This window comes from Hyla sarda, chromosome 8, assembly GCF_029499605.1.
Source record: "Hyla sarda isolate aHylSar1 chromosome 8, aHylSar1.hap1, whole genome shotgun sequence".
NCBI classification, from domain to species: Eukaryota; Metazoa; Chordata; class Amphibia; order Anura; family Hylidae; genus Hyla; species Hyla sarda.
The window spans coordinates 33072498-33144586 of NC_079196.1; the positions used below are offsets into that span (position 1 = coordinate 33072498).

The 72089-nt window shown below is 42.8% G+C and overlaps 1 protein-coding gene across 6 annotated transcripts; it reads left to right on the forward strand.

The window, feature by feature from the left end:
• The first annotated feature begins 3080 nt into the window (after window positions 1–3080).
• On the forward strand, window positions 3081–55344 carry LOC130284255 (protein mono-ADP-ribosyltransferase PARP15-like). 6 transcript variants are annotated; one of them, XM_056534429.1, is made up of 13 exons: window positions 3081–3197; window positions 10119–10289; window positions 12323–12385; window positions 20982–21155; window positions 25212–25375; window positions 35793–35913; window positions 38828–38890; window positions 39275–39451; window positions 46008–46180; window positions 48704–48749; window positions 51529–51674; window positions 53014–53188; window positions 54210–55344. In XM_056534429.1, the coding sequence occupies exons 2-13, from the start codon at window positions 10175–10177 to the stop codon at window positions 54506–54508; spliced, it is 1716 nt and encodes a 571-aa protein (XP_056390404.1). In that variant the 5' UTR covers window positions 3081–3197; window positions 10119–10174; the 3' UTR covers window positions 54509–55344. The 6 variants fall into 6 exon arrangements, with proteins under 6 accessions (XP_056390404.1, XP_056390405.1, XP_056390410.1 ...); XM_056534430.1 differs by lacking the exon at window positions 38828–38890; XM_056534435.1 differs by lacking the exons at window positions 3081–3197; window positions 10119–10289; window positions 12323–12385 and adding an exon at window positions 12904–13037.
• The last annotated feature ends 16745 nt before the right edge of the window (window positions 55345–72089 follow it).

Below are 72089 nucleotides of genomic sequence, written 5' to 3' on the forward strand. Positions count from 1 at the left end.
CGTGGCTCCACAGCGTGTTGTTCCGATCAGCTGACCACTATAGGTCAGCTGATGCAGGAGCATCATAGATGTCCGGGACCAGAACAAAATGGTCCGCGCAAGCGCCAACTACCTGCGCATGCGTGGTGTATCTACATGGGACATCGCATATCGGTGAATCGGCCTGCGCATAACACATGCACCTGTCGATACCCGAAATGCGCCTGACCAAAGATGCACCGCATAGTCTATAATACATATGAGTCTAAATAGACTTCTATACATGTATTACCCAAGACAAACTTACTTTAAACACGGGCATCTATATTAATACCAGCACAGAAGTATGTCACACGAAGATGTCATATTGAAACAAGGATCAATGTATCATAAACTATATTTAAATCATAAAATCTATAATTGAACAGAAGAAAAAAACTTTTTTTCTCAGGAGTCCTCAGTGAATCCATCCTCCGCTGTAATCTTCATATAGAGTGATGATGAATAATAGGTGAAGTGAATCTAAAAAAATATATACATGAAAAATATTTAAAATATTATCGTAGAAAGATATCCAAAAACCTCATGTTGTCACTTATAAACATTAAATACACGGAACAGGTTGAGAAAAGGTAAGAAAAAAGAATGGAAAGAGGGGGGGGGGGCTGAAAGAAAAAATAAAAAATAAAAAATAAAATATAAAAAATAAAATAAAAATAAAAATAAAAAATAAAAATAAAAAAATAAAAAAATAAAAAATAAATAAAAATAAAAAATATAAAATATAATAAAATAAAATAAAAATAAAAATAAAAATAAATATAAAAATAAAAATAAAAATAAAAATAAATATAAAAAATATAAAGATAAATAAAAATAAAGAAAAAAGGAAGGAAAAATAAGGGAGGGGGGGGGGTGGGGGGAAAAAGGGGGGGGGGAAATGAAAAAAGGAAAACAGGAGAGAAGAGAAAAAGAAGGGGAATAAAGAACGAAAAAAAAGGGAGAAGAAAGATAGAAATAGAGAAGAGGATAACCTAAATGCCTACATAAAGGGTTTCAAGCCAAAATCCATATTTAATCCCTTTGGATACATCGTATCTAATATATAGATCCATTTAAGTTCTTTCTGGCGCAACAATTTCTCCCTGTCACCCCCTCGTCTCAACACAGGTACATGATCTATAATGCGAAATCTTAACTGACTAATACTATGACCAAATTCCAAAAAATGTTTAGGTAGTGGGAGATCAACCCTCTTAGTCCTAATCGAAGATTTATGACCATTTAATCTTATCCGGCATTCATTGGTGGTTTCACCTATGTAATAAAGCCCGCATGGGCAGGTCAACAAATAGATTCCCTGCTATGACGCTGGCTCATAAGCTGACACGCCGTAGCTAATAGCTGCCGAGACCCATGTTTAATACAGGACATCACCGATCGCGGTGATGCCAGTCATTAACCCCTGAGAGTTGATCGGGGGTCTAAAATAAAAAAAATAAAAAACAAAACATTTCTGGCAGCTCAGCAGAGCTGATCGGGACCACCACAGTAAAACTGCAATGTCCTAATCAGTTGAGAGGATGGTGGGAGGGCCTTTACCTGCCTCCTCGCCATCCGATCACTGAAGCAATTCAGCACAGACAACACTGATCACTGATGCTATGGTATAGCGTTGATCAGTGTAAGCAATCCAAGGAAACAGTATAAAAAAAAGTTTTCAAAAAGTCTTCAGTGCTTGTCCTCAGTGCACAGAGTCCTGCTTGTCCTCAGTGTACAGAGCCCTGGTTGTCCTTAGTGTACAGAGCCCTGCTTGTCCTCAGTATACAGAGTCTCGCCATCCGATCACCGGAGCAATTCAGCACAGATAACACTGATCACTGATGCTATGGTATAGCGTTGATCAGTGTAAGCAATCAAAGGAAACAGTATAAAAAAAGTTTAAAAAAAGTTAATAAATGTGAATTAACCCCTTCCCTATAGCTTGAATCACCCCCTTTTCCCATTTAAAATAAAAAAATATGTAAACAAAAAATAAACTTAAACATACGTGGTATTGTCGCGTGCGTAAATGTCTGAACTATAAAATGATAAGGTTAATTAAACCGCACAGTCAATGGCGTATATGTAAAAAAAAAAATACCAAAGTCCCATCAAAACAAAAATGGTACCAATAAAAACTACAGATCATGGCACAAAAGATGAGCCCTCACACATCCCCGTATACAGAAAAATAGAAAAGTTATAGGGGTCAGAAGAGGACCATTTTAAATGTACTAATTTTCGCGCGCACAGTTATAATTTTTTAACAGAAGTAAAACAAAATCAAACCTATATAAGTTGGGTACCATTTTAATTGTATGGACCTACAGAATAAAGATGATATGTCATTTTTACCGAAAAGTGCTCTGTGTAAAAACAGAATCCGCTAAAAATTACAAAATGGTGTTTTTTTTCTATTTTTTCCCATTTTGTTACACAAATATATATTTTTGCTTTGCCGTAGATTTTGTGTTGAAATGACTGATGCCATTACAAAATAATATTGATGGTGCATAAAAAAAGCCCTCATATAGGTCTGTAGGTGAAAAACTGAAAGCGTTATGATTTTTGAAGGCGAGGAGGAGAAAAGAAAATGCAAAAATGGAAAAACCCCAGGTCCTTAAGGGGTAAAACACTTAAAGGGGTTATCCAGGGAACTTTTTTTTTATATATCAACTGGCTCCAGAAAGTAAAACAGATTTGTAAATTACTTCTATTAAAAATCTTAATCCTTTCAGTACTTATGAGCTGCTGAAGTCGAGTTGTTATTTTCTGTCTAAGTGCTCTCTGATGACACGTGTCTCGGGAACTGTCCAGAGTAGAAGCAAATCCCCATAACAAACCTCTTCTACTCAACTTCAGCAGCTGATAATTATTGGAAGGATTAAGATTTTTTTAATAGAAGTCATTTACAAATCTGTTTCACTTTCTGGAGCCAGTTGATATATATGAAAAAGTTTTTCCCTGGAATACCCCTTTAAGGCAAAAACGGGTTGTGTCATTAAAGGAATGTGAGACTTTATATCCTGCTTACAAATTATTTTCAGTAAAGTGAAACTAAAGAGTCCTGATGATCTGCTTTCAGTTTGCGTGAGTTTTGTGAGACTCCATCTCCAGCATATGTTTCGAATCTAAAGAACAACACCCAGTTGTGACTTGTTGCTTAAATTCTCAAGGTAAGTTTACATTTTGTTAAGACTTATAATTAGTGATGTTTAGTGTTTCAGTGGGTTTATTAATGTATAAACACCAACATAATCCTCTTCGGCCTCAATGCAGAATCTGCCATAGGGCCCCACCTATGATACGTCTGTCTTCCTATGTGGCAGAGGAGCCTTAGGGCCCCACCTATGATACGTCTGTCTTCCTATGTGTCAGAGGAGCCTTAGGGCCCCTCAGGTAGCATGGCTTGGGTACAACTGTGTGTTTTGCACCCACTTTTAGAGCACGATAAACAATAATTATAACAATGATAATCATCATCATAAACTTTATATGTCTGCTCAATACTATATGCCGTATAATCCTAGTTTTAGCAACAATAATATGTGAACTGCATACAGGGACTCATTATATACTGTATAAGCATAGGTATAATAATAATATTATAATATTTATTAATATATTATAATATATAATAACTAAGGTGTTTTGCTAAACAAAGTGCTCCACAATCTGATGATAATACAAAGGTAATATGAATCCCGAATTTATACTTGTGTACAGGTTTATTGATAGACATTGAAAACACTTTCCCATAGTAATGCCCATAATAGACATAGCATACCTCTAAATAATTGTCATATAGGGAGGCATTTATTGAAGGAGTACTGTGGTGCCCTACAACTTATCCCCTATCCAAAGGGATAGGGGATAAGTGTCTGATCACGGGGGGGTCCGAGCTCTGAGACCTCCGCATTCTCCTGTATGTCACCCCAGTTCTCCCCAGGAACGGAGTGCGTCGACCACCACACAAAGTATCTCTCGGGTATCTCCGGCTCTCCCATAGAGATACATGGAGGAGGAATGTCAGCCACCACTTCGTGCAGTCGACATGCTCCACTCCTGGGGAGAGCCGGGGTCCCATGAAAGAGATCCCAGCGGTCGGACCCCCAGCGATCAGACACTTTTGCCCTATCCTTTGGATAGGGGATATGTTGTATGGCACTCTTTTGAGGATTTTAATAAATTTGGTGCACAAACACATTACCATCACACAAAAAAAGGGTGTGGAAAAATCGTTCACCCACACCACCCTGGATAAATGTCCCCCATAGGGACCAAATAGCACCACATTACAAGAATAATATAATGACACTTCGAACAAATTAAAACTGCATACCGTGAACATAAACTAACACCACATAGTGATAAAGTAAAAGTGCATCCTCATTTTTATCAAGAAAGCTAATTATGACATCATGACAGATCAGTCCACAGATCCTATTTCTATCCATCAGAAAGTCAACATAATTCAAAAGACAATAGTGTAGGTGTACTCTAATACTGTACTAATATCAAGACAAAATACAGTATTATTGCTATACTTTAAATAATACCGCACTAACCTGCTGGTACAGACAGGTAGTGCAGGTGACACTGATGATAATGATACTCACCTGTCCCATTCTCCCGCTATCTTTCTCCACCCGTGTCCCAAGAGAGCCCAGAACGGGGGGAAAAATGGAGGAAAATAGCAGGAGACAGGACCACGGATCTGGGACAGGTAAGTATGATGATCATCAGTGTCCCCCGCACTACCTGTCTGTACCAGCAGGTTAGTGCGGTGACACTGATGACAGTTTTCCTTTAAATTGGTAGTCCAGCCTTTAAAAGATATGAAAAAAATTGCTCCAATCCTCTGCTGATCCCCCTCATACTTTGTGCAGCTCTATCCCCCGATATTTTGTCTTCTTTCTGCTTCGTAAACGAGTGCTAATTGCAGGACCTGCCACCTCAGCCAATCGCTGGCTGCAACAGAGTCCCATCTTGGAAAATGTGTACCAAGTACGGTACTTATCTCAGAAGCAGGAAGAATACAGAAAATCGGAGGGACTGGACGGAACCGGACAGAAGCTTTTTTTCTTTCTTTTTTCCCATACCCCAGCATCATCATCATCATATTTTATAAGGCTGGAATACCCCTTTAATGACTTCAGCATCTAGGTGGTTAAACAAGGGATGACAGTCTATGCTCTTCTCCCCTCACAACCCCTGCAACACCATTATGGGTCTTTACTGGTTGAGATGGAAGAGGTAGGTCTAGTAAAGGGTCTTTGGTTAAAGAAAAAAAAAAAAACACACACACATTGTAAAATAAGTTCCCAATCCAAGAGTTGCTTTTATTCGGTCACCTTGCTATACAAGAAACATGGATTAAAATAGTGATCCCTATACCAAGAAGAAAGAAATACACCATACAGCGCACACCTAATAGTATGTTATAATCAAAAATGTTTTATTACATAATTTCAAATCCAAGACACATTAGATAAAACACTTAAAAGCACTTAAAAGGCACAAAGGCCACCACAAAACAGGGGGGGGGGGGGCCTAGAGACCCCTCCCAGGGCATCTGCTCTATCCCAGCATGTAAATTCCACTGACCCTGACAGCCTAACATATAAAGCAAGAAATGATGTATGCAAGTCCCCCAGAACAATAGTAAATATAAAACCTGAATGGTTATAACCAATACAATGCTGGAAAGGCAAGGCTGAGGGCGGCAGATGGAAAATAATCCAGGTAGGTGCCTCCCTATACCCCACGCGTTACATCGCCCATCGGCACAGTCTACACAGTCTAATTAAACAAATAATTGTCAGGAGGAGATACCTGGTGGTCCGTGGTGCGACTCACACATGCATACTTAGATGCCGACAGGTGCCCGCTTGTACTACCGGGTGATCAGAGGTTCACATCCGTTCAATCTCACTTCGCTCGTGCCTGTGCGTTTGCACGTATTGCGGTATACGATCTTCAAGATAGACAAACATCTGCAGTTGTGTGGTGGCCCAGTGCAGGAGTTGCACCCCTGTACCCTAGCTGCCCTGTCAGGCAGACTCCATTCTGTGACCCCTGGGCCCCCTTCACCTGTCTTCTATGTACATTTCCTTAAGTGCCTATGTTATCCAGTGTATTGTGCATAAAATGTGTTATGCCTTTAAGTACTATTGTTATGGGATTGTGTGGTAGCCCTTGGGGGGTGTATGGTAGGGATGGTATGGTGTTGATATATGAGGGATTAATATTAACCCTGTCACTCGTGACGCCAGGGTGAGGGCTGGTATGCTGAATCTATGTTCCGGCCTATCGCCGCCCTTCCCAGAAGCGATAGGTGCAATGAAATGACTGAAGGTCCACAAGCAGATTTAACTTGAACTTGAATAACTTTACTGCAGTGCTTGCAATATCCAATGCGTAGTAACAGTCTCATATAACAGTTCTTAGGTTGCTTAGCGACTGGCAGAAGTTGCGGACCTTGCATTAAACTTATAGTCTCTAAATTTAGGGAGTGATGTGCAGATCCGTCCGGATTTAGGGGAAATATTGGGTCCGGTGATACTGCAGAGTGCTTAGGGGATGACACACTCTATAATTTAGATCATTCAGCCGTTGCCACAAGGCTCAGACCTAACTCATTGCGATTACTGTGATATAGGTCTTCTCTCATCAAGAGCCAGGAGAAAGAGAGCGAGAAAATGGCCGCCACTCCCTTATATGGGCAGGGGGCGTGGCGAATCTGATTGGTCCGAACGTCTGCCATTCACCAGTACATGGTCTGATGGGATTACTGACGTAAGAGGGCCTCCAAAAGGTCCTTAATCTAAAACCATAGAGTTCGCCTTGTCACATGACCCGCAGGTCCTGCAACGCTAATAGAAACAGGTCATTAACCATTTATATACAGAAATGATACTATATACATTATTCTATGGACAAATTAGAGATCTGTATACTATAATAGAGGCGACTAGGGGCGGACTGACTAACAGAGATTACTAAGTCCTAGGGACTCTGGCTACGGGGACCCATAGATAAATAAATACCGTATGAAATGCGGTACTGGGACACCACAATTGTAACCAAGGAAGGTACCAGTGACCATGTGACCTACAGGGTGACCTATGGGACCCCTCCAGAGTCTCCCCCATATAAGCCCTGGGAGGAGCTAATTGAGTGCAGCAAAGTCAAGTCCTAGGTGTGTGTCTGGAGTCTAGAGGAGGCCTAAAAAGTCTTCCACGCAGCCACGGATCCACAAGTCCACTACCCCCCAGGTCCAAGTCAAAGCCTGGTAAGCTACAAACGGGGTGAAGTCTGTTATAGTCAGTCTAAATCAAGTCAGTCCAAGTCAAGTCTGTCTCAAGTCAGCGTGGTCCTGCATCAAGTTGTTCAAGTCTACTATAAGTCCCAGCAAGCCCTGTGGTCTCTGAAGTCACTGGTCCCGTGCTTGGGCCTAGCCAAGCTGTATATACTGTTACACCTGTCTGACTCAGTAAGGCTGCCGTTGTTCCGTAACTTGGTGTCAGAGTCATTATTTGCCTCCGTGCCTAGCCCAGGATCCAGCGGCATACCTTCGGGTGGTGAAGCGGTTAAACCACACCCTGGCATCACGAACACAAGGGGTTAATGTCATTTTCCCAAGGTGATAACATCTACCCTCATCACACCCTAACCACACTTGCACCTCAGTTTCCTGCTGTGCACTGCAATCCATGCAATCCGCTCCTTCATATCATTTTCAACATACCCATACACATTAAAAAAAGCGATCCCATCAAGTCACATATACCCAGTCACATATACCCAAAATGGTATCAATAAAACCTAAAGTCCTGTAGACAGAAAAGTAAAAAACGTTTTAGGGGTCAAAATGGGACGACGCAAAGTTGTATTTTTTTTAAAGTAGTACCCAGAACTATATAAAATTGGTATTGCTGTTGACATAACTTTATTCTCTAACTTTTTTTTTTTTTTTTTTTTTTAAACAGAATAAAAACTATGAAAATGAAAGCCTCACTAAATGGCAGAATTGCACATTTTATCCATTTCACCCCACAAATAATTTTTGTTGCACAATTTTATTTATTTATATAGCGCCTACAGATTCCGCAGCGCTTACAATTATGGGGTACAAACAAAGACAAGTATCAGACATAATGATATGGTTAAATGTAGGGTGCCATGAAAAAGTACATAGTACACAGTTCTGTCAAAAATATAAGGTATCTCCACCCTAAACATGACAAGTGAACACAGTACTGATAAGGTGTGGCTAAAGCAAAAATAAACAGCAAAAAACCCAATGACTCACAGTTGGCTTATTTTATTAGTCATTTGTTTCCTTGTAGTCTCAATGTTGCCCCAAGCAAAAAGAATAAAATAAAATGTCAGGTTACTTTTCATTATGTCAATACAAAATAGAGAAAAGTGATTGATTGCTGAGCCGGGTCCCAGTTGAGTATACAAAGGAAAAAAGTGAATTTCCAGCTTCCATATAAAAAATAGTATTTTATTTAGATCCTTTAACCCCTTAAGGACCAAGGGTTTTTCCGTTTTTGCATTTTCGTTTTTTCCTCCTTGCCATTAAAAAATCATAACTCTCAATTTTGCACCTAAAAATCCATATGATGGCTTATTTTTTGCGCCACCAATTCTACTTTGTAATGACGACAGTCATTTTGCTCAAAAATCTACGGCGAAACGGAAAAAAAAATCATTGTGAGACAAAATTGAAAAAAACAAACGCTGTTTTGTAATTTTTGGGGGCTTCCATTTTTACGTAGTAAATTTTTCGGTAAAAATTACACCTTATCTTTATTCTGTAGGTCCATACGATTAAAATGATCCCCAACTTATATAGGTTTGATTTTGTTGTACTTCTGGAAAAAATCATAACTACATGCAGGAAAATTAATATGTTTAAAATTGTCATCTTCTGACCCCTATAACTTTATTTTTGGGCATATGGGGCAGTATAAGGGCTCATTTTTTGCGCCGTGATCTGAAGTTTTTAGTGGTACCATGTTTGCATTTATAGGACTTATTGATAATTTTTTCATGATATAAAAAGTGACCAAAAATGCACTATTTTTGACTTTTTGGAATTTTTTTGCGCGTACGCCATTGACCATGCGGTTTAATTAACGATATATTTTCTATAATTCGGACATTTCCGCACGCGGCGATACCATATATGTTTACTTTTATTTTTATTTACACTGTGTGTTTTTTTTTATGGGAAAAGGGGGGTGATTCAAACTTTTAATAGGGAAGGGGTTAAATGATCTTTATTCACTTTTTTTTCCACTTTTTTTTGGCAGTGTTATAGGTCCCATAGGGACCTATAACACTGCACACACTGATCTCTTATACTGATCATTGTTATCCCATAGGGACCTATAACACTGCACACACTGATCTCTTATACTGATCATTATTATCCCATAGGGACCTATAACACTGCACACACTGATCTTTTACATTGATCACTGGTTTCTCATAGGAAACCAGTGATCGATGATTCTGCCGCTTGACTGGTCATGCCAGGATCTCAGGCACTGAGCAGTCATTCGGCGATCGGACAGGGAGGAGGCAGGTAGGGACCCTCCAGCTGTCATGTAAGCTGTTCGGAACGCCGCGATTTCGCCGCGGCTATCCCGAACAGCCCACAGAGCTAACCGGCATACTTTCACTTTCACTTTAGACGCGGCGTTCAACTTTGAACGCCCCGTCTAAAAGGTTAATAGCGCCCGGCACCATGATCAATGCCGCGCGAGCCACGCTATTAGCGCCATGGCCCCGCGTTATAGATCGGGAGCGGACACATGACGTTCCAGTACATCATGTGTCCTTAAGGAGTTAAAAATGTGCAAAAAACATAAAGGTGACCCCATAAAATCCAAATGAAACGCTAACACGTTTCATTTGGATTTTATGGGGTCACCTTTATGTTTTTTGCACATTTTTAAAGGATCTAAATAAAATTTACTATTTTTTATATGGAAGCTGGAAATTCACTTTGTTCCTTTGTTACTTTTCATTATGCAATGACTATATTTCTACTCCTATTTACATTGTTTTTTGTACTATTTTAGGTATTTTTTTTAAATTAGCAACCTACACCTGTGTAATATCGGGTAAAGCTGCCATCATGAGTGATGTAGTGGTGTGTGAAACATCTGTGAAGCTGAAAAAGGGGGACATCACTGCTGAAAGTACAGACGCCATAATAAACTTAAACAATGCTAAACTGGACTGCAACAATGGTAAGGAGCTTAAAAAACAAAACAAAAAAATAAAAAATAAATGCCCAGTCTTGCCGTATTTCCTGATTAGTCGAGTTATAGTCATGAAAACAGCTGTTTATTGTACATTGTGAAATACAGTGATCTCTCAACTTACAATGGCCTCAATAGTTTTACCATACAATGGCCTTTTCTGGACCATTGTAACTTGAAACCAGACTCAACATACAATGTACAGACAGTCCAGAACTGCAAAACATGTTAATGGCTAGAACTGACCAATCAGAATGGGCATTTCACCGGTTAAACTGTTAGAAATGTCAGAATTTACCTACGATGGAGAAATTATCATGCCAGGCTTTTATATAAAAAGTGGATTATTTATGAACTAATGAGTAAATTTGGCAATTATACATACATAGATATACTTTATCTTATTACAATGATTAGTTTATATACTATATGGGAGTTTGCTTAGGAATGGTAGAGGTTAATGTGAGGATAAATCCCATCTCACCATCTCAGGCCTAGTCATTCATATATTATTCATATAAAATAATGGATTCATCTTGCTTCCTTGTCCAAGATGGCCGCCTCCTTCTCCCATCTGGTCAGTTGTCCTAGCGTCTTCATCCGCGCCTCCTCCAGGTTGGCCTGGTCTCCTGAGCTTCCTTCCTCCGTGCACTCCCGTTATGCTCAAATGATGGGTGTGTTTATGGTGACTGAAGGAGTGTCCTTTATAAATGGGGGCGTGTTTATCCTAATTCGGGATGTATTCCCAATCTATACATATATGGTTTACCTTGTGGGTTGGTTGAACATGCATTAAAGGGGTACTCTGGTGGAAAACCTTTTTTTTTTTTTTTTTTTTAAATCAACTGGTGCCAGAAAGTTAAACAGATTTGTAAATTACTTCTATTTAAAAATCTTAAACCTTCCAGTACTTATTAGCTGCTGAATACTACAGAGGAAATTCTTTTCTTTTTGGAACACAGAGTTCTCTGCTGACATCACAAGCACAATGCTCTCTGCTGACATCTCTGTCCATTTTAGGAACTGTCCAGAGCAGCATATGTTTTCTATGGGGATTTTCTCCTACTCTGGACAGTTCCTAAAATGGACAGAGATGTCAGCAGAGAGCACTGTGCTCGTGATGTCAGCAGAGAGCTCTGTATTCAAAAAAAGCCTATTGCATAGATACAGTAACAGAACCACACTGCTTACATTGATATGTTACCAGAACCAAGCTTACTACATAGATGTGCTAGCAGAACCAATCTGAATAAATACATACGATAAAAAAGCTGTTATCTGTTATCATTAAAGGGGTACTCTGCTGTTCAGCTGGAGCCGGCCCCGGGAGCTCATGATGTCATAGCCCCGCCGCCTCATGACGTCATACCCTGCCCCCTCAATGCAAGTCTATGGGAGGGGGCATGACAGCTGCCACGCCCCCTCCCATAGACTTGCATTGAGGGGGTGGGCGTGACGTCATGAGGGGCGGGGCTATGACATCATGAGCTTCCAGCTCCGGTGTTCGGAACAGTTTGTTCCAAGTGCTGAGCAGCGGAGTACCCCTTTAATGTGATAAAAGAACCAAGCTTACTGCATAGATACAGTGAAAAGTAATAGGTTAAGTGCATAGATTAGGCTGAAAACCATATAGTTCAAGTTCCATGTCATTTTTTGCCACCTGAAAAGAGCCTAAAAAAAAAAAGGAGGAATGGCTTGAAAACGGAATGTGGCCCAGCAATTGAAATATCAATATAAAAAAAAAACATATGGTCCCCCATTGGTAGTAACTGGAAAAATTGGAAGGGTGAGGAACAGGTTCTGTGTATTAAAATGAAGCAAAGCCCAAATCATAAAAATTGTCATGTATTAGTAAATCAGTGATAATCAAATATTTTTATTCAGTTGTGATGGACAAAATTGACAGCAGGAAGCACAGCCATATTGAATAATACCTAAAACTGACAGTAACTAACCATTTTGCCAGAGTGTGCTCACTTAATGAGTTCTAATAATTATTATGTATTTTTCGTTACTTTTAGGTCTATCTAAAGCTATCTTAGACGCAGCAGGCCCTGAAGTTAAAGAAGAATGTAAAGCTTTAGGTATGTCATGATGTTAACCAACATCTATATCATTATTTATAGAGGAGTAGTGCAGCCAAAAAAAAACTTATCCCCTATCCAAAAGATAGGGGAAAAGTTATAGGTCGCGAGAGGTCTGAGTGCTGGGCCCCAGGGATCTCCTGAATGGGGCCCTTGTAGTCTTCCGGAAGCGGTTGTTCCGACCCCCGCAGGAAGCCATGGTCGACACACCATGGGGGAGATTTATCAAAACCTGTGCAAAGGAAAAGTTGCCCAGTTGCCCATAGCAACCAATCAGATCGCTTCTTTCATTTTGTAGAGGTCTTGTTAAAAATGAAAGCAGCGATCTGATTGGTTGCTATGGGCAACCGTGCAACTTTTCCTCTGGACAGGTTTTGATAAATCTCCCCCCATGTATCTGGCAGACTGCCAGGCCCCATTCAGGAGATCGTGGTAGGTCCCAGCACTTAGACCCCCATGATCTTAGACTTATCCCCTATACTTTGGATAGGGGATAAGTTATTTTTTCCAACATATCTCCTTTAAATGATGCATGAAGTATTTAAGACTCCTGGCAAGACCAGTTCCCCTCTGCAATAAATTAAGAGTTTCCCTGCAGCTCAACAATGCCAGCAAAGGCGCTTTACAGTTGTTTATGGCAGGTTGCCAAAGCGTAAGTATGGCACAGGGGCCCACTTGGCACAGTTGTGTGCTTGCTAATGGGGAGTCCAGGACATTTGCCCCGGACCCCTAGGTGTGCGAGCATCGCTTTTAAGCTGTATTCACACACACGCATATGGTTGAAGGCTTCCTCTCAGTTTGAGCTGCAGGACCTGCGGCCTACACAGTGTGGGACATAAGGAAAGCATCATTTCTCTTTTTTTTACCTACTTTTTTAACCTGATTTCTTATGGGGGGGGGGGGGGAGCGGGATTCCTATTAGCTATTTACCTGGCTTCTACCTACATAGCTACCTGGTTACCTACCTACATAGCTAACTGGTTACCTACCTACATAGCTACCTGGTTACCTACCTACATAGCTACCTGGTTACCTACTTACATAGCTACGTTGCAGAAAAAGTTGCAGCGGAGGCACCATACAAATTGGAGTACTGAAGTTAAAGGGTTACTCCAGTGGAAAAGAAATGTTTTCAAACCAACTGGTGCCAGAAAGTTAAACAAATTTGTAAATTACTTCTATTAAAACATCATACTTACCACCATTGCACACATCAGTCAATGATTACGGGCAAACACTATGGATCCCTGGACTCTACGGACCCTGTTCACACATATATAGACTCAATTGATCAAAGGGTTAGTACTGCAGACAGGTAGAATAAAGCATAATGTCCATACTTAATGTATTTATTCAATTCTTGGCGGTATATTCAGTATTCAGACATATAAGTGTCATAATTCATAATGCAAGATGGAAATAGTATACCTCGGTCAGGTGGAGAGAGGCACGCCCCTGAAAGGTAGTGCGGCAGGTCTGTACTCGTGTCTCTCTCCACCTGACCGATGTATACTATTTCCATCTTGCATTATGAATTATGACACTTACCGTATTTTTCGCCGTATAAGACGCACTTTTTCTTCTCCAAAACTGGGGGGAAAAAGTCGGTGCGTCTTATACGGCGAATTCACCCCTATCGCGGCGCTCCCTGAGGCCATCAACAGCCGGGATCCCGCGGCTAATACAGGACATCACCAATCGCGGTGATGCCCTGTATTAACCCTTCAAACGCGGCGATCAAAGCTGACCGCCGCGTCTGAAGGGAAAGTGACACTAACCCGGCTGTTCAGTCGGGCTGTTCGGGATTTCACCGCGGCGGTCCCGAACAGCCCGACTGAATAGCCGGGTTAGTGCTTACAGGACACCGGGAGGGACCTTACCTGCCTCCTCGGTGTCTTCTCTGTTCAGGGATTCCCTGTATGGCCGGCGCTCTCCTTCCTCGTCATCACGTTGTCGCGTACGTGCGTCGGCGTGCGTAACGACGTGATGGCGGCGACGGAGAGCGAGGATACCCGGCCGGCAGCAGAGACGTTCCGGAGCGACGGGGACACGGCGACAGCGATGGAGCGACATCCAGGGCAGCGGTGACGGGTCCGGAGCGCCGGGGACACGTGAGTATAACCTCCTATGCAGTGGTCTTCAATCTGCGGACCTCCAGATGTTGCAAAACTACAACTCCCAGCATGCCCGGACAGCCAACGGCTGTCCGGGCATGCTGGGATTTGTAGTTTTGCAACATCTGGAGGTCTGCAGGTTGAAGACCACTATTGGGTTCAAAATCTTTATTTTTTTAGATTTTGCCCCTAAAAATTGGGTGCATCTTATACGCCGGTGCATCCTATAGGACGGAAAATACGGTATATGTCTGAATACTTAATATACCATCAAGAATTGAATACATAATGGATTTATCATCCGTATAAAAGTATGGACATTATGCTTTATTCTACCTGTCTGCAGTACTAACGCTTTCATCAATTGAGTCTATATATAAATTACTATTAAAAATTCTTAACCCTTCCAGTATTTATCAGCTGCTGTTGGCTCCAGAGGAAGTTGTGTAGTTCTTTTCTGTCTGACCACAGTGCTCTCTGCTGCCACCTGTGTCCGTGTCAGGAACTGTCCAGAGCAGGAGAGGTTTTCTATGCGGATATGCTTTTAATCTAGACAGTTCCTGACACGGACAGAGGTGTCAGCAGAGAGCACTGTGGTCAGACTGGAAGGAAATGCACAATTTTCTATGTAGTTTACAGCAGCTGATAAGTACTGGAAGGATTAAGATTCTGAAATAGAAGTAATTTACAAATCTGCTTAACTTTCTGGCACCAGTTGATTTGAAAACATTTGTTTTCCACTTGTTTCCATCAAAGTTCAAAATGTGTACCAGCACCATATTTATCAAATGCCCTCCACCATGTAGTAAATTTGGCGTACATACACAGTTAAAGGGGTAAAAAGACGTTCACCTACACACCTCTTGATAAAGTCCAGATATATTCTGCTGGAAAGATCCACCCATCACTCCATTCACTACAAGTGAGTCGGTGCGCCGTTCTGTAAATGGCGGGGGTCCAATGGTTGGAACCCTGCGATCTCTCACTTATCCCCTATACTGTGGATTAGGATAAAATAGTTTACATCATAAAATCCATTTAACAAAACAATACAACTAAACTACCAGACTTCAAAATCACATTAGAAACCATAAAAGGAATTGCCTGGGTTTTATTTTGGTACATGTCATTACATTGCTCTAAAGTTTACAGCGAAAACATTTGTGGTGCTCTGGGATGAAGGGAGAACAGGGGTGTTGCAATGTAGTGTTGCTGGGTATAGGATAAACTCTTGATTGTCGTGACGCCAGGGTGAGGGTTTCCTCTAAATATATATGTCCTACCGCCACTCGTCCCAAGAGCGATAGGGAGGAATAAAGGATTGTCCACAGCCGGATTTGTATTAAACTTGAAACAATTTTACTGCAGATTTTATGCAGGATTAAGTTAACAAACAGTCTTTTGCAGAGGACCGAACTTAGGCTCCTCACAGGTTGGCTGGGACTTGGTAGAGAATAAGCTTTGATGTTTGCTATACGCTGTTCCACTGAATTTAGGGTTCTGTTTAGGTTCAGTAGTCACGCAGGATTGGTAGGATAGAGTCGGATTAACTCACGGTTCAGAATGCAGCTGAAGTGGAAGGCTTCAGGCCTAGATCATATTGTAGCTGATATAACAGATCTGCTCAGTTTGGTAGTCCGGAACTAAGAGAGCGATTATTGGATGCAGCACCCTTATATCAGAAGAGGCAGGATCAAAGCTTATTGGTCCCCAAACCTGTCGGTCCTAAACCAAGGCATTATGGTACATCGCATGACCTAATCACATGACCCAAAAGGTCCTTAAACCTAGCATAACACAATTATTTATACCACGTGACCAAAGGTCCTATACATAAATTACACTATATTAAATATATACATTTCTGAATGGAATTAAGAGGTGACTAGGGGCGAACTCACCAGGAAAGCCCTACCAGCATGGAGGAACTCTGACTGTGGGGACTTACGACAAAGGTACGGGACCAAGTCCAGTACCGGGACACCACACATTATAGTTTAACATAATCGGCATAATATAAAGTTAGGTGAAACATGCTAAGCAGCTAGACCAGTGTTTCCCAAACAGTATGCCTCCAGCTGTTGCAAAACTGGGCTAAGGGTGCTTTCACCACGGTTTTAGGTCCGGTCAGAAAACCGTATACGGGGCAAAAATGAGACAACTGGAGTCAGCGTTTGACTCCGGTCGGCTCATTGAAATGAATGGGGTTCGGGCCAGATCCGGCTGGGATACGGGAGCGGACGGTTTTTGCCCCTCCCAACCGGATTCAGCAACCGTACACTACAAACGTAGTGTGAAAGCACCCTAAGCATGCTGAGAGTTGTAGTTTCCCAATAGCTGGAGGCACAATGGTTGGGAAATACCTAGATCAGTGTTTCCCAATCAGGGTACCTCCAGCTGTTGCAAAACTACAACTCCCAGCATGCCCGGACAGCCGAAGGGAGTTGTAGTGCTGGGAGTTGTAGTTTTGCAACAGCTGGAGGCACCCTGGTTGGGAAACACTGACCTAGATCCTAGCTGCTTAGCCTATGGCTCCACCTGCTGACTTTCTTAGTGTAACCCTATCTGCCGATGTTCCAATGCATTAGAAGTGGTTACAATTTAATCTCTGATTTAGTTATTCACTTATTATTTTTACCTGAATATTTTATCCAATGTATGTGTCTGGGTTTTTTGTATCTGTTTCTGTACCTATACATGGGTTAGCAGTAGTGTTGAGCGCGAATATTCAAAATGCTAATTTTTACCGCAAATATCGGCACTTTGCGATTTTGCGAATATTTAGAATATAGTGATATAGATTCGTAATGACGAATATTCGTTTTTTTTATGTGAATTTATGCGACTATTTATGCGTATATCGGCACTTCCAGACTGGACACTGATCCATCCCTTCTTTTAGATGAAAAATATAATTGTGCATGTGTACTATTCAATTTTCGCATGAAAAAAAAAGATCGAACGTAGCGACTATGCGAATTTCACGAACATAGGACGACTATTCGTCCATATATTCGCAAAATATTGCAAATTCGAATATGGCCCCTGATGAGCGGCAAGGGCCATATTCGAATTCGTGATATTTTGCGAATATATGGACGAATATTCGTCCTATGTTCACGAAATTTGCATATTCGCTATGTTTGATTTTTTTCATACGAAAATTCGGAATGAAATTCGCATGCGCAATTATGTTTTTCACTTAAAAGAAGGGATGGATCAGTGTCCTGTCTGGAAGTCCCGATATTCGCATAAATATTTGCATAAATATTTGTATAAATTTGCATAAAAAAATGAATATTCGTCATTACGAATCTATATCACTATATATTCTAAATATTCGTGAGATCGTAAAGTGCCGATATTCGTGGTAAAAATTTGCATTTCAAATATTCGCGCTCAGCACTACTCATCACTAGTTACCATGTCATGTTCTATAGATGCTTCTATCCACAATGGTATATAGCATATAGACGTAACCCTTCAACGGACCATTTCAATTGACTTTCAACCCAGGAATGACCTCCCCTCTATTGCTGTTAGCCAGAAAATAGCACCAAGGAAAGAGTGTGAACTTCACCCTTATTTGGCAGCCCCTCTTTTTTTTTTTATTTTTTTTTTTATATTTAAAGTCTTGCTAATTAAAATATTGTGTTAGTGTAGATGCACCGGCACCAGTATCAGGCTAGGGAATAGTGTAGCTATACGGGTGGTATCTAGTACCAGTCCTACGGCAGAAGTTTTGATGGTGCAAAGCGTTTTGTACAGTCCTTCAATGAATCCAATCGACAGTAGAAGAAAGGAAATAACACAGTACTCACCATGCAATCTTCAATCACCATCTTCTTTATTCGATAATAATGCACATACAGGTACAGCAGGGGAGAGGGGGTCTAGCGTGCGGGGGGATGTGGGTGGCGACGCCACCCACATCCCCCCGCACGCTAGATCCCCTCTCCCCTGCTGTACCTGTCTGTGCATTATTATCGAATAAAGAAGACGGTGATTGAAGATTGCATGGTGAGTGCTGCGTCATTTCCTTTCTTCTACTGTCTATTGGATTAAAGGGGTACTCCAGTGAAAACCTTTTTTCTTTTAAATCAACTGGTGGCAGAAAGTTGAACATATTTGTAAATTACTTCTATTAAAAAATCTTAATCCTTCCAGTACTTATTAGCTGCTGAATGCTACAGAGAAAATTCCTTTCTTTTTGTAACACTGATGACATCACGAGCACAGTGCTCTCTGCTGACATCTCTGTCCATTTTAGCAACCATGCATAGCAGGTGTATGCTAAGGGCAGCATGGTGGCTCAGTGGTTAGCACTACTGCCTTGCAGTGCTGGGGACTTAGGTTCAAATCCCACTAAGGGCAACAATAAATAAAGTGTTATTATTATTATAATAACATCAGCAGAGAGAACTGTGGTCGTGATGTCATCAGAGAGCATTCCAAAAAGAAAAGAATTTCCTCTGTAGTATTCAGCAGCTAATAAGTACAGGAAGGATTGAGATTTTTTAATAGAAGTAATTTACAAATATGTTTAACTTTCTGCCACCAGTTGATTTAAAAAAAAAAAAGGTTTTCACCGGAGTACCCCTTTAATTAAAATATTGTGTAACTGCATGCACACACAAAAAGTTATACAACATCACAATAGGCATTCATGACATTTACTAATGGCATACCTTTATTTTTCATTCCCACACTGCCAAACAGATGTCTTCTAGTCCATTCAGCCTTGTTTTACCCGATCCGACGGCCAGTTTGGCCCCAAGAAGTCACTGCATCATGTGACTTTTCCAGTATTCCCCACCCTCTGTGCTCATATTCAGCCCATCCCTGTAAGGAGCATCATCTAGGGGAGTGACAGGGGCGTACATACCGTAACATGGAACACCCACAGAGTGAACAAGGCCGCACTAAGGATTAGAGGGGTTGTAGGCACAGGGCAACGCGCAGCAATGCTGAATCAGGAAGTGCAGCATGGTGGCTCAGTGGTTAGCACTATTGCTTTGCAGCGCTGGGGTCCTAGGTTCAATTTCCACCAAGAACAACATCTGCACGGAGTTCGGCCCAGATTTATCAAACTGTGTGAGAGAAAATATATAGTGATTTTCCCACAGCGACCAATCACTGCTCAGCTAATGAGCTGAGGTAAAGTGAAACCTGAGCTGTGATTGGCTGCTGTGGAAAAATCACTCCCTTTTTTTCACTTTCATAAATCTTGTCCTGTGTGTTTCGTGGGTTTCCTCCCACACTTAAAAACATACTCTAAGTTTAGGTTGTGAGCCCCAATGGAGACAGGGCCCAATTTGAGTGTTTAGCTCTGCGGAACCTGTGTGTGATGAGACAGCAAGGATCTCCTGGGGGCATCTAAAAGTGATAATCAGGCTGAAAACATTTCACACACATATGATTTTATTTTTGACCGACCCCCTTTAACTCCATGACAAGAAACAGGGGAGACACAATCGGTGCAGTTTCTAGCTGGAGGTTTGTGGGACTGTGGTGACGCCAAAGTTGTGGTGTGACAACGGGATGTGAAGGGAGTAGGTGGAAGGGGCAGATGGTATAGCCCAAGGTAGGTCAAGGTGTTATTAACCCCTAATGTTCGTGATGCCAGAGTGGTTTTACTAGTAACCACCTGAACGGTAGCACCACTATCCCAAGGTTAGACAGGGCAATAATAGTCCAAGACCAGGTAAGGGTTAACGGAGGCTTTACTGAGGTTAGACAGTTGTTAAAGTCTTTACAGCTAGGCCAGGATCCCAGAGAGTCGACCAGTAACACAGAAAGGGCCTTGCAGCTTGCTGAGACTTGCAGTACTTTTGGGTCAGACTTCAATACAGCCACTCTGACTATAATTGACTTGACTAGTGACTTGACTTTGGTAGAGACAGCGGACATAGATGAGATGACTTACTGACAATGTGGCTGGTGTGCAGGCTTTATGGCCCCACGGTGTACTGGACACAGGATCTGTGATGTCTGTGCTTTGCTGTTCCTCAGCAGGAGTAATGGTGTAAGAGAGAGATTGTAATGGCCGCCCCTCTTATAAAGGGGGGCTGAGTAAGAAGCCCATAGGTCAAGCTGAGGGTCAGGTGGTCAATTGGTGCTCTCTGGGTAACATAACACATCATGTGAACATAACAGGTGATACCTCCAAATGTCCTTTATACTTTATATACCTATACATAACATTATGCACTATATTTACAACACTATACATAACATTAGACTTTCTACTATGGGGGAGACACTGCAGGAGAGCCCCTAGGACAACGAGGGACTCAACCTGACAGGGCCTAAGTACTGTACAGGAGGATATCCTGTACTGGGACATTAGAGGACCACACAGTGCTCAATGGCCCAAATGATCATCCCACCCTTGCAGATCTGTCAAGGATCCTGAAATAATGTAAGCCACGATGCCAGTGTGAACAGAGCATAAAATATTTTATATCTCATATGTTTTTCAGCTAAACTCCCCAACGATGGCTCAGTTGTGACCTCAGCCGGAAATCTGAAGTGCAGAAAAATAATTCATCTGATTGACATTCGACCACACAACATTGTTGACGCCGTAAAGAAAGCACTTAAAGCCTGTGATAAGAACAACATGGCGACTATTAGTCTCCCAGCAATGGGAACAGGTAAAACAAGAATGTTCCCTTTAACCCAAAATACAAACATTTTATCTGTCAGGCCCCTTTCACACTATAAAATTCATCCGTTTTAAAGATCCGTTTGAAGTTCCGTTATGAAAACCTTGAAAATTGGCCGTTAAACGTCCGTTAGAAAATCCTATTATAGTCTATGGGATTTTTATATTATCCGTTATAACCCGTTATAGCCCGTTATTAATAACGGATATTATTTTGTGGCGGAATATAGTACACAAAATAATGTCCATTATTAATAACGTGTTATAACAGATAAGGTAAAAATCCCATAGACTATAATGGGATTTTTTAACTACCGTACGGGATTTTGTAACGTTTAACGGACGATTTTCAGGGTTTTCATAACGGAACTTCAAACGGATCTTTAAAACAGATGAATTTTATAGTGTGAAAGGGGCCTCAAAGTGAAAGTTCTGTAAACATCAGTATCAGGGGCTCCAACAGATTTGATGGGGGAAAAAATAGTGATACGTGCAGCGCAATTCTCTTTGTCAAAACAGTGGCCACATAGTCAAAAAGGTGCATTGGGCACCAGTGGTATCGGTCATGTGACAAATTCTGCATTGCTTTGTTTTTTTTATTTTTTATTTATTTATAACGGAGACCATGTGAACAGAGCCTAACCTTAAAGGGTTACATCTATTTAAAAATCTTAATCCTTCCAGTACTTATGAGCTGCTGTATACTCCAGAGGAAGTTGTGTAGTTCTTTCCAGTCTCTGGACAGTTCCTGAAACAGAAAGAGGTGTCAGTTGTGTAGTTCTTTCCAGTCTCTGGACAGTTCCTGAAACAGAAAGAGGTGTCAGCAGAGAGCACTGTGGTCAGACTGAGAAGAACTACATGAGAAGAATTACAGAACTTCCTCTGGAGCATACAGCAGCTGATAAGTACTGGAAGGATTATGATTTTTAAATAGAAGTAATTTACAAATCTGTGAAACTTTCTGGCACCAGTTGATTTAAAAAAGAAATTTCACCGGAGTACTTCTTTAACCCCTTAACGACCACGGACATAAATGTACGTCCTGGTTTAGCATACATTTACGTCCTGTGTATGACAGCGAGCATCGGAACGGTGCTCGCGTCATACACAGCATACTAGCAGCCGGGGACCCGCCCGTAATGGCCGACATCCGCAATGGCGCGGATGTCCACCATTAACCCCTCAGATGCCGTCATCAATACAGATCACGGCATCTGCGGCATTGCGGTACTTTGATTGGATGATTGGATCGCCCGCAGCGCTGCCGCGGCGATCCGATCATCCAGCATGGCGGACGGAGGTCCCCTCACCTGGCTCCGGCCGTCTCCCAGGGTCTTCTGCTCTGGTCTGAGATCGAGCAGACCAGAGCAGAAGATCACCGATAATACTGAGCAGTGCTATGTCCTATACATAGCACTGCACAGTATTAGCAATCAATGGATTGCTATAGATAGTCCCCTATGGGGACATAAAAAGTGTAAAAAAAAAAGTAGAAAAATGTAAAAAAAAAAAAATCCCCTCCCCCAATAAAAATGAAAATTGTCAGTTTTTCCCATTTTACCCCCAAGAAGCGTAAAAACATTTTTTAAATAAACATATTTGGTATTGCCACGTACGTAAATGTCCGAACTATCAAAATATAATGTTAATGATCCCGTATGGTGAATGGCGTAAACGTAAAAAAAAAAAAAAAAAGTCCAAAAATGCTGCTTTTTTGTCACATTTTATTTAAAAAAAATTAATAAAAAATGATCTAAAAGTTTTATATATGCAAAAGTGGTATCTAAAAAAAAATACAGATGACGGCGCAAAAAATGAGCCCTCATACCGCCCTATATACGGAAAAATGAAAAAGTTATAGGTGGTCAAATTAGGGCAATTTAGATTACTGATTTTGTACAAAAAGTTTTAGATTTTTTTTAAGCGATACAAAAATATAAAAGTATCTAGCCATGGGTATCATTTTAATTGTATTGACCCACAGAATAAAGAGCTCTGTGCGTAATGACGGGCGATACAGGGGCCGGAGCAGCGTGACGTCATGGCTCCGCCCCTCATGACATCACGGCCCGCTCCCTTAATGTAAGTCTATGGCAGGGGGTGTGACGACCGCCACGCCCCCTCCCATAGACTTGTATTGACGGGGGCGGGCCGTGACGTCACGAGGGGCGGAGCCTGTATTGCCCGTCATTACGTGCAGAGCGATCTCGCTCTGCGCAGTAATGATAGCGGGGTGCTGCAGCAGCGATCCCCGGGGTCCCCAGCAGCGGGACCCCGGCGATCTGACATCTTATCCCCTATCCAAAGGATGTCTAGGGGCGGAGTACCCCTTTAAGGGGTTAAACCAAAAGTAGCCTCATACATTAAAACAGTGGTCTCAAACTGTGGCCCTCCTGATGTTGCAAAACTTCAACTCCCAGCATGCCCGGACAGCCAACGGCTGTCCATGCATGCTGGGAGTTGAGGTTTTGCAACATCTGGAAGGCCACAGTTAAAGACCACTGCATTAAAAGAAAATAGACCAAATGTAAGTGTTGCTCTAAGTAGCCAATGAATTTATTTATTTTATTTTTTTTTAAATTTGCAATGAAAATTTTTTTTTCTCCTCTACATTTTACCAGGAAAATGAATAATGGACTCCCTTTTGCTGCTGAACTCTGCTAACGGAAAGCAGCACTCATTGACCACTATGTGACCAATGTGAGAACAGATTAGTGCGCTTAGAAGCCGGTAACCGAGTACGGCTCCCCGCCACTGCGGGTGCGCACAAGGACTGAGCGAGGCGGCGAACTGTCTTAATAAGATCACAGGATCCGGCCGGACAGTATCTGCTGTGCTTTTTACCCCACAAGAAGTGGGGCGCTCTGATTTATGTGCCAATATTGTCCATAGCAGGGGCTGTGTAGTATCAATAGCCCCTGCCCATATTTATTTACAGGTGTTGGAGACAAATGGTCTCACCTATATGTATTCCTTTAACCCCTGAGGAAGTCCCCCCTATAAAGAGGGATGGAAACGCGTCGGGTTTGTTGGGACATGGTTATCATACACCTTGGTTTAGTACAGGCACTATATTAACAGTTAGTATATGGTATGTGTTTTTGCGTGGACAAATGCTACAATTGGTCCACCACTGCTCACAGATACATGTTTAACTTTTTAATGAGTATATTAAAAGTTATATTTTATTCACTTCCCATAATTTTCTAATATCTTAGTGACTGGAAGTTTCCAAAATTGGGAAATAGACACCCTGATCTTGTCTATATTATTCTAGAACAGATTATGTAGAAGTATATTATGGAGGAGACTTATCATTGCTTTTAGAGCATTTTTTTGTCTATGTTTTGGCGCAGTTCAGGCGCAAGGAGCATATTTAGCGACTTTTATGCATCTTTTGATATGGACAGTTTCACTCTTTTTGCCTACCCAAAGAACTTTTTCTTTTTGACCATGCAGTGGTCACATATTTATCATTTGCAACTTTTGCCAAAAGTCTCAATTTTGTGCGCAAAGGTACTTTTTTACGTGCAAAGCTACACCCCCTACCAGTAGGCGTGAGAATCACTTCTACCTTCCGCATATCAACCTTTAACCTCTTAGCTGGGTGGTCCTGCCGACTATCTTCCACCAGGACCCATCTCTAATGGCAGACATCACCGATCACGGTGATGCCCGGCTTTAACCCTTTAGACGCCGCAATCAAATTTGATTGTAGCACCTAAAATGCAACTAAAAATGTCCGGGCAGCTCTGCGAAAGTAAGTAAAAACACCTAACCTGCCAAATTCCGGACCCGGGAAAGTGTCTACTTCCCTCCCTCACAAGCGTCTAGAAAAAGTGTATGCGGTAGAGCTTTTCCCACCACAGCAGAGCTGCGCAAAATTCATCATCCTGCTGCACCTTCTTGATAAATAAGATGCACGCTAGACAAACCCACCACCCAAATAAACATGGGAAAAGAGCTCTACAGTAGACATTCTTTGAGAAATCTAGGCCTATATAATCTAACAAACATACTTTACTCCTTGTTTTGTACTTTTAAGGTACACAGAAAATGAAAGCCGAAAGTTCTATAAGACTGATCATTAAAGGTATAGAGGACTACCTGAGCGATCCTTCTGTGATGACCGTCATTTCTGAGATCATCATTGTTGTCTTCGAACAAGATGTTTATAAAAAATATCAATGTTTTTTCCAGAATTACAAGGTAAGTGAAGAGCTGGGGCTAAAGAGCCACCAGTCACCATCTGTTTCTGGCGTGGTTTCTAGGCCCGTTTACGATCACTTCACTTAAATGGGCACTGTCAGATATAAAAACTTTTGATATGTTGTAAAGCATGTATAACCAATAGGTTTTGCTATTGCTTTCATACTGAAAAAGCCAGTCAAACAACTGCCCCACCTGCCTGCTTGGACACATACTAGTCCTGCTGTGTCCATTAGTCATGGACACACTTCCTTGATTGACAGCTGTGAGCGCAGGGATCAGAGCTGGAGGAAAAATCCTCCCACTGTCAGCTTGTGTCCCGATACTGTCAGTGAGGACAAGCTGGGAGTTGTAGATGTGAGCAGACAGCATACTGAGGGAGGGGGAGGAGACCTGCACAGTGAGGCCACACCCCCTCCCTTTGAGATGAATTCAGACTAATGAGCTAAATTAAAAGTGTAATAAAAAAAAATAAAGGTGCTAGACGCATAAAAATTAGATGTACATGGTCAGGATTAGGTACTGAGTGATATATTAAAAAAAATGTTTTTTTGTTAGATCTGATGGGTACCTGCCACCATCTCCATTGCTTTCTATTATGCTGCTAATATGTTGCCCTCTTCATTACCTGCCCCCCACAGTTTTTCTTTTAAATTTTTGCCCAGTATTTCCTTCATATTCCACTTTCTTGCAGGCAGTGTTCAATGTAGCTGAGGTGCGCCATGTAGCGTGCACAGCGCTCGCTCCCATCTGTCTGATTGATGAACAAAGAGCAGCCGGGACATGTAGGGAGACCCCTAGTGGTCAGTTTTTACAAGTCAAAAAATAAATAAAAAATAATAATAATAATAATAAAAAAAAATATATATATATATATATAATTTTTTTTAATGACATGGTATTAGAAAGTAGTTTCTAATACATTAATTAACAACATATAAAAAGTTTTTTGTGATGGCAGGTACTCTTTAAAGGAGTATTCCAGCCATAGATATCCTATCTCCTATCCTTTGGATAGAGGATAAGATGTCTGATCGAGGGAAGTCTGCTGCTGGGACCCCCCGTGACCTCCGTGCAGCACCTGGCATTCTCTGCCTGGCTGCTGCTCCAGTCTCGGAAACCTCTCTGTTTTCAGGACTGGAGACGTGATGTGATGCCACACCCCCTCACGACGTAACGTCACGCCCCCTCCCATAGACACGAATGGAGGGGCGTGGCATGACATCATGAGGGGGCGTGTGATATCATATCACATCTCAAGTCCCAGAAACACAGAGGTTTCCGAGGCTGGAGCAGCAGCCAAGCAGAGAATACCAGGTGCTGCAGGGAGATGGTGGGGGTTCTCAGCGGCGGGCCCCCCCGCGATCGGACATCTTATCCCCTATCCTTTGAATAGGGGATATGTCTATGGCCTGAATACGCCTTTAATGTTACTTCTAGTTTGACTAACAGGGCCGGCCTCTGGGATGTATGAGCTGTGTGGTTGTCCAAAGTCATTTGTCAATACCAATGGCGGCACCACTTATCCAAATGGCCTGGGCGCTTAGAACTTGCACTCTTGATGCCACACTTAGAGTCCAAAAGGCTCTTCATTACCTGGTGCACGAGTTATAAACTGCATTAGATTTCTGCAAAAATTTACACCAGTTTTTGGGACACAAGAGGCCATAACCTCTCCCACTGGAGAAAACATTCTTTTCAGAAAACTGACATGCAGGGTGCAATATATAGACAAGGTTGATTAGCTAATATTCCCCAGTCATGTTTCAAGTCTCTTCAAAGGGGCCAATCATTGACTTGCTGATTCCAATAGGTGGCACCAGAGAGCAAACTCTCTTCCTTCTGGTGGATGGTTACTTTGCATTTTCTTTTCCCAGTTTGGCATTTCCTATACAGAATTTACACACCTTTTGGTGCTTTCCTTAAACAGAACTTTTCCTTAAAGGGGTACTCCGGTGGAAATTTTTTTTATTTTTTAAATCAACTGGTGCCAGAAAGTTAAACATATTTGTAAATTACTTCTATTAAAAAATCTTAATCCTTCCAGTACTTATTAGCTGCTGAATACTACAGACTGTCATCTGTCATCTGTGTTTGAAATTTTTGGCCAATAGACAAAAGATTTTTCATCAATGAATAATCATTTAGGAAATAATTCTGAACAACTGTTATGGTAAATGCAGACTAAAATGTGAATGACGGCAATGGCAAAATGATCATTCAACAGAAAATTGTATATACTACTTTTGTCCAGCCATTATACTCCCATATATTGTGTATGGCTTCCCTTAAAGGGGTACTCCGGTGGAAAACTATTTTTTTTTATATCAACTGGTGCCAGAAAGTTAATACTTCTATTAAAAAATCTTAATCCTTCTAGTACTTATTAGCTGCTGAATAATACAGAGAAAATTATTTTCTTTTTGGAACACAGAGCTCTCTGCTGACATCACGAGCACAGTGCTCTCTGCTGACATCTCTGTCCATTTTAGGAACTGTCCAGAGCAGCATATGTTTTCTATGGGAATTTTCTCCTACTCTGGACAGTTCTTGAGATGGACAGAGATGTCAGCAGAGAGCACTGTGCTCGTGATGTCAGCAGACAGCTCTGTGTTCCAAAAAGAAAAGAATTTCCTCTGTAGTATTCAGCAGCTAATAAGTACTGGAAGGGTTAAGATTTTTAAATAGAAGACATTTACAAATCTGTTTAACTTTCTGGCACCAGTTGATTTTAAAAAGAAATGAGAACTTCTCCTTAACCCCTTAAGGACTCAGGGTTTTTCCGTTTTTGCACTTTCGTTTTTTCCTCCTTACCTTTTAAAAATCATAACCCTTTCAATTTTCCACCTAAAAATCCATATTATGGCTTATTTTTTGCGTCACCAATTCTACTTTGCAGTGACATTAGTCATTTTACCCAAAAATGCACGGCGAAACGGAAAAAAAAAATCATTGTGCGACAAAATCGAAAAAAAAATGCCATTTTGTAACTTTTGGGGGCTTTCGTTTCTACGCAGTGCATATTTCGGTAAAAATTACACCTTATCATTATTCTGTAGGTCCATACGGTTAAAATGATACCCTACTTATATAGGTTTGATTTTGTCGCACTTCTGGAAAAAATCATAACTACATGCAGGAAAATTTATACGTTTAAAAATGTCATCTTCTGACCCCTATAACTTTTTTATTTTTCCATGTATGGGGTGGTATGAGGACTCATTTTTTGCGCCGTGATCTGAAGTTTTTATCGGTATGATTTTTGTTTTGATCGGACTTTTTGATCACTTTTTATTCATTTTTTAATGATATAAAAAGTGACCAAAATACGCTTTTTTGGACTTTGGAATTTTTTTGCGCGTACGCCATTGACCGTACGGCTTAATTAATGATATATTTTTATAGTTCGGACATTTACGCACGCGGCGATACCACATATGTTTATTTTTTATTTTTTTTACACTGTTTTATTTTTTTTATGGGAAAAGGGGGGTGATTCAAATTTTTATTAGGGAAGGGGTTAAATGAACTTTATTAACACTTTTTTTTTACATTTTTTTTGCAGTGTTATAGGTCCCATAGGGACCTATAACACTGCACACACTGATCTCTAATGCTGATCACTGGCGTGCATTAACACGCCTGTGATCAGCATTATCGGCGCTTGACTGCTCCTGCCTGGATCTCAGGCACGGAGCAGTCATTCGTCGATCGGACACCGGGGAGGCAGGTAAGAGCCCTCCCGGTGTCCGATCAGCTGTTCGGGACGCCGCGATTTCACCGCGGCGGTCCCGAACAGCCCGACTGAGCAGCCGGGTCACTTTCACTTTCACTTTAGAAGCGGCGGTTAGCTTTGACCGCCGCTTCTAAAGGGTTAATACCGCACATCGCCGCGATCGGCGATGTGTGGTATTAGCCGCGGGTCCCGGCCGTTGATTAGCGCCGGGACCCACGCGATATGATGCGGGATCGCGGCGCGATCCCGCTTCATATCGTGGGAGCCGGCGCAGGACGTAAATATACGTCCTGCGTCGTTAAGGGGTTAATGGGGTACTCCGGTGGAAAACTTTTTTTTTAATCAACTGGTGCCAGAAAGTCCCTCAACATACGATGGTAATTCGTTCCAAATGACCCATCGTTTGTCGAATCCATCGTATGTTGAGGGATCCGTGCAATGTAAAGTATAGGAAGCTGTTCTCACCTGTCCGTGCCGCTCCGGACCAGGTCCTCACCACTCCCGATGCTGTCCCAGGGGCTCCCAATGCTGTCCCAGGGGCTCCCGATGCTGTCCCAGGGGCTCCCGATGCTGTCCCAGGGGCTCCCGATGCTGTCCCAGGGGCTCCCGATGCTGTCCCAGGGGCTCCCGATGCTGTCCCAGGGGCTCCCGATGCTGTCCCAGGGGCTCCGCTGTCTTCTTCGCGATCCTCCGGCTTCTTCCGCATCTTCTGCAGGGTCCGGGCCTCGCTTTCTGGTGACGTTATTACGCTGCTGCGCCGGCGCGGCGTGCGTAGTGACGTAATAACGACGCCGGAAAGCGAGGCCCGGACCCCGGAGAAGATGCGGAAGACGCCAGAGGATAGCGAAGTGGAATAGGTAAGCGAACCTGCCCGGGATGCTTAAACAGCTATCTGACAGCAGCTTAAGCATTTTGCGCTGTCGGATAGCAGTTAATGCGATGGCCCCGACATATAAAAGCATCGTATGTGTTACGCCTAGCGCTCCGGGCCCCCGCTCCTCCCCGGAGTGCTCACGGCGTCTTTCTCCCTGCAGCTCCCCGGTCAGTCCCGCTGACCGGGAGCGCTGCTCTGTCATGGCCGTTGGGGATGCGATTCGCACAGCGGGACGCGCCCGCTCGCGAATCGCATCCCAGGTCACTTACCCGTTCCCGTCCCCTGCTGTCATGTGCTGGCGCGCGCGGCTCCGCTCTCTAGGGCGCGCGCGCGCCAGCTCCCTGAGACTTAAAGGGCCAGTGCACCAATGATTGGTGCCTGGCCCAATTAGCTTAATTGGCTTCCACCTGGTCCCTGACTATATCTAACCTCCTCCCATGCACTTCCTTGCCGGATCTTGTTGCCCTTGTGCCTAGTGAAAGCGTTTTGTGTGTTTAAACCCTGTGTACCAGAACTACTGCTATCTCCCCTGACTACGAACCTTGCCGCCTGCCCCCGACCTTCTGCTACGTCCGACCTTGCTTCTGCCTACTCCCTTGTACCTCGCCTATCTTCAGCAGCCAGAGAGGTGAGCCGTTGCTAGTGGATACGACCTGGTCACTACCGCCGCAGCAAGACCATCCCGCTTTGCGGCGGGCTCTGGTGAAAACCAGTAGTGTCTTAGAACCGGTCCACTAGCACGGTCCTCGCCATCCCTCTCTGGCACAGAGGATCCACCTCCTGCCAGCCGGCATCGTGACAGTAGATCCGGCCATGGATCCCGCTGAGGTTCCCCAGCATTCCATCTCTGATCTCACCACGGTGGTCGCCCATCTAACCCACCAGCTGTCGGAAATGTCCACCATTGTGCACCAACTTCAGTCGCAACTGCAGCAGCAATCATCTCCTCCGCCACCTCCTGCACCCCTTCCGCAGCGAGTGGCCACTCCTAGCCTCCGCCTGTCCTTGCCGGACAAATTTAATGGGGACTCTAAGTTTTGCCGTGGCTTTCTTTCGCAATGTTCCCTGCACATGGAGATGATGTCGGACCAGTTTCCTACTGAAAGGTCTAAGGTGGCTTTCGTAGTCAGCCTTCTGTCTGGAAAAGCTCTGTCATGGGCCACACCGCTCTGGGACCGCAATGACCCCGTCACTGCCTCTGTACACTCCTTCTTCTCGGAAATTCGAAGTGTCTTTGAGGAACCTGCCCGAGCCTCTTCTGCTGAGACTGCCCTGCTGAACCTGGTCCAGGGTAATTCTTCCGTTGGCGAGTACGCCATACAATTCCGTACTCTTGCTTCTGAACTATCCTGGAATAATGAGGCTCTCTGCGCGACCTTTAAAAAAGGCCTATCCAGCAACATTAAAGATGTTCTGGCCGCACGAGAGACTCCTGCTAACCTGCATGAACTCATTCATCTAGCCACTCGCATTGACATGCGTTTTTCTGAGAGGCATCAAGAGCTCCGCCAGGAAAAAGACTTAGATCTCTGGACACCTCTCCCACAGTCTCCACTGCAATCTGCGCCTAGGCCTCTCGCCGAGGAGGCCATGCAAGTGGATCGGTCTCGCCTGACCCTGGAAGAGAGGAATCGCCGTAAGGAAGAGAATCTCTGTCTGTACTGTGCCAGTACTGAACATTTTTTGGTGGATTGCCCAATCCGTCCTCCACGTCTGGGAAACGCACGCTCGCACCCAGCTCCCGTGGGTGTGGCGTCTCTTGATGCTAAGTCGGCTTCTCCACGTCTCACGGTGCCTGTTCGGATTTCTACTTCAGCCAGCTCTCCCCTCTCAGCCGTGGCCTGCCTGGACTCTGGAGCTTCTGGGAATTTTATTCGGGAGTCCTTAGTGAATAAATTCCGCATTCCGGTGACCCGTCTTGTCAAGCCACTCCACATTTCCGCGGTCAACGGAGCCAGGTTGGATTGCACCGTGCGTTACCGCACGGAGCCCCTCCTAATGTGCATCGGACCTCATCACGAGGAAATGGTATTTTTTGTCCTTCCTAATTGCACTTCTGAAGTTCTCCTTGGACTACCCTGGCTTCAACACCATTCCCCAACCCTGGATTGGTCCACTGGGGAGATCAAGAGTTGGGGTCCCTCTTGTTCCAAGGACTGCCTTCAACCGGTTCCCAGTACTCCCTGCCGTGACCCTGTGGTTCCTCCTGTATCCGGTCCCCCTAAGGTCATTAAGGACTCTGCCTGCCACAGGAAATGCCTCTCCCCCCCTCCCAGTCCCATCAGGCAAGCCTCTGTGTCCCCTCATGGCCCTCGTCCTGGTGTCACACTGCCCCGTGCCAGGTCTCGCCCTCTGCCCTCTCTCCCCATTCCTACTCCTGCTGTTCTACCTGCCGTTGAGGAATCCCTCCATCCTTTCCCGGTGTCCTCATCCCAGGGGAGGCAGTTACCGGACAAAGAGAAGGGGAGACCTAAGGGGGGGGGTACTGTTACGCCTAGCGCTCCGGGCCCCCGCTCCTCCCCGGAGCGCTCACGGCGTCTTTCTCCCTGCAGCTCCCCGGTCAGTCCCGCTGACCGGGAGCGCTGCTCTGTCATGGCCGTTGGGGATGCGATTCGCACAGCGGGACGCGCCCGCTCGCGAATCGCATCCCAGGTCACTTACCCGTTCCCGTCCCCTGCTGTCATGTGCTGGCGCGCGCGGCTCCGCTCTCTAGGGCGCGCGCGCGCCAGCTCCCTGAGACTTAAAGGGCCAGTGCACCAATGATTGGTGCCTGGCCCAATTAGCTTAATTGGCTTCCACCTGGTCCCTGACTATATCTAACCTCCTCCCATGCACTTCCTTGCCGGATCTTGTTGCCCTTGTGCCTAGTGAAAGCGTTTTGTGTGTTTAAACCCTGTGTACCAGAACTACTGCTATCTCCCCTGACTACGAACCTTGCCGCCTGCCCCCGACCTTCTGCTACGTCCGACCTTGCTTCTGCCTACTCCCTTGTACCTCGCCTATCTTCAGCAGCCAGAGAGGTGAGCCGTTGCTAGTGGATACGACCTGGTCACTACCGCCGCAGCAAGACCATCCCGCTTTGCGGCGGGCTCTGGTGAAAACCAGTAGTGTCTTAGAACCGGTCCACTAGCACGGTCCTCGCCATCCCTCTCTGGCACAGAGGATCCACCTCCTGCCAGCCGGCATCGTGACAGTATGTTGATTTTATCATATGTCGGGGCCATCGCATGTCGGGGGGTTACTGTACTTCTATTAAAAAAATCTTAATCCTTCCAGTACTTATTAGTGGCTGTATACTACACAGGAAATTCTATTCTTTTGGGATTTCTTTTCTGTCTGACCACAGTGCTCTTTGTTGACATCTCTGTCCATGTCAGGAACTGTCCAAAGCAGGAGAAAATCCCCATAGCAAACCTATCCTGCTCTGGACAGTTCCTTAAATGGACAGAGGTGTCAGCAGAGAGCACTGTGGTTGTGACAGAAAAGAAATCCCAAAAGAAAAGAATTTACTCTGTAGTATACAGCCGCTAATAAGTACTGGAAGGATTAAGATTTTTTAATAGCATTTGTAATAAGTAATTTACAAATCTGTTTAACCTCTTAAGGACCCAGGACGTATTGGTACGTCCTGGGACCCGGTCCTGCGATATAACGTGGGGTCACATGGTGACCCCGCATCATATCGCGGTGGGCCCGGCGTCATAGTGAAGCCGGGACCCGCCTCTAATAGCGCGCGGCACTGATCGCTGTGCCGCGCGCTATTAACCCTTTAGCCGCGCGCTCAAAGCCGCGCGCGGCTAAAAACCAAAGTGAAACTTGCCGGTTAGCTCAGGGAGCTGTTTGGGATCGCCGCGGCATCCCGAACAGCTGTAGCACAGGAGGAGGTCTCTTACCTTATCCTGCGCTGTCTGATCGCCGAATGAATGCTTCAAGCCTGAGATCCAGGCTTGAGCATTCAATCGCCGAAAACACTGATTGATCCATTCCTATGGAGATGGATCAATCAGTGTAAAAGATCAGTACATGCAATGTTATAGCCCCCCCTATAGGAGCTATAATATGGCATAAGAAAAGTGTAAAAAAAAACATTAACCCTTTCAATTATCCCTTCCCCTAATAAAAGTTTAAATCACCTGGCATTTCCAAGAATTAAAAAAACACAGTGTAATTAATAATAAAAATAAACATATGTGGTATCGCCGCATGCGGAAATGTCCGAATTATAAAAATATACCGCTTTTTAAACCACTCGTTCATTGGCGTACGCGCAAAAAAAATCCAAAGTCCAAAATAGCGCATTTTTGATCACTTTTTATACCACAAAAAAGTGAATAAAAAGTGATCAAAAAGTCTGATCAGAACAAAAATGGTACTGCTAAAAACTTCAGATGATAGCACAAAAAATGAGCCCTCATAGCACCCTGAACACAGAAAAATTAAAAAGTTATAGGGGTCAGAAGATGACCATTTTAAACGTATACATTTTCCTGCATGTAGTCATGATTTTTTCTGAAGTGATACAAAATCAAACCTATACAAGTAGGGGATCATTTTAACCGTATGGACCTACAGAATAAAGATAAGGTATCATTTTTGCCGAAAAATGTACTGCGTAAAAATGGAAGCCCCCAAAACTTACAAAATAGTGTTTTTTCATCAATTTTGTCGCACATAGATTTTTTTTCCTGTTTCACCGTAGATTTTTGGGTAAATTTGGGTCATTACAAAGTAGAATTAGTGACGCAAAAAATAAGCCATCATATAGAATTTTAGGTGAAAATTTTTAAGAGTTATGATTTTTTAAAGTTAAGAAGGAAAAATTGAAAATGAAAAAAACGGAAAAAGCCCGGGTCCTTAAGGGGTTAACTTTCTGGCATCAGTTGATTAAAAAAAAAAATAAAAAAGTATTCCACAGGAGTACCCCTTTAAGGACAACTTTACAACAACTTCTGTGTGCCATATGAATTGAAAAATTCTCCCCATAGAGCGTAAGTATCAAATTCAGGCTGCACTACCCTACCACTAGGGGGAGCTTAGAAGCTTGATGCATACTGTTTATACATCAGGCTCAATAACACAGTATGCAGGAAGCTCATACGCTCCTCCTAGTGGTGGCTGCAGGCAGAATGTTATTATTTCATTTCATGTATATACAGGAGAATTGTAGATTGTATCCGATAAACTAAGCTCCAACTTTTATAAAGAAATAAACATTCTGACCCTAGAATTCTCCTGAATAAATATGTTTATTTTCACACTAGAACGTTGCTAAACTTTTGACACTGCACAGTGATGTTTGATATATTCATTCACTATATATAATGTTGAAGGGGTACTCCGGCCCTAAGACATCATATCCCCTATCCAAAGGATAGGGGATAAGATGTCTGACCGCAGGGGTCCCGCTGCTGGGGACCCCCGCAATCTTGCATTCGGCCACCCAAATCTTTGAGCTGCATGCCAGCTCACAAACTGCTGGGTACCGACCACGGGGCTGGAGTATCGTGATGTCATGACTCCGCCCCCATGTGACATCACCCCCAACCCCGCTAGGCAAGTCTATGGGAGGGGGCGTGATGGCTGGTGGTCGGTACCCGGCAGTTTGTGAGCTCGCAGCGTGGAACTCTAAGAGGTGGGTGCCAAATGCAAAATTGCGGGGGTCCCCAGTGGCGGGACCCCCGTGGTCAGACATCTTATCCCCTATCCTTTGGATAGGGGATAAGATGTCTTAGGGCCGGAGTACTCATTTAACAAACAAGCCACAATATTGGTACTTGCATATAAACCTATTTGTGCTCTCAATTCAGACAAATTACCCTCATTTCTGGGCTTTTGGAAAGATAATAGAACTAGTCAAAGGTGACATCACTCATCAGGCAGTGGACTGTATTGTGAACTTAACCTTTTCATCACTGAATCGGACTAGTGGTAAGTATTAGTACATACTGCGACCTGAGGCTGTACTGGAGCACATGGAGTCACTGTGGCTCCACACAGCTGTAGGCACTCCATGTGCTGTGCTTGGTGCCTCATATGGCTTTATCATTTTGGATATATACTTCCTAGAATCAATGCTGCAATCTGATGGAGTATCCATCCATCCCATTAATGTGGAATCCAGAAGTAAAACCTTTGGGTGCCATTTTAGGAAATCATGGGCAAAGAGTTATGGTAGAGCCCTGTAGATTTCTATAGATGCTGTATAAGGGTGCATTCACACCACAAATTTTCAATACGGTTCCCGTATATGGTTAAAAAAAAAAAAAAACTTATGGAACCGTATGAAAAAGCATATGCATTCACTTTTAGGGTGCAATCACACCACAATTTTTCATTACGGTTCCCGTATACGGTTTTAGAAAAAATGTATGTAACCGTATGAAAAAATGTATGCATTCACTTACGTATGAATTTCTTAGAACTGTATTACGCTGATGTGAATGAGGTGTGCGAGGTGTCAGTGGAAGTATTCTGCTCACTGCACATGGCATATGCTTATTACCTGCTTGTAGTCATTGAGGTGGAGCCTTTCAGCTAAAGAGTCTTGGTGAATGATCCCTAAACATTCTAATTTTTGACGTCCCTGTGGAAGAGATTTGGAATGGGGTTATGGTGACATATGAAGTAAGAGCGGACATGGGGTGCATCAATAAAATCATGGGGGGCATCAATAGTGGCATAGATGCCCATGACAAGGAAATAATTCTACCGCTGTACAAATCACTAGTCAGACCACACATAGAATACTGTGTACAGTACTGGTCAGACCACACATAGAATACTGTGTACAGTACTAGTCAGACCACACATGGAATACTGTGTACAGTACTGGTCAGACCACACATAGAATACTGTGTACAGTACTGGTCACCAGTGTACAAGAAAGATATAGTGGAGCTGGAGAGGGTTCAAAGACGGGCATCCAGGGTAATACGGGGAATGGGAGGACTACAGTACCCAGAAAGATTATCAGAATTAGGGTTATTTAGTTTAAAAAAAAGAAGGTTTAGGGGCGACCTAATAACTATGTATAAATATATCAGGGGACGGGTACAGAGATCTCTCCCATGACCTATTTATACCCAGGACTGTATCTATAACAAGGGGGCATCCTTTACGTCTAGAGGAAAGAAGGTTTCTGCACCAGCACAGACTAGGGTTCTTTACTGTAAGAGCAGTGAGACTGTGGAATTCTCTGCCAGAGGAGGTGGTCATGGGGAACTCGGTAAACGAGTTCAAAAGGGGTCTGGATGCATTCTTGGAGAATAATAACATCGCTGGTTATGTATACTAGATTTATAGGGACAGAACGTTGATCCAGGGATTTATTCTGATGCCATATTTGGAGTCGGGAAGGAATTTTTACCTCTAGTATGAGGTTTTTTTTGCCTTCCCCTGGATCAACTCAGTAGGGACTTATTAGGGATATAGGTTCAACTAGATGGACTTTGGTCTTTTTTCAACCTTATAAACTGTGTTACTATGTTACTCACTGGATCCCTCATCATGACTTCTCTGAAGAGAGGCCCTACCTTCTACATATATGGAATCCGCATACAGTGCTGGCATAGATCTTACAAACTTGGTACAGCTCAAAAAAGAGACAAGCCTATACAGTTATTAAAGGGGTACTACTGTGCTGACAACTTATCCCCTATCTAATGGATAGGGTATAAGTTGCCTAATCGCATGGGGTTCCGCCGCTGGGGACCCCCACGATCTCACAGGCAGCACCCCGCTCTCATCAGGTCCCGGAGCGAACACCGCTTCGGGTCTGATGACTGCCGATCACGGGGCAGGAGTATCGTGATGTCACGGTTCCACCCCCATGTGACGTCACGCTCCGCCCCTCAATGTAAGTCTATGGCAGGGGCGAGACAGTTGTTGACGTCACGATCACCGGCCCCCTCATCAGACCCGGAGCGGATGTTCACTCCGGGGCCTGATGAGAGCGGGGTGCTGTGTGCAAGATTGCGGGGGTCCCCAGCGGCGGGACCCCGCACGATCAGGCAACTTATCCCCTATCCTTTAGATAGGGGATAAGTAGTCAGCACGGTAGTACCCCTTTAAGGTACTACTTTTAACTAACGCAACTTCTTAAAGGGGTACTCCGGTGGAAACCTTTTTTTTTTTTTTTTTTTTTTTTTAATGAACTGATGCCAGGAAGTTAAACAGATTTGTAAATTACTTCTATTAAAAAATCTTAATCCTTTCAGTACTTTTTAGCAGCTGTATGCTACAGAGGAAAATCTTAATTTTTTTTATTTCTTTTTTGTCTTGTCCACAGTGCTCTCTGCTGACACGTGATGCCCGTATCAGGAACTGTCCAGAGCAGGAGCACATCCCTATAGCAAACCTATGCTGCTCTGGACAGTCCCTGACTTGGACAGAGCTGTCAGCAGAGAGCACTGTGGACAAGACAAAAAAGAAATTCAAATAGTAAAGAATTTCCACTGTAACATAGAGCTGCTAAAAAGTACTAAAAGGTTTACGATTTTTTTTATAGAAGTAATTTACAAATCTGTTTAACTTTCTGGCACCAGTTCATTTAAAAAAAAAAAAGTTTTCCACCGGAGTACCCCTTTAAAATAAATCTTTCATCTCTATACCAGGTACAGGGCTGCAGATCCTGATAGATAGGTGTTAGGGAGATAATATTACCATACCTTTAGTTTTGTTGACTCCTGTTTGTATAGTTATAAAAGCAACTTTTTTGTCAGCAGCTGAAGAGTCAAACTGATTTCACAAAGAACAATCCCATAATGCCGTGCACTTGTACACTGTTTTATAGATACAGTAATATGGTGTCCTTACAGAATGTATTTAATTATTGTCTTTACAGGTGTTTCAGGGGCAATTCTAAGTGCTGCAGGGGACACTGTTAAGGAGGAATGCAAAAAAATTGGTATCTTTTTGTTTTGCTGTCTTTTTGTTTTGCACCTTTTTGTTTTCTTTCCTGTGTAACTGAAGTACAGTGGCTGAGGAAATCGCTGGGCGCCCAGCAGGTTCTGTATACAAGGCCTATTGTAATAAAGACCTGTGTAGAGAACTCGCTGGGCGTCATAGGATTTCCTCACCAATTGTACTTGAAATGCGTCTCTCTGCACTGGATATAAAGATCAGGTGGGAGTTGAAGGCTTTGGAGGTACTCTATACATTAACTCTCTTTTCAATTGTGTCTTTATATTCCTTCTTATACTTGGTGACCATAAGTCATTGAGAACACTATGGGGCCCACCATAAGAGAAAGATATCCCACTTATGTAGCTTCCCTGTGAATCTATTTTAGGTTCTATTCAACCAGATGGAGTTGCAATCACAAGTGGTGGAGAACTTGAAAGCAAACGTATTATGCACATTATTGGACCAACCAGGGTGCCTGATTATGAACCTTCAATCGACAGAATTCTGCTTGAATGCCATAAGAATGGGTTCACAAGTTTGGCACTTCCAGCCATTGGGACAGGTAAATAACAGTATAGAAAAGCGGTATTATTTAAAGCATTACTGTCATTTGTATAAACCTTTTACATGTCCTCCAGACATGTCAAAAATTCATGGTCATGGTTCGGACATCCACTACAATCGTGAGTTAGAGCCAGATGAAAGCTCTATCTATGAGGCACACAACTGGGGAGTAAAGAGTGCTTCGCCCGACTATACTTTACAATCACAGCGGATATTAGGACTGAAAATGTTTTGAAGGGTTTTTACAAATGACAGTAAGCCTTAAATGGGCACTCACATTAAAACAAATTTTTGCTATTGCACGCCTTATGGCAAATAAAAAATCTTTCTAATGTACTTTGTTTAAAAAAAATTACGTTTTCTATGTTTTATTTGTGTTTAAATATGCTGCCACTAGGTGTCTCCCTATATGTCCACAGCACATTTCCCTTCATCTCTTGCACAGACTTTGGACTCCTGCTGGCCTGGCAGAAGTCCAAAATCAGCAAATGCAGTCTGGAGTTCTGAGGGGGGGGTGTGCAGCCGTAGCCAGTCATAGCTCATCTCACACTGAACTTCTCTGGGCTGTGTGTGTAGCAGAGTGAGGGAAGAAGTTCTCCCCTGTATGGCTTCAGATGATGTCATGGGATATCATGGGAGGTACTCTTTAAATAGTAATTAAAAAAATGTAACAAAACCCAAAATGGTTACAACTAATTGGACATCAGTTCCTATTTTTATAAATCAGTTTAAGAAATGAAATTGAGGGTCTCAAAAGTTGCTGTGGGCCATTCGTCTGAAAACCACTGATCCCTCTATCAGGGTTTCGGTTCTCCTACTAAATTTGTCTGCTATTTTTGCAGCATTAGGCCATGGTCACACAGAAGAATTTCAGAGGAAATCCACAAGAAAAAATCTGCTCAGAAATTCTGTTATAGCAGAGTCCTATTGATATGAATAGGATTCTATTGCACTGTGCACAAAGGGATATTTCTGCATCAGAAACATTTGCCACAGAAATCGTGATTCCCTTACGTCCTAACCAGCAGCACAAGTGGGGTGTTATGCCCCTGTGAAGCTGGCAGGACTTTGGAATTTTTAATTCCGCCCAAGTAATTGAAGTTTTAATTAAACCCCACATAAAAGGCCTCCTCCCACAGGCCACATTGCTTTTTTTCTGTCCTGGCGGACAGCAGGCCAGTGCAGGCTCTGTGTATTGCGGAGCCTGCATGGAGTTTTCCCCTCCTTTTGGGGGGGGGGGGGGGAGATCTTTTTATATTTTATTATGTTTTCCTGCAGCCTTGCTGCCTTTCTTTTTTTTTTTTGCCTGGGCGGTGTTTGTCCTAGGACACGCTACCCGGGACACACCAGCTGTAGCTCCCTGCGTCCGGGCGGCGGCTCCGCTGCCCGTAAGTTAAAGTGGGGAGCGGCGTGTATGGAGGCACTTCTGCGCCTCCTATTTTTTTCTTGGGCCGGGGCTGGATCCCCCCCCCCTTTCCCCCTTTTTTAGTGTTCTTACCGGTGCGATCTCGCTCTGGGTAGCTACGCTGCATGCGTTCGGCCCCGCTGTCTAGCGGGGCCGCGGACCGGAAGTGCATCATCTGACGACTTCCGGTCAGGCGTCTGCGCTACTAAAGCGCACATTTGTAATATTTTCTTTTACCTTCCCCTCTGGGGTTCCTCTTTATGCCCCTTCTCTTGGATTGGAAGGGGCATAGTTCCAAAAATACTTTGTATTCTTTATTTTACTGTGCTTGTTGTATACACAGTAATGTCACATCTGGTGGGGCAGGAGCTTATTTCAAAAAGCCCGCCTTCTCCTCTATTTAAAGCAGCTTCTCAGTGCAGCAGGTCTCCCCCAGTCCGACTTCCGTTCCTGATGACTCGTTGATGTCGGTGGATGTTCGGTCCGAACAGTCGGTTAAGGAGATTACGTTACCATCTCTCTTCCCAGTTGACAAGACACAAAGACTACTTAGGTCCATCCGGTCAAGGGATCACAATGTTGACCCAGGGGAAGCCTCTGCGTCCACCTCTAGAGGGCTGTGGGCTTTTTAAAGTGGATGAGTCCCTTAGAAAACTTATGGTGTCTGAGTGAAAACACCCTGATAAGCCTCCTGTTCTTACTAGGAGGTCTAAGTTGATGTATCCGCTTCCAGAAAATGAGATGGAATCCGGGCTTCCACCCACCCCAAGGTGGATATGGCAGTCACCAAGCTCTCCAAAAGGGTTTTGGTACCGGCAGATGATGGGAGTAATCTCCAAGATCCATTAGATAGGAAAGTGGACTCGCTATTAAGATGCTGCTATTCAGCAGCTTCTGCCTCTGCAAATGTGGCTATAGCAACATCTGAAGTAGCTGACTTTGCAAAAGAACGTGTTCTCAGAGTGCAGTCAGATATTGAAGGGAATGTTCCCAGAGAAGAAATTCTGGACTCATTCAAGACTCTCCCTTCTAAGTCTGGATTTTTTGTGCGAGGCATCTCAGCAACATCTTAGATTGGCTGCAAAATCTATGGCTTTTGCCTCTGCTAGCAGACACCCCTTATGGTTCTGCCCCTGGATGGTGGATAATTCTTCAAAATTTAATCTCTGTGGTCTTCCCTTTGAGCCTGGTAGACTCTTCGGTTCCGAGCTGGATAAGATTATGGAAAGCCTTGCTGATAAAAAAGGGAAATGCCTTCCTGTTCAGAGCTTTCGTGGGCACGGCGGAGGAAGAGGTGGTAGAAACCAGGCTGCTTCTAGACCTCAGAAGCACCAGTCCAACTATAAACATGGTCAAGTCTGATCTATGACTCTCCCATAGCCTCCACCCACGATTTCCTTCCCCATACCCTTCCAAGTCCTCAGATGGAAAGTCCATCCACCATTCCCCCTCCAGTAGGAGGTCGTTTAAGTTTATTTATAAAATCCTGGATTCAGGAAATTCAGGATCCTTGGGTCTTAAATGTAGTCAAGTCAGGCTACAGAATAGAGTTTATTTACCCCCCCCCCCCCCCCCGCCCCCAAGGAAATTTGTGTTAACAAAATTGTTACCCCAACCAAATCAATCTATCTTAGAAGAATCTGTTCTTCAGTACACAGAAAAGCATGCTCTAGAGGAGGTGTCTCCTCATCAAAAAGGGACAGGGGTTTATGCCTTTATTTTCCTAGTCCCAAAGCCATCAGGGGACTGGCCTATGATTATCGACCTTCATTTCCTGAACCGTTTTATAAAGAAAAGATGGTTCCGAATGGAAACCATTCGGTCAGTCACCAGCATCCTGGACCCTCAAGATCTTATGGTTACCATCGATCTGAAGGATGCTTACCTTCACGTTCTCATCCATCCTGCTCACAGGAAATTCTTGAGGGTTGCTGTCACCATCAGAGGAGTGGTAAAGCACCTCCAGTTTGCTGTTTTGCCTTTCAGCATTACTTCTGCTCCCCACACTTTCACAAAGGTTGTGGCCCCAATTGTTGCTGCTCTTAGACTAAAAGGTCTAGAGATCATCCCTTACCTGGACGACTGGCTTCTAAAAGCCGCCACTCCAGAGGTCTTGCAATCCCATCTTCACCTGGCTCTACAATTTCTCCAGCGTCTAGGCTGGATAATAAATTGGGAAAAGTCCTAGATTGTTCCTTCCACCACCAGGAAGGTTCTAGGCTTTATAGTCGATTCCTCCCAAATGACCTTATCTCTGACTCCAGAGAGGAAAAGGTCAAGTAGTAAGAGCCACTGAGTTCTTGAGGAGCCCTCACAGGGTCTCCATTCGAACCCTGATGAAGATGTTGGGTCACATGTCAGCATCTGCAGAGGCAGTTCCTTGGGCCCTTTGGCATCTCCGGCCACTTCAAGAGCAAGTCTGGAATCGCAACCCCAAGGGGTTGGACAAAAAATGCTCCCTGTCTCCCGAAGTCCGAGCATACCTCATTTGGTGGAGGGATCTGACAGATGGGAAGTCCTTGATTCAACCTCGTTGGATCATTTTGACCACAGATGCCTCCCTTCTTGGCTGGGGAGCTCATCTGGACGAGAATCCGGTTCAGGGCATTTGGACCCCTCAGGACAGACTTCTCTCCTCTAATATGAGAGAACTGAGAGCAGTCTGACTAGCTCTCCTCCATTTTGTTCCCCTTATCCTAGGGAAAGCTATAAAAGTTTGGTCAGACAACACCATGGTGGTGTCTTACATCAACAGACAGGGGGGCACAAAGTCACAAACTCTCCTCAGGGAGTCCGGACTAATTCTTTCCTGGGCAGAGACCAACCTAACCCACCTTTCAGCGATCCACATCAAGGGGAATCTCAACACAGTTGCAGATTGTCTAAGTCGAGGTCTTCCAGTCCAGGGCGAATGGTCCCTCAACGAGGATATTTTCAAGAAAATAACCAGTCGGTGGGGAGTTCCAGAGAGAGATCTCATGGCAACTCATCTGAACGCCAAAGTGAGCAAGTTTTGCCCTCTTTACAAAGAAGACAATCCAGTGGCGATAGACGCTCTGTCCATTCCATGGTGGTTCAGGCTGGCCTGCATATTCCCTCTTCTTTCCATGATACCGAGGGTATTAATGAAAGTCAGGCAAGACCAGGCCTCAGTGATTGCCATCATACCATTCTGGCCAAAGAGGTCCTGGTTCACCCAGCTCATGAGGATGAGTCTTCCCCCCATGCAGAACCTTGTGCATCACAACACAGGCTCCTGCCTAGATCTGAGGAGACTCAATCTGACAGCCTGGAGATTGAAAGGACCCTACTAGATAGTGGGCTTCCTGCAGAGGTTTTGAGAACCATTGCTCATTCCAGAGCACAATCAACAAACAAGGTTTATTCCCGAATAAAACGGATCTTTCATCAGTGGTGTGCTATGAAAGAGGTAATGGCCTCAGATCCTCCTCTTTCTGCAATACTACGTTTTCTCCAGGATGGCCTTGACAAGGGTCTAAGCCCATCCACTCTAAAGATTCAAGTCTCAGCACTCTCTGCCTCTTTAGGCAGATCTTTGTCACAAGAACCCCTAATTAAAAGGTTCCTCAGGGGAGCTGAAAGAGTTAAACCTAGGGTTCTCAGACCTATCCCCAGATGGGATTTATCTGCTGTTCTTAAGGATTTCTCTACTGTTCTGCTCTCCCCCCCTTTGAACCTCTGGAAGAAGTTGACTTTAGGTATTTTTCCCTTAAAGTCACCTTTTTATTGGCCATAACCTCAGCCAAAAGAATTGGTGAGCTTCAGGCCCTTTCGGCTTTTGAGCCTTACACACTCTTTCTTCAGGACAGAGTCCTGTTGAGATATCTGCCGACCTTTTGTCCTAAGGCCCCAACTTTCTCAAACATCAACCAGGTCATTTCTCTCCAGCTCTGTGTCCTAACCCATCTTTCCTGAGGAAGCTGCAGATCACACTCTGGACATTTCAAGAATTCTGAAAATCTACATTGCAAGAACTGGAGAGTTCAGAAGATCAGAGCACCTTCTTGTTTCTTTTTCAGGGAAGAACAAAGGTTTTAAAGCCTCTAAACCCTCTCTGAGTAGATGGATTAAAGAGGCAATCTGAGAGGCTTTTGTAGCCCAGGAGTTGACTCCTCCTGCCTTTGTTACTGCCCATTCTACCCGGGCAGTATCTACCTCCTTTGCTGAGAGGAAATTTGTTCCTCTGGAACAAATCTGTGCTGCTGCCTCTCTGGGCACCCAAAACACTTTTGTCAGTCATTACAGGGTTAAAGGGGTTCTCTGGTGCTTAGACATCTTATCCCCTATCCAAAGGATAGGGGATAAGATGCCTGATCGCAGGAGTCCCGCCGCTGGGGACCCCCGTGATCTTGCACGCGGCACCCCGTCTGTAATCAGTCCCTGGAGCGTGTTAGCTCCGGGTCTGATTACTGGCGACCACAGGGCCGGCGGCGTGTGATGTCACGTCTCCGCCCCGTGTGACGTCATGCTCCGCCCCTCAATGCAAGCCTCCCATAGGCTTGCATTGAGGGGCAGAGCGTGACATCACACAGCGGGACTCCCATGATCAGACATCTTATCCCCTATCCTTTGGATAGGGGATAAGATGTCTAAGCACCGGAGAACCCCTTTAATGCCAAATATTTGGAAGAGTTGGCCTTTGGGCAAACCATCCTAAGTGCCACTCTGCCGTAGTCCCTCCCTATTTGTGTTGTTACTTGCTAAGTCCCCACTTGTGCTGCTGGTTAGGACGTAAGGGAAGCGTTAATTTTTAACGTAAATTGTTTTCCCTTAGTCCTAACAGCAGCACACAAATTTCCCGCCCTTATAGTTTTACTTATTATATAAGCAATGTGGCCTGTGGGAAGAGGCCTTTTATGGGGGGGGGGGGTTAATTAAAACTTTAATTACTTGGGTGGAATTAAAAATTCCACCACCCTGCCTGCTTCACAGGGGCAGGAAACCCCACTTGTGCTGCTGTTAGGACTAAGGGAAAACAAACTTACATTAAAAATTTCCGCTTCTCGGCATCTGCCGAAACAATGAACAGGTTCTGGGGACTGGCGAGTGCTTGGACTCCCACCAATCCAATTTATCCACTATCCTATACTTGAACCTTGCATTTAAAAATATCATATGTGTTTTGCAGGCGCTGCCGGAGTAAATGTAGAAGAATCTATCAAGGCGATTCTGAAAAGCATTCTCAACTACTTATCCGATACCTTAATCCCTTCGCTTGAGACAATCTTCATAATTGTTTTTGAGGAAAATATTTACAAGAAATATCTGAAGGTTTTTCAAGCAAAAAGCACAGAATTACAGGTAACAAAATGTGAATGTCCTAAACATACAAATGGACTGGTTACTTTCAATATGTTGCCTCCTTGTTGCTCATTGTATACTTTTGTTGGACACATTGGGGGAGATTTATTAATATCTGTGCAGAGGGAACGTTGCCCAGTTGCCCATAGCAACCAATCAGATCGCTTCTTTCATTTTGCAGAGGCCTTGTTAAAAATAAAAGAAGAAATCCGATTCGTTATGGCAACTGGGCAACTTTTCCTCTGCACAGGTTTTGATAAATCTCCCCCATTCTTTTCCCACAAGATGAACCCTCTACTTCCATACAGTGGCCAATGGATCTTGGAATATGTGGGGCCCATATCACAACTTCTGTGGGTCACTGGGTAAGGAGAAAACAGACCGATTGCTGTTTGTTACGTGAATTATAATGGCCAATTTATATTTTATAAAGTGCCCCTCTGGCTGATTCAGTGAATCGGTCAAATGGGCAGGACTTTATATTCATATGAGCTGTGTTCTAAGTTCTGTGTGGTGACTGTACAGGGGGGGGGGGGTGCATATTTAAAGGGGTATTCCATGAAAAAAAAAAATTTCCATATCAACTGGCTCCAGAAAGTTAAACAGATTTGTATATTACTTCTATTAACATTTTTTATCCTACCGGTACTTATCAGCTGCTGAAGTTGAGTTGTTCTTTTCTGTCTGACAACAGCGCTCTCTGCTGACACCTCTGTCTGTCTCAGGAACTGGCCAGAGCAGGAGAGGATTGCTATGGGGATTTGCTGCTACTCTTGACAGTTCCTGAGACAGACAGACAGAGGTGTCAGCAGAGATCACTGTGGTCAGACAGAAAAATGAACAACTCAACTTCAGCATCTGATAAGTACTGGTAGGGTTAAGATTTTTTAATAGAAGTAATTTACAAATCTGTTTAACTTTCTGGAGCCAGTTGATGAAAAAAAAAAAAAGTATTTTCCATGGAATACCCCTTTAATGAAGAAAGGCATGGCCTCAAGAGGAGATCCTGCACTATGCGCGAGACCATACCCCTGTACAGTTACTGTACAGAACTCAGAACAGAGCCCATATGAAAATAAAATCCTGCCCATCTGACAGATTCACTGAATCAGTCAGAGGGGACTACAAAGTACTACAAAGCCTATAACTCAGAAGAGGAAGGGGGTCATCATTGTCATGACAGGGGGGGGGGGACAGGGAGAGTGAGCCCTAAGCTGTTCAAAGAAACTCTCCCTGCCTACATGCCCATCCACCCTAAATGGCGGATCGACAACTTGGAGCCGGTCCCTTCCTGCGCTAAAGTGCACTAAATACTAACAGGGCTGGATAAAGCATACTAACACACAGTTCAGAAACCAGAATCAAAATAAACAGCAGATATGAATAAATGAACAAGACTAGATATGGAATAAATACACAGCAGACAAAACCAGGAGATGCAGGGGATGCACAGATGAACTGAATGTCAAACACCAAAGAGGTCAGGAAACATAGAACACAGTTACTAAATACTAAGCACAGGTACAAGCATAAGACTAACAGTGTGAACACAGACCAAGACAACAAGGTTAAAGCAGAACGGACACACATAATCCTAAAAACCGACAGATGTACATAAAACTAAGTAGACTAAAATTCATATCATAACAGGAAACAAACCATGGTTAAAACTCACATTAACAGACAGACTAAAACAGTCGTAGGCAGAGTAAGAACTAATCAACAGCTGAAAGTTCCAGCAGAGCTCAGCTTTACATAGCCCCGCCCGAGTTCCCATTGGCTAATAGCATTAACTATTCCCTAGCAAGGAAGAAAAGCACAGAAAACTGTTCATACACCAAAACAGAAAAATACAAAAACACAAAAACGGACATTACAATCATGCTGTAAGCAGATATGTGATCCCCCCCCCCCCCCCCCCCAAGCTATCTACTTCTACTGGTTATTGCAAATATATGTATATTTTTTAAATGACCACAGGTCCTCTTTAATGTGTATCCTTCTTGTACCTGGCACTGAAGGCACCCATTTTGTTTTCCCTGCACCTCTGTAGTCCTGACCTCTGTAGTCCTGACCTGTCTGTGCAGAAAAAAGTTCCATTTACTTGCAAATAAACAGATGCAGGGAAGGGAATCCAGAGCTAAACCAACACTAATGCCCCTTAGTTCATATAATTGGTGGGGATGACTGCCATCCCTTTATATGATGTAAAAAACCCTTTAAAGAGTTACTGTCATGAAAAACAACTTTTGACATGTTGCTTATACACCACGCCCCCTCCTGACATCACACCACGCCCCCTCCATTCATATCTATAGGAAGCCATCACACCCCCTCCCATAGACATGAATAGAGGGGGTGTGGATAGGGGTTAAGATGTCTAGGGGCAGAGTACCCCTTTAAGATTGAAACAAGGGAATTACTGCATCAGTACTATGTTTATTTTTATTGTTTTATTTTTCCCAAAGATCTAAGATTAAGGCTTTTCCTGCATTTCATGTTATTTACATTTTTTTTGTTTAGGCACTGCAAAGGGAAGAAAGGATAGTGACAGCAACATTTCATGGAGGTATATATGAGGATTACATCTATAGTGTATACTGGGATTGTTAGCAATAAATATTATAATATGGCCGTAGCCCTGTGTGTGCAGTAAGGTTTGAAGGATAGCCCCAGTGCGTTGACGTCAGTCACTAGAGTAGCTCTCTGCCTCTAGTGACTGATGTGTTGGCCATCCGACGGGGTAAAATCTGCAGCCTCCTTCCACTGCAGATTTTAGGTGACAGATGCTCATAGCAGAATCCACAGCAGCTTTCCTGCAGCGGGAAATGTATGTGTGACCCTACCCTTAGTCAGTCTCTACCAGTAAAAGCTCCCCTTAAAGGGGTACTCCAGTGGAAAACTTTTTTTTCCTTTAAATCAACTGGTGCCTGAAAGTTAAACAGATTTGTAAATTACGTCTATTAAAAAATCTTAATCCTTCTAGTACTTATTAGCTGCTGAATACTACAGAGGAAATTATATTCTTTTTGGAACACAGATCTCTCTGCTGACATCATGACCACAGTGCTCTCTGCTGACATCTCTGTCCATTTTAAGAACTGTCCAGAGTAGAAGAAAATCCCCATAGCAAACATATGCTGCTCTGGACAGTTCCAAAAATGGACAGAAATGTCAGCAGAGAGCACTGTGATCATGATGTCAGCAGATGGGTTCCAAAAAGAAAATAATTTTCTCTGTATTATTCAGCAGCTAATAAGTACTAGAAGGATTAAGATTTTTTAATAGAATTTAAATACAAATCTGTTTAACTTTCTGGCACCAGTTGATTTAAAAAAAAAAAGTTTTCCACCGGAGTATCCCTTTAAGGGACGCCATGCACAATACATGGTAGTATAATGGCTGGACAAAAGTAGTATATACAATTTTCTGTTGAATGATCATTGTGCCATTGCCGTCATTCACATTTTAGTCTCCATTTGCCATAACAGTTGTTCAGAATTCTTTCCTAAATGATTATTCATTGATGAAAAATCTTTTGTCTATTGGCCAAAAATTTCAGACACAGCCAGATGACAGATGATGACAGTCTGCTATAGTTGTGGCAGGTTTGCCACAGCTAAAATTATTATTTCCTTCCTCAAATGTCAAGGAGGCGGGGCTGAGCTGCTTAAGTGCCTCAACAGTGTTTGGCTCCTGGGTCCCCCTCCCTTCTTTGCCCTGTTTGATTGACGTACAGGAAGCTGTGCCCTGTCTTTAAATCTTATTTAATGCTAATGCACCTAAAAGGAGTGTATCACCTTCTGTGTCATGCATATCCAAAATTACAGCCTAGCAAAACTGATCAGATGCCCTCTACAAAGAAAAGACAAAGGAAGATTCACACATCAGTTAAAGGGTACCTCTCATCAAAAAAAACTTTTGATATATTATAGATTAATGTATGCAGAATAACTTTACAATTGAATGTTATTAAAAAATATGCTTCTTTCTATTTAATTTTCCACTTTGAAGAAATGACCACTAGGGGTCTCCCTACCAGTCCTGGCAGCAAGCATTTCAGACTCATGCTGGAGTCCTAAACACTACGAGCTGCCAGTCTACTTTGTTCACAAAGGAGAACACTCAGAGCTGCCAGCCTGCTTTGTTCACAGCCTGTTTGGCTGTGAACAAAGCAGGCTGGCAGCTCTGAGTGTTTAGGACTCCAGCATGAGTCAGAAATGCTTGCTGATCGGGAAAAATACAATAGTAAGAAGCATATTTTTCATTAACATGCTATTTGAAAGTTATTCAACATTCATTAATCTAAAATATATCAAAAGTTTATGAGAGGTACCCTTTAAATTCCTGGATTTTTTTTTCTCCAGATAAATGGAAAACAATTCAATTTGTAAAGAATAGAAGGTGACCTACCAATTTTAAATGGGTACTCCGCTGCTCATTGTTTTGAACAATCCCATAGACTTGCATTGAGGGGGCGGGATGTGACGTTATGAGGGGGCGTGGCTATGACGTCACAAGCTCCCGGCGCCGACTCCAGCATTCGGAACAGTTTGTTCAAAACGCTGAGCAGCAGAGTACCCCTTTAATATTGGTAGGTCACCGTCTATTCTTTACAAATTGAATTATTTTCCATTTATCTGGAAAAAAAAGGCTCTTGCTCTCTCGCTAGGTCTCTTCTGGTCTAGGAGGGCCTGCTGCAATGTGTCCTGATGCCAGCTAGTACCATGTGTGCCACTGCATACTATGTCCTGATGCTGGACAGTCTCTGGGCATGTAGTAACAGGCAGCATTTATAGCAGAAGCCCAATTTTGGTTTGGGGGTCAACTGGTGCTTATGCTGCCCCCACTAAACTGTCAGTACCTAGAGATGTTGCCATTGGTGAGGTTTAAAGGGGTTATCCAGGAAAAAACTTTTTTTTTGAAATATCAACTGCCTCCAGAAAGTTAAACAGATTTGTAAATTACTTCTATTAAAAAATCTTAATCCTTTCAGTACTTATGAGCTTCTGAAGTTTAGGTTGTTCTTTTCTGTCTAAGTAATCTCTGATGACACGTGTCTCGGGAACCGCTCAGTTTAGAAGAGGTTTGCTATGGGAATTTGCTTCTAAACTGGGCGTTTCCCGAGACAGGTGTCATCAGAGATTACTCAGACAGAAAAGAACAACCTTAACTTCAAAAGCTCATAAGTACTGAAAGGATTAAGATTTTTTAATAGAAATAATTTACAAATCTGTTTAACTTTCTGGAGCCAGTTGAAATATAAAAAAAAAAGTTTTTTCCTGGAATACCCCTTTAAATCTAGAACTCTACACAAATCTAATCCCAGTTTTTTCTTTTTGCTACAGCAATATTTACCTATCCAGTGACATGGACTGATATTGGGAGAAGTGAATTTCAGGAAATTGTACTTACAAAAACTTCCCAAGAATACAAAGACGTGAAAGATAAATTCTTTAAAACGACATCAGCGAGTACATATAAAGTTACAGAGGTTCATATGCTTGTTTATTGTTCTATTATGTACTTAATATTATACGTATGTACAATGGTCCTAGGCCCGGTCCCACCCGCAGTCTTTTTTCATGTCACATTGCAACTGACTGAGACGAGACACCACTGAGATCATGGATTAGCTGAGCAGCAATGAGACACACTGGACCTGATTTACTATTGTAAACCTGACATGTTTTGTCAGTTGTTCACCAGATTTTGGCGCATTGTGCCAGAATGTGCGCAAAAATTTGTGCCAGAATTGAAAAAAAACTCGACGAACTCTCCATTTTACTGAGGAAACCCAGAAAAGGGCGTGGTCTTCGCGGAAAGTGGGCATGGTCATTGGAAAGGGGCGTGTCCCCGACATTTTCACACAAAAAAACAACATATTTACTAAGGTTTCCACAGAAAATGTGGTGGATTTGAGCTGTGGAAAACCCCACAGATCAGAGCATGTGTAAAAAAAAAAAAAAAAAGCAAAATGTAGGAAAACCTTAGTAAATACCGTGGAAAAAAATTGTAGGGAATTAAAACCCACAAAGAAAACTCCACTCCTGACCTCCAGAACTAGGAAGAGGAGAGCGCCATATACAGGAGGCAGTGGGGGTGGGGGGGTGGCCACGTGTGCAGGACGTATCTACAGTTTTTTTGTTGTTTTTTTTTTTTAAGGCTGCATTCACATCACGATTTCTCCAATTTCTCCATCCGACCTGAGTACACGATTTTTAAAACTTAAAATCGTATTAAATCGTATATAAAGTCGGATCCATTGACCTCCATTAAAAAATCGGATCCATTACACACATCCGATTTGATCCGCATCCGATTTCACACGATTTTTGTTTGGGTCTGAAATCGGGGTTGACCACGATTTCAGACCTGAACAAAAATCGTGTGAAATCGGATGCGGATCAAATCAGATGTGTGTAATGGATCCGATTTTTTAATGGAGGTCAATGGATCCGACTTTATATATGATTTCATACGATTTTAAGTTATAAAAATCGTGTACTCAGGTCGGATGGAGAAATCGTGATGTGAGCAGCCCAGACATGTTTCTGGAAAATGCCTTTTCATCTGATAACTTTTTAAACTCAGAATTCCCCAATGGGGTTTATGAAAATGAGTTTTTATAAACTAGGCAAGCCCTTTAAATCCTTAATTCCACTCTGTGAGCATAACATCGGGAAGAGGGGGAGTAAAACTTCAGCCAAGGCAGAATATATTACATCTTATAACATCTTATAATTAGGAGGATAAATATTTTCACTAGTGCTACGAAGTGTAAAAAATGATCTGATGAAAGATACAAAACAAAGGATTGTTTTACCTTTTAGATCAAACGTATACAAAATGTAACAATGTGGCAGAGTTTCACCATTAACAAGCAAGCTGTGAACAGAAAAAACCCCGGCCAGAAAAATGTAAGGCACCTGTACCACGGCACACACACTGATGCCATTGTCAACATCAACCGTGATGGGTTCAATAGAGTCTACTGTGGTAAAAATGGTAAGTTTCCATACTGTTGGTGAATGGCAAACAGACAACACTCTGCCCTGGCTCAGCACTAAAGGGGTTAACAAGCAATGTTAAACATCGCTAGTTAACTCATTGTAGCCAATCCAGTGGCGGTGGGTACAAGGGTAATACTGTGGGTTAGTGCTAGCTGTTTTAGGGGCTACTGCTAAACCCTGTCTCATTAACAGATGTCGTCTATAAAACTTATCAGGAAAAGTTAAAGGACCTTAACATGTATAGCTTGAAGAAAGACGGGACAGAGCTATACAACACTATAAAGGAGGAGAGGATATTTAAAAGAAGAACAACTACCACAAGAGGACATAGTTTTAAATTAGAGGGGCAAAGTTTTATATAGTAATATCATGGTCTGCCTACACTGCATACACTCATCTATATAGAGCTGTATACTGCACCCCCCTAAGGAGTTAACTAGCATCACTATTTACTAGAGATCACAACTCAGCGCTTTCTTTGCTGGGCCGGCACAGAGCGCTCAACAGAGCGCTTAACTGTCTAGAGACCATTAGCGTTGAGCGCGAATATTCGCAATTACGAATATTGTAATTTTTTTCCCCACAGAACACATCACAGTGATCTCATCCCTTTTTGCTCCCAGCTTGTGGTCTAAAGAAGGTTCCTATACTATTTACTGCATTAGACTGGAGATCAAATTTTCGCAAATATAAGAATATGAGAATACGCGAATATTCGCGAATATCCTCATATTCCCGAATATCCTCATATTCCCGAACATCGTCACTAAAGAATATTATATTAGTAGATAGATAGATGGATAGATAGATAAATAATATAGATAGAAAGGTAGATAGTTATCCGCATTCGCATATGCGCATGCAAAAATAACCGTGAATATATCGAATATGCGAATTTTGCAAATATAGGAGAAATATTCATCCATATATTCGCAAAATATCGCAAATTGGAATATGGCATATGCCGCTCATCACTAGAGATCATATTACTAAACTAACTGCATTCATTTAAACAGCTACAGCATATGGAAATGGAACGTACTTCGCTGTCGAGTCATCATACTCTTGTATTGACGCATATTCCCGTCCTGATCCTAATGGAAATAAATACATCTACCAAGCTGCAGTGCTAACCGGACGATATTGTGCGGGACGGTCCTCCTACAAGGAAGCTCCATGTATCGATGGTGACCACAGTAAAGGCCGCTATGATTCAGTAGTGGATAATGTTGACACACCCAAAATGTTTGTTGTTTTTCACGACGACGTTGCCTACCCTGAATATCTGATCACTTTAAAGAAAAGATCAGAATAGGTTATTGAGAATACTATATTCTGGAGAATTTTTTTCTTAAAGGGGAATGCCAGGAATTGTTTTTTATTTGACTATGCTACAGGGGCTGTAAAGTTAGTGTAGTTCATATTATAGTGTCTGTACCTGTGTGTGACGGTTTTCTCACAATTCTTCTGCAATTTTCACCCCAATATTTATTTTACCAGCATACAAAATGTACAAAATGACTGTTGTCTCAGATATTTCCCATGTTGCAGTGCGGCCGAGACCTGACTCACTAGTCAGCTGATGACGGGAGTCTGTCTGCTTCAATGGGTGGAGGGATCGCTTGGTGGGAGAGAGATCAATCTGTAACTAATGCAACAGCTGTAGGCACCCTGATTGAAAACAACAGGTCTTTTGAATGTTTGAATGGATGCAGCTAATTTATGTTTCAATGGGTGGGGTGGCTGATGTGTGGGAGGAAGGAAAATGGAATTGTGGGATTTGTAGGCAAAGAAGGAAACTCAAACAGGAAATACCAGTTCACAAAAAGCTAGCCACAGTGTTATGGTAATCTCACAACATAGCCATTTAGCCCCAAGACAAGCGCAGGGCACCCGACCAATCAGGGCACCTGCTGCGGGTGTCACTTCCACAACCCGCTCCGCCCCTCTTCCGGAGGACGTGAGCGGGTGAGGGAAGTGGTCCCCGGCAGCTGGGGACCCCGATCTCCGGCGTCCCTGTTGGGATCGGGGCCCCAGGAGCGGCGGCGGCGAGGGACTGACCTGAAGCAGCGGCTTGCAGCAGTAGGAGGTGAGTGAGAGCCTCCTGCTGTTGCTTAGCAACGGCTCCCAGCATGCAAAAAGGGCATGCTGGGAGCTGTAGTTATGCAACAGCAGGAGGCAGACCACCACAACTCCCAGCATTCCCTTATGGGCATGCTGGGACTTATAGTTTTGCAACAGCTGGAGGCACATTTTTTCTATGGAAAAGTGTACCTTCAGCTGTTGTATAACTACAACTCCCAGCTTGCACAAACAGCCAAAGTGCATGCTGGGAGTTGTAGTGGTGCATCTGCTGGTTGCATAACTACAACTCCCAGCATGACCATTGGCTGTCGGTGACTGCTGAGAGTTGTAGTTTTGCAACAGCTGAAGGCACACTGGTTGTGAAACTCAGAGTTTTATTTGACCTAACTCAGTGTTTCTTTAATACCTCAACTCAGCCCAAAAGGACTGAGCAAAAAGTCCACTTTTTATCCCTCACTTGATTAAAACTTGAAATCTGAAAAGAGCAAAAGAAGGAAAGACCGACGGAAAGGCGCCTAGTGTGATACCGTTGATGACAGGTGGAAGGGGTTAATCGAAGAGTAGATGATGGGTGCTCACCTTGAGCGAGCAACAAACTCGCATGTAGACCCACAGTGGGGTTAGTAGTATGGATAATAGTCCACCGGATACAGCTGCTAAGCCCAGGGTACAGGACAGGACTAGCCAGTCCTGGATAGATATGCAGTGGTAAGGAAGAAAAAGACCCTTTTCAAAGGGCGCTGCTGTTGTCCTGGTGAGATGAAGATGAAAAGTCCGAGGCAGAAGTATTTTGCAAGATATAGCTTCTTTATTGGTGTAGAATCATAGCAAGCAGGGATACAGGCTAGATAACGCGTTTCGGGGGACAGCGCCCCCTTCTTCAGATCAGTGATTCTGTGTTCACTGATCTGAAGAAGGGGGCGCTGTCCCCCGAAACGCGTTATCTAGCCTGTATCCCTGCTTGCTATGATTCTACACCAATAAAGAAGCTATATCTTGCAAAATACTTCTGCCTCGGACTTTTCATCTTCATCTCACCAGGACAACAGCAGCGCCCTTTGAAAAGGGTCTTTTTCTTCCTTACCACTTGATTAAAACTTAACTTTTAATTAAACAATAAAGTGGGTATACAGAGCTATAAGTGATTTTAAAAAATCCAGCATGTTAGCACCACATGTATTAGTGTACTTGTTGTCCCTAGGGACCAACTGAATATAGAAATCTACTCAGCGCATCTGCAGAATGCGCTGATTAAGGGTGCTTTTGCTGATATTTAAAATGCTACCACACTGTCCCTCCTAACATGTTTCGCCACCAAAGTGACGTCTTCAGAGGTTAGGGAACAATGGCTATAAGAACGCCGCGTAGAGGGTTTATATAACCTCCCTTACCAAGGTCACAGCCCCTTCCTGTGTTTAACCCTCCAATAGGGAACTATCAATAAGATTGGCAGTTCACCTACCCAATTGCCAGGATTATTAGATTAGCCAATCACAATAATGACACCTGGGCAGGTACTTACCTCCCAAGGTATACGTTAAATTACCTGTCTATCTTCCCCAACTGTAATCTGATAGGTCAATTCATTGCCACTCACGGAGCTCCGTCAGTTCCGGTTCCTCCTGCGCTGAATCACGGCAGGTCCCTAATGCGCCTGTGTAAAAACCACGCTTGCGCTCTGAATTGTAAACAAAAAACATCACTACGTAAGCTAGCGCATGCGCCCGTCCACCAATCAATCGCGCATGCGAAAAAACTTAGAAAGTAGAACGTAGTGGCCGGAATGAAAACGCGCATGCGGGAAAACTTAGAACTGAAAGAGTAGTGACTGCAGATTTAACATGCATGGGGGAAGACTAAGTTTAAGGGGTACTCACTAATAATGGCTTAAATCCAACCTACAAAAGTTCTGTTAATCATTGTATCGGAACCAATATAATTATTCCTTTTTACAATTCTGGATCCATTACTAGGTAAGTACATCCCAATAGAGAAAGGGGGGGGAAGGCAGGCAACTGTCAATCATATAGGATTTACTTATAAAATATTGTGTACAAAGAATTAGGATTAAGATTAACGAGGCTCCATATACAATACTAGATATAGTGGTAATAAACCGAATATCCCATATACATCTACCTTTATTGTGTGTATGCCTCATACTATATACTGGACCTTTATTCAAGGATTGGTTGCTGGCCAGCAATAAATCCTGGGTGGACCTTCACAAATCAAATTGCAGTGTGAAGGGATTAATATAGCAAACTCAATGGTTTATAAAAGTATAAACATACAAAGTATGTATCAAAGAGTATACCTCAAATGCAAGCATGTTTCCACATTTGTAAGGTAAGTAGTCCAAGTGAAATTTGCAATAAATAGAATCCATAATCTTCATACACATAAAACAAAATGAAAAATATATAAATTGTGGAAAAACAGGAAGGGAGACTGTCATAATGTATTGTGGGCGTAGCTCAACAATCAATGCTATTATCAATACACATATTAGTATAGATAAACTGTCACTGCTGGAGGTATGTCTCACTTTACAAAAATGTCTTGCTTTACAGGAAGGCTGAAAATGTAAAGCCCTCATTCAGACCTAATGGGCTTCTAGATTTCAATTTGAAAATCCAAAATGCTTCTTCCTTGAGAAGTTTACGGTTCAAATTTCCCCGTCGTGGACCTAAATTGCACTTTTGAATGCCCCAAAATTTTAACAAGGTAACATTACCGCTGTGAACTTCCCTAACATGTCTGGACAGAGGGGTATCCATATGGGTGTTAATTGTGCTCAGATGTTTGGATATTCTCCTCCGTAGTTGTTGAATAGTTTTACCCACATATAATTTCGGACATGGGCACTGGGCCGCATACACCACCCCAGTCGTTTGACAATTTATGAAGGTCTGAATCTTATAGCTCTTATTGTCCACCGGATTAGTAAATTCTTTTGTTCTAGGCATAAACTTACAAAAAGTGCAACTTCCACAGGGGTAAGAACCAGTGGTTGGTGACTTCAGCCACATTTGCATATTGTTCTCAGAGTAGAAACTATGAACAAGAGACTCCTTCATGTTTCGTCCTCTGCGATACGTTATTGCTGGTCTTTGGGGTAATACTTCTCTGAGGTCCATATCACTCATAAGTAAGGGCCAAAATTTATTCAATATCCTTACCACTTGATTATTGTTAGAGTCATATGTACCAATACAGCGTATGACCTTTCCAGATTCATTAGTGCTTCTAGATTGATTAGACAATAAATAACTACGTGGTGTCGCTCTCGCTCTGGCATAGGCTCTATGGAGCCACTTTTTGGGATAACCTCGACTCAGGAATCTCTCATACAGCTCCTTACATTCCTTCTGAAAGGCCTCCTCACTGGAACAGTTTCTCTTAGCCCGTAAATACTGGCCTATCGGTATCCCTCTTTTGAGGGGAGGGGGGTGGAAACTATCCCAGTGAAGAAAACTGTTAGTGGACGTTTCTTTTCTATGTATGTTGGTATGTACTGTCCCATCTAAATCAAGTGATATAACCAAATCTAAAAAAGTGATCGTGTTAGTGTGAATTTCCGAAGTGAATTTCATACCTATACTATTTGTGTTTAATGCTGTTACAAATGAATTAAATTCAGTGATAGTGCCATCCCAAAAAATCAAAATATCATTGATAAATCTCCCCCAAAATAAAATGTGATTGGTGAAATCAGAAAACTCAGAAAAAACTATCGTGTTCTCCCACCACCCCAAAAATAAATTAGCATAATTAGGTGCACAAGCCGTGCCCATTGCGGTGCCTTTAATCTGAAAATAAAATTTACGATCAAATAGAAAGAAATTATGTGTAAGTAAAAAACGTAAAAGTGTTAACAAAAATTCATTGTGACGGTGAAGGTGAGTACCCCTAGTGTTCAAAAAATATTCAGTGGCTTGAATTCCTAAATCATGGGAGATGTTCGTATACAGGGACTCCACATCCAAACTAGCAATAAGTGTTGTTACTGGAAACGTCAATTCTTGTAGTTTCGTAACTACATCTTTGGTATCCCGCAAATAAGACGGTAGACTTGTTACAAATTGTGCAAGGAATTGATCTACGTATAAACTGATTCCCTGAGTCAGGTTGTCATTTCCCGAAACGATGGGACGACCGGGAATAGGTCGGGTTTTCTTATGCACCTTAGGAAGTGCGTACATTGTTGCAATAGTTGGTGTAGGGTTATACAGAACTTTAAATTCATCCTCTGAAATCAAATTCTCACTTTTCGCTGTTATTAATATTGTCTTTAATTCTTTATTGAAGTCCTCCATAGGGTTCTTGGGAAGGATGATATAGGTGGATCTATCATCCAATAACTGCATTACCATCCTTTTATAATCATCTCTATCTAAAAGAACAATGTTACCTCCCTTGTCCGCTGGTTTGCAGACAAGGGAGTCATTGTTCGCCAATTCTCTTAATGCTCTTTTCTCTTCTTCCATTAGATTATCAAGTCTAGTATTAGGTTGTAATTCTGTTATTTCTTGACAGACCATGTTTACAAATGTGTCAATGTTCGAGAATTGGGATAGACTGGGAGTCATCGTCGATCTAGGACGTAGACTCGAGAAGGGTGGATCCATCACCACTCCTTCCTCATTTTCTCTCTCTAACTCTTCCAAGATTTGAATGGCTTCTCTTTCTCTTTGATCATTATTAATCCCATTTCTTGACAAATTTAAGTGAACCTTATGTAGAGCCAATTTCCTCCCAAACAAATTAATATCTTTAACCCATTCAAAGGATTTGAATCTCGGTGTAGGGGTAAATGATAACCCTTTCTGTAACACCCTTATTTGGCTCTCAGTCAGTTGATGTGAGGATAAATTATAAATCTGTAAATCTTGGGTCCTAGATGTCAAAACATGTTGGGCCCCATCATCTTGTCCCGAGATATTATTCCCATCCCTAAAAAAGAGGGAGTTGCTGCTGTTGCTCCTACGCCAGTGGCTACCGAACCAGTCATAGCCGTTGTGGCTGTTGTTGATACCGAAACTGGTGGTGCTATATTCGCAACGGGATGGTGTGCTAGCGGTGTTAACTGTAAAAAGGAGGATGAGCCAGAGACAGGTGGTATATATCCTCCTTGCATGTTGTTCGGGTTCTGGAAGCTTGGATTTTGACCGGGGGGACATCTTGATTCACCAGATCTTGTGTTGACGGGTGATTTACGTGTGGGTTGTCTACATGAATAACCCCCTCTTCCCCCTCTTCTGCGTCCTCTATTATCTGTGTAATTATTGGGTCTCCCTTTATTGGAGTCCTCGGATTCAGAGATATCAGATTCTGAGATATCAGTGTAGGGGTTGGGGTTATAATTGTAACTGTTATTCCTCTTAATGTAAATCACCCCTGTTTCAAAATCACGTTTGTCGTGTATATATTTGCGATGTTTTCTTTCTTTAATTTCTTGCTGGTGGGACTCAATATGTTTTTGCAATTTGGACTCCAAATTGCTGAATTCCACACTTGTTTTAAAGACTTGTATTTCTGCGATCTGTTTCTCAAGTTGTGCCCCTGTTCTCCTTAACACTTGCTTCTCATAATTGAGAAGATATTCTTGCATACGAATAGTGCAATCCGTCAGGAGGTTTTGCCAACCTGCTATAAACTCAATATCCTCCTGATGAGAATTAGGTAGAATATTAATACGTAACCCACGATATGTTATTTTTTGTTGGGTGTAAGTTTCCAAGCTAGCCACCTCCCACCAAGAACGTAAGTGCTGTTTATATGTTTTTTGTAAATCCCTAAACGCAGACCAGATATCTATTTGGTCCAACGGAAGCCTATTACTGGAAAATACATGAGCTGCTTGACTCACAAAATTGTCAATATTAGGACCTGAAGACAAAAATCCTCCAGCCATGACACAAATGCACTCAGTGTCATGGCTGGAGGATTTTTGTCTTCAGGTCCTAATATTGACAATTTTGTGAGTCAAGCAGCTCATGTATTTTCCAGTAATAGGCTTCCGTTGGACCAAATAGATATCTGGTCTGCGTTTAGGGATTTACAAAAAACATATAAACAGCACTTACGTTCTTGGTGGGAGGTGGCTAGCTTGGAAACTTACACCCAACAAAAAATAACATATCGTGGGTTACGTATTAATATTCTACCTAATTCTCATCAGGAGGATATTGAGTTTATAGCAGGTTGGCAAAACCTCCTGACGGATTGCACTATTCGTATGCAAGAATATCTTCTCAATTATGAGAAGCAAGTGTTAAGGAGAACAGGGGCACAACTTGAGAAACAGATCGCAGAAATACAAGTCTTTAAAACAAGTGTGGAATTCAGCAATTTGGAGTCCAAATTGCAAAAACATATTGAGTCCCACCAGCAAGAAATTAAAGAAAGAAAACATCGCAAATATATACGCGACAAACGTGATTTTGAAACAGGGGTGATTTACATTAAGAGGAATAACAGTTACAATTATAACCCCAACCCCTACACTGATATCTCAGAATCTGATATCTCTGAATCCGAGGACTCCAATAAAGGGAGACCCAATAATTACACAGATAATAGAGGACGCAGAAGAGGGGGAAGAGGGGGTTATTCACGTAGACAACCCACACGTAAATCACCCGTCAACACAAGATCTGGTGAATCAAGATGTCCCCCCGGTCAAAATCCAAGCTTCCAGAACCCGAACAACATGCAAGGAGGATATATACCACCTGTCTCTGGCTCATCCTCCTTTTTACAGTTAACACCGCTAGCACACCATCCCGTTGCGAATATAGCACCACCAGTTTCGGTATCAACAACAGCCACAACGGCTATGACTGGTTCGGTAGCCACTGGCGTAGGAGCAACAGCAGCAACTCCCTCTTTTTTAGGGATGGGAATAATATCTCGGGACAAGATGATGGGGCCCAACATGTTTTGACATCTAGGACCCAAGATTTACAGATTTATAATTTATCCTCACATCAACTGACTGAGAGCCAAATAAGGGTGTTACAGAAAGGGTTATCATTTACCCCTACACCGAGATTCAAATCCTTTGAATGGGTTAAAGATATTAATTTGTTTGGGAGGAAATTGGCTCTACATAAGGTTCACTTAAATTTGTCAAGAAATGGGATTAATAATGATCAAAGAGAAAGAGAAGCCATTCAAATCTTGGAAGAGTTAGAGAGAGAAAATGAGGAAGGAGTGGTGATGGATCCACCCTTCTCGAGTCTACGTCCTAGATCGACGATGACTCCCAGTCTATCCCAATTCTCGAACATTGACACATTTGTAAACATGGTCTGTCAAGAAATAACAGAATTACAACCTAATACTAGACTTGATAATCTAATGGAAGAAGAGAAAAGAGCATTAAGAGAATTGGCGAACAATGACTCCCTTGTCTGCAAACCAGCGGACAAGGGAGGTAACATTGTTCTTTTAGATAGAGATGATTATAAAAGGATGGTAATGCAGTTATTGGATGATAGATCCACCTATATCATCCTTCCCAAGAACCCTATGGAGGACTTCAATAAAGAATTAAAGACAATATTAATAACAGCGAAAAGTGAGAATTTGATTTCAGAGGATGAATTTAAAGTTCTGTATAACCCTACACCAACTATTGCAACAATGTACGCACTTCCTAAGGTGCATAAGAAAACCCGACCTATTCCCGGTCGTCCCATCGTTACGGGAAATGACAACCTGACTCAGGGAATCAGTTTATACGTAGATCAATTCCTTGCACAATTTGTAACAAGTCTACCGTCTTATTTGCGGGATACCAAAGATGTAGTTACGAAACTACAAGAATTGACGTTTCCAGTAACAACACTTATTGCTAGTTTGGATGTGGAGTCCCTGTATACGAACATCTCCCATGATTTAGGAATTCAAGCCACTGAATATTTTTTGAACACTAGGGGTACTCACCTTCACCGTCACAATGAATTTTTGTTAACACTTTTACGTTTTTTACTTACACATAATTTCTTTCTATTTGATCGTAAATTTTATTTTCAGATTAAAGGCACCGCAATGGGCACGGCTTGTGCACCTAATTATGCTAATTTATTTTTGGGGTGGTGGGAGAACACGATAGTTTTTTCTGAGTTTTCTGATTTCACCAATCACATTTTATTTTGGGGGAGATTTATCGATGATATTTTGATTTTTTGGGATGGCACTATCACTGAATTTAATTCATTTGTAACAGCATTAAACACAAATAGTATAGGTATGAAATTCACTTCGGAAATTCACACTAACACGATCACTTTTTTAGATTTGGTTATATCACTTGATTTAGATGGGACAGTACATACCAACATACATAGAAAAGAAACGTCCACTAACAGTTTTCTTCACTGGGATAGTTTCCACCCCCCTCCCCTCAAAAGAGGGATACCGATAGGCCAGTATTTTCGGGCTAAGAGAAACTGTTCCAGTGAGGAGGCCTTTCAGAAGGAATGTAAGGAGCTGTATGAGAGATTCCTGAGTCGAGGTTATCCCAAAAAGTGGCTCCATAGAGCCTATGCCAGAGCGAGAGCGACACCACGTAGTTATTTATTGTCTAATCAATCTAGAAGCACTAATGAATCTGGAAAGGTCATACGCTGTATTGGTACATATGACTCTAACAATAATCAAGTGGTAAGGATATTGAATAAATTTTGGCCCTTACTTATGAGTGATATGGACCTCAGAGAAGTATTACCCCAAAGACCAGCAATAACGTATCGCAGAGGACGAAACGTGAAGGAGTCTCTTGTTCATAGTTTCTACTCTGAGAACAATATGCAAATGTGGCTGAAGTCACCAACCACTGGTTCTTACCCCTGTGGAAGTTGCACTTTTTGTAAGTTTATGCCTAGAACAAAAGAATTTACTAATCCGGTGGACAATAAGAGCTATAAGATTCAGACCTTCATAAATTGTCAAACGACTGGGGTGGTGTATGCGGCCCAGTGCCCATGTCCGAAATTATATGTGGGTAAAACTATTCAACAACTACGGAGGAGAATATCCAAACATCTGAGCACAATTAACACCCATATGGATACCCCTCTGTCCAGACATGTTAGGGAAGTTCACAGCGGTAATGTTACCTTGTTAAAATTTTGGGGCATTCAAAAGTGCAATTTAGGTCCACGACGGGGAAATTTGAACCGTAAACTTCTCAAGGAAGAAGCATTTTGGATTTTCAAATTGAAATCTAGAAGCCTATTAGGTCTGAATGAGGGCTTTACATTTTCAGCCTTCCTGTAAAGCAAGACATTTTTGTAAAGTGAGACATACCTCCAGCAGTGACAGTTTATCTATACTAATATGTGTATTGATAATAGCATTGATTGTTGAGCTACGCCCACAATACATTATGACAGTCTCCCTTCCTGTTTTTCCACAATTTATATATTTTTCATTTTGTTTTATGTGTATGAAGATTATGGATTCTATTTATTGCAAATTTCACTTGGACTACTTACCTTACAAATGTGGAAACATGCTTGCATTTGAGGTATACTCTTTGATACATACTTTGTATGTTTATACTTTTATAAACCATTGAGTTTGCTATATTAATCCCTTCACACTGCAATTTGATTTGTGAAGGTCCACCCAGGATTTATTGCTGGCCAGCAACCAATCCTTGAATAAAGGTCCAGTATATAGTATGAGGCATACACACAATAAAGGTAGATGTATATGGGATATTCGGTTTATTACCACTATATCTAGTATTGTATATGGAGCCTCGTTAATCTTAATCCTAATTCTTTGTACACAATATTTTATAAGTAAATCCTATATGATTGACAGTTGCCTGCCTTCCCCCCCCTTTCTCTATTGGGATGTACTTACCTAGTAATGGATCCAGAATTGTAAAAAGGAATAATTATATTGGTTCCGATACAATGATTAACAGAACTTTTGTAGGTTGGATTTAAGCCATTATTAGTGAGTACCCCTTAAACTTAGTCTTCCCCCATGCATGTTAAATCTGCAGTCACTACTCTTTCAGTTCTAAGTTTTCCCGCATGCGCGTTTTCATTCCGGCCACTACGTTCTACTTTCTAAGTTTTTTCGCATGCGCGATTGATTGGTGGACGGGCGCATGCGCTAGCTTACGTAGTGACGTTTTTTGTTTACAATTCAGAGCGCAAGCGTGGTTTTTACACAGGCGCATTAGGGACCTGCCGTGATTCAGCGCAGGAGGAACCGGAACTGACGGAGCTCCGTGAGTGGCAATGAATTGACCTATCAGATTACAGTTGGGGAAGATAGACAGGTAATTTAACGTATACCTTGGGAGGTAAGTACCTGCCCAGGTGTCATTATTGTGATTGGCTAATCTAATAATCCTGGCAATTGGGTAGGTGAACTGCCAATCTTATTGATAGTTCCCTATTGGAGGGTTAAACACAGGAAGGGGCTGTGACCTTGGTAAGGGAGGTTATATAAACCCTCTACGCGGCGTTCTTATAGCCATTGTTCCCTAACCTCTGAAGACGTCACTTTGGTGGCGAAACATGTTAGGAGGGACAGTGTGGTAGCATTTTAAATATCAGCAAAAGCACCCTTAATCAGCGCATTCTGCAGATGCGCTGAGTAGATTTCTATATTCAGTTGGTCCCTAGGGACAACAAGTACACTAATACATGTGGTGCTAACATGCTGGATTTTTTAAAATCACTTATAGCTCTGTATACCCACTTTATTGTTTAATTAAAAGTTAAGTTTTAATCAAGTGAGGGATAAAAAGTGGACTTTTTGCTCAGTCCTTTTGGGCTGAGTTGAGGTATTAAATAAACATATGTTTAGTCCACCCCTCACTAGGGTCATTGATCCTTGTGATCATTATTTTTGAGTTTAACTCAGTGTTTCATGACCGGTGTGCCTCCAGCTATTGCAAACTACAACTCCCAGCATGCACCGTACATGCTGGGAGTTGTAGTTTCGCAACACCTGGAGGCACACTGGTTGTGAAACACTGAGTTAAGTAGCAAACCAGTGTGTCTCCAGCTGTTGCATAACTACAATCCCCAGCATCCCCAGCCAAAGTAGTATGCCTCCAGCTGTTGCATAACTACAAGTCCCAGCATGCCCTTCCGCTGTCCGTACATGCTGGGGGTTGTAGTTTTTGCAACAGCTGAAGGCACACTGGTTGCAAAACACTGAGTTTGTTACCAAACTCTGTGTTTCACAACCAGTGTGCCTCCAGCTGTTGCAAAACTACAACTCCCAGCATGCACTGATAGACCGTACATGCTTGGAGCTGTAGTTTTGCAACAGCTGGAGGCACACTGGTTGTGAAACACTGAGTTAGGTCACAAACTCGGTGATACATAACCAGTGTGCCTACAGCTGTTGCAAAACTAAAACTCTCAGCATGTACAGTCTGTCAGCGCATGTGAGGGTACACTCACATGGGCGGAGGTTTACAGTAAGTATCCGGCTGCAAGTTTAAGCTGCGGCAAATTTTCTGCCGCAGCTCAAACTGCCAGCGAGAAAATACTGTGACACCCCCCCCCCCCCCCCCGTGTGACTGTACCCTAAAAACACTACACTACACTAACACAAAATAAAATAAAAAGTAAAAAGCACTACATATACACATACCCCTACACAGCCCCCCTCCCCTCCCCAATAACAATGAAAAACGTCTGGTACGCCACTGTTTCCAAAACTGAGCCTCCAGCTGTTGCAAAACAACTACTCCCAGTATTACCAGACAGCCACTGACTGTCCAGGCATGCTGGGAGTTTTACAACAGCTGGAGGCACCCTGTTTGGGAATCACTGGCGTAGAATACCCCTATGTCCACCCCTATGAAAGTCCCCAATCTAGGCCTCAAATGCACATGGCGCTCTCTCACTTTGGAGCCCTGTCGTATTTCAATGCAACAGTTTAGGGTCACATATGGGGTATCGCCGTACTCGGGAGAAATTGTGTTACAAATTTTGGGGGGTATTTTCTGCTTTTACCCTTTATAAAAATGTAAAATGTTTGGGAAAACAAGCATTTTAGGTAAATGTGGGGTACCTCTGTACTGAGGCCATCGCATGTTGAAATTATCGTAGGTCGGGGGGGTCACTGTACTGACATTGAACTTTTGGGAAAATGCTTTTTGGGCAGATTTGTCCTTTGTTACACAATGTATTAATTTCTGCTTTTTATTAATTGTTCTCATTAATCTGCCTTTGTTTATAATATTACTGTAGCAATGAGCTTTCCAGATGCTACAAAGTGCTAAGATGAGTCATTATAGTCCCAAATAAACAGTGAACTATTCTTTTTATTGTTTTGCCAAATGTAGTTTAATCATTTTTTTGTGTGTTTTTTGGTTTATTTGACTTGGGTTTATAGATAATATCAACATATCATGGGGATTCCAACATTTGCCGAGCTGTCTGTGTAAAGAAATTAACACTCGGTACTCAAAATGTTACTTGGAGCTTAGCATTGTAGCTTTCTATAAATCCCAAGGCAGTGGGCTACTACCTGCTCCCCAGCTGCTGGATAACAACTCCCAGCATCTTATGACAGCCACCATATCGTCTGCTGAACTGGAACCACCACCAAAACAAGATGACTCCCAACAGAGGTGGATAGCTTCGATTCTTTGGTTATACCATAGGTTTATGTGGTCTTGTGTTTCTACACATGCTTGAAACGGGGACATATAATGGTGAGCCCCCTTAAAGGGGTACTCCACCCTAGATATCTTATCCCCTATCCAATGGATAGGGGATAAGATGTCTGATCGCGGGGGCCCCGCAATCTCCCCTGCGGCCCCCCAGACATCCGCTGCATGGAGCAAACTTCGCTCCTTGCCGGATGACTGGCGATGGGAGGTAGAGGCTCATGATGTCACGGTCATGCCCTGCTTGTGATGTCACGGCTGTGCCCCCTCAATGCAAGTCTATGGGAGGGGGCGTGACTGCTGTCACGCCCCCTTCCATAGACTTGCATTGAGGGGGCATGGCCGTGACGTCACGAGTGGGGCGCGGCCATGACATCGCCAGCCGCTGGCACCCCGGCGCTGCACCCGACGCTCTCAATGAACGTCGGGTGCAGCAGGGAGAATGCGGGGGTCCCGCCGCTGGGTAGGGGATAAGATGTCTGGAATGGAGTAGCCCTTTAAGGTATAGACACCTATGTACACTTATGTACTTCAAAATACATTTGATCTGGAAAGAATTGTACACACTGGTGGCCTAAGTGAAAAAAATGTCTTCGATGGATCTAAAATCTTCCAGGACCCACAGATGTCTAACTACTCAACCATAAGTTGTCTTTAGCGTCAGTGATATTGTCTGCACACACTGAATATTGCCTAATATTATTCAGTAGTAATTGACCTAAGTCTTAGAATGATCTGCTTTTCCCATGAGCATTTTAGGATGTTGCAATATCCTGGCCAGAAAACCACGAATTTTAGAGAAAATAATGTTTCCAGGGATGTTGCTGCAGGGTGTGTTCACTCTTTTGAAGATTGTGGTTTCTTAGTTGTAAAATGCTAAATACATACATGTGGCACTGAGCCTCTAGAGTCTCCATGTCCATTGTCCACGCAACACAAAAAAACAAGCAGAGGTGGTACTGTACAGACACTTACCTGTCCCAGGGTACTGTTGGGAAGTGACTCCCCTGCCATGGGTCCCTGACACTTCTAAAAGGCCATGTCCATGTTTGTAACCATCTTTATCACTACTGAAATGAAAAAAATAAAAAAGCTATTTTGCAAAAGATTTTGATTAATTATTTCAGACCATTTTGTCTATATAGGTCCTATGCAGTTTTTTTTTGTCTCCATAGTTACAGACTACAAATAAATCCCAGATGTAGTCTGATTCTCTCGTTATATTCCCTTTTATGTCAATGGCTGTGAATACGCTGGGTTACCCTGAATTTGATGTATCGGAGAGTGTAGCCTAAAGGATTGTGTTAGTACCGTATTTATCGGGGTATACCACGCACCGGCCTATAACACGCACCTTCATTTTACCAAGGATATTTGGGTAAAAAAAGTTTTTTACCCAAATATCCATGGTAAAATGAGGGTGCGTGTGTGCGCGTGTATACCCCGATACACCCCCAGGAAAGGCAGGGGGAGAGAGGCCGTCGCTGCCCGCTTCTCTCCCCCTGCCTTTCCTGGGGTCTAGAGCCCTGCTGCCGGCCCTTCTCTCTCCCCTTGCTATCTGCCAGGGGGAGAGAAGGGGCAGCGGCACCCATTGTCGGCGCCGCTGCCCCGTTGCCTCCCCCCATCCCCGGTGGCATAATTACCTGGGTCGCAAGCGGAAATTCCAAAGTGTCATTGGAAGTGCCGAATCCCATAGAAGGCTATTGGGCTTTCATTTGAGGCAGAATTCCACCGTTTGAATAGACCCTAAGAGTAGTGTGTAGACCCAGTAACACACACAGAGGTCATTACAGGTAACAGAATGAAGGTCAGAGCAGGCAGCAAACCAGCTGGGTTAGAACCCTAAACTCTCGAAGAATACTTTTGTTGAGTATGCCCGGGCACTTGAGTATGGGGGGAGGTGGTTGATCTGGATAACATCAACAAAGAAAAGACTTGGGGGTTTCCAATGATATCACATGTAACCTCCCTCTGCAGTGCTGGATTGGTGGCAGGTAATCATTGTGACTCCAGGTAGATCCAAATAAACAACTTCCCAATTCCATGGAAAGATGATTATCAGGTGACCTTATTATGCCTACCAATCAGGGGCCAGATTATGACTGCCAAAACACCCAGACCTTCAATGTACCAAACTGAATTCAGATCCCCACAGAGTTCTATTGTAGTCTAGGTTTGGTTCAGTAGGACCATGGAAGGTGTTGGTTGGCCGGGTGATACATTTGTGAACTGGGGCCTAAATTGTAGTTACATTACAGCTGACTGAAATAGACGAAAATGTGACAATTTGGCTCTAAAGGTGCCAGAAAGTTAAACAGGTTTGTAAATTACTTCTATTTAAAAATCTTAATCCTTCCAGTACTTATCAGCTGCTGTATGCTGCACAAGAAATTATTTTCTTTTTGAATTTCCTTTCTGTCTGACCACAGTGCTCTCTGCTGACACCTCTGTCCATGTCAGGAACTGTCCAGAGTAGAAGCAAATCCCCATAGCAAACCTATGCTGTATGCTGAGCATACAGCAGCTGATAAGTACTGGAAGGATTAAAGGGGTATTCCAGGGAAAAACTTTTTTATATATATCAACTTGCTCCAGAAAGTTAAACAGATTTGTAATTTACTTCTATTAAAAAAAAATCTTAATCCTTTCAGTACTTATGAGCTTCTGAAGTTGAGTTCTTTTCTGTCTAAGTGCTCTCTGATGACACGTGTCTCGGGAACCGCCCAGTTTAGAAGAGGTTTGCTATAGGGATTTTCTTCTAAACTGGGCAGTTCCCGAGACAGGTGTCATCAGAGAGCACTAAGACAGAAAAGAACAACTCAACTTCAGAAGCTCATAAGTACTGAAAGGATTAAGATTTTTTAATAGAAGTAATTTACTAATCTGTTTAACTTTCTGGAGCCAGTTGATATATAAAAAAAAGTTTTTTCCTGGATAACCCCTTTAAGATTTTTGTAACAGAAGTAATTTACAAATCTGGTTAACTTCCTGGCACCAGTTAATAAAAAAAATAATTGTTTTCCACCGGAGTACCCCTTTAATCAAGCAATAGAGAAAAGAGAGCTTTATAGGAAAAATATAATATAATGAGCATAACGGTATTAGGGTTATTATTTTAACCGATAATACAACATTCTGGAATTCTCTTAAAATATTTTTAGAAGGTGATTTCATAAAGGAGTGACTGCTGTAAATGTAAAGCTGAATAACATGTGTAATTAAAAGTTTCCATTTCCAACCCAAGTACGCCCATTTGTTAGATGAAACATATGGATCATTGTCTTCCTCCTCATGTTGTGTATAAATATGACTCATCTATGCGAAATTCTTCATGTATATTTCACGCAATATCCATTTCAGAACAGTGATTGATTATATTCACAGGGAATATTAGTAACACAAGCCTTTTATAAATCAATGAAAGAGATGCTCGTCTCAACCAAATGGTTTTATTGTAATATTTTCACTTATTTTATGCACATTTGGTTTTATGCATTTGTGGTGCAATTGGGTGATTGCCTTTTCACTATGGGGGGGGGGGGGTTTATCAATTTTGCCTGTTGACAGTTTCTTTACACCTTTTTTTTCACTTTGTTTTTTTGCGGACGTGCGCCAAATTTATAATTTAGCGCACATTGTTAGTAATTTTGTCGCAAATGCCGAAATCAGCTGTTCACAGCGCCTTTTGCACAGCACCTTTTAGCAGGAGACTGCATAAAGGTTTCCTCCTAGCATTCTCCCAGCCCTTTGGCAGGAAGCACTTGGTAGGTGTTCACATTGGTGTGGTTGCTCTGCGGCGGTCATTGTTACTGGGATGCTTTGTCTGTGGGGTGGTGTGGCCCGAAGCCAGGGGCTTGGACGGGCAGCAGTGGGGCTGCCTGGCCACTGGGTCGCTCCCCCCCTGTGGGCATGGCGTTGCGGTGGTGTTGGTCGCCCAACAGCGCTACCCCAATGTTGGGTTAGGGACCCGCTCTAAATGGGTGGCCTTGATATGGTGAGTGGGCTTGTACTTTTTGATCAAAATGTAATGTCCCAGTACAGAACATAGTCCTGTACTACACTTAGGCCCTGTCAGGTTGAGTCCCTCAGTGACCTGGGGCCTCTCCTGCAGTGTCTCCCCTGCTGTTAGTACAATGTTATTTATTGT

Coding starts and splice junctions, on each gene's coding strand:
- LOC130284255 (XM_056534429.1), top strand. CDS start 10,175: ATGAGTGATGTAGTGGTGTGTGAAACATCTGTGAAGCTGAAAAAGGGG. Junction 10,290..12,322: donor TAAACTGGACTGCAACAATG/GTAAGGAGCTTA, acceptor CGTTACTTTTAG/GTCTATCTAAAGCTATCTTA. Junction 46,181..48,703: donor CAAAAAGCACAGAATTACAG/GTAACAAAATGT, acceptor TTTTTTGTTTAG/GCACTGCAAAGGGAAGAAAG.